The sequence below is a fragment of the Musa acuminata genome, chromosome BXJ3-11 (assembly GCF_036884655.1).
Source record: "Musa acuminata AAA Group cultivar baxijiao chromosome BXJ3-11, Cavendish_Baxijiao_AAA, whole genome shotgun sequence".
NCBI classification, from domain to species: Eukaryota; Viridiplantae; Streptophyta; class Magnoliopsida; order Zingiberales; family Musaceae; genus Musa; species Musa acuminata.
In genome coordinates this window covers 10,135,495-10,202,500 of record NC_088359.1, presented here as the reverse complement: position 1 = coordinate 10,202,500, position 67,006 = coordinate 10,135,495, and the positions used below count along the sequence as shown (strand labels likewise).

Sequence of the window (67,006 nt, the reverse complement as noted above, 5' to 3'; positions counted from 1 at the left end):
AGACATTATGAGGGGAGTTTAAGTAGGAAAAATATATCCGTAGATAGAGTCAAAGGACTCGTTATGACATGGAGTCATCACTGAGCTATCTTATATGCATCATGTTATAATTTGATCTAGGCTGTGTTGAGTCTTAATAAGACATTCAAACCATTGATAAGGAAAATTATAACATTCATCTCATAACGAAAATGAACGAGACTAATTTATACTAGTTAACTATCATACGATATTTGTTGTTATCCGCAAAGCAACCTTTCTGGCAAATCAAAATTTGTCACTTTTTTTAGTATTCAAGTTGAATAATAGCACAAAGCTTAGATTTTCATAGGTAATAAGGATAATAAAGGAGAGGAAGCTTACGTGTCATCGTTGCTCCACCAAAGTACAACTCAAGATCATACGCATCACGTATCAAAATACTTGACAATTGAAATGAAAAATATTTTGCTTACTCAAAATGATCAGATAATGAAAGTTTTAGGGTTGGTTGGATTATATGTATAACTTAAGAGAATGTATTAGGCTCTATAAGATATCATATGGGACTATCCACCAACAGAACTTATTCATATGCCCGATGACTAAATATATGACTTATTATAATCCTTTATATCCAAGCAGAATGAGATAATATGATCGAAGATAGTATTGTTTTATATGTATTATGACATATTCTAGTTATCTAATACATGGATAGATTCAGAATGTTCACTCCTGAGTCATTTTCAAATTATGATGTCAAAAGTTTGAGGATCTAGTTTGTGACCTTGTAAAAACTACCTTAGAGTATAATCAATAAGGGATTCGATGGATTTGGATAAATGTGAAAGTGATAAATTTTGCTCAAAATCCTAAATAATGCACCTAAGGGGTCTTTTTATAGTTCAATGATATTGGACTATAAAAATTGAGAATGATTATTATTCCATCGTCAATAAATTGTAGAATCATAAAATCGAGATATTGAGTAATAGTTTGTCATATCATCTTTTTTGTGAGTATTGTGTGACCAATCATATCGTGTCGAATCGATGACCTCGACTCAATGTTATTGATCTTTTAAGGACGCATCTCCCCTAATGTGCCAGATAAATAAAAATAAGATATCAACCAAATAAAAGTGACTTGTTGACAACTATATATGTTGATTGTTGGGCTAGCAGCCCACAATTCAGCCCATAGTGGGCTTGGGCAGCCCACAGCTCACCCCCTCTTTAACTTAACCCTAATTAACATTGAGGGGGTGTGGTGGCTGCGTTTTGGAGGCAGAAAAATGTATAAATAGGGCAGCAACGTGAGAGAAGAAAATAGCCACGAGATTCCAAAGAAAAGGAAGAAAACAAGGTAGAAAATGAAGAGAAAGAAAGGGTAGAAGACAATGACAACGCAGAGAGGCTGTTCTCAATCATCTAGTAGTATTCTCATCTCAGGTTAGATCAAATCTACAGTAGACTCTTGCTGTGATTACTTGGGGAGGTTTTAGATATTGTAGGCAGTGACGTGATCCTTGTATCCCAGTTATTCTCTTGTGATTGTTGCTAGGGTTTAGAGCGAGAGATTGAGATTTGTATATTCATTATTCTCATAGTGGATTATCTCTAGTTTGCCCCGTGATTTTTACCCTTCACATTGAAGGAGTTTTCCACGTATATCTTGGTGTTCTATTTGATTGTAGTTCTATTTAATTCCGCTACGTATTATGGTCTTCTGGTATTTGTTCATATACAAAGGTTATTCCTGTTTATATCCCCATCAACTGGTATCAGAGCAAGGGGTTTTGGTGATTTAAATTTTGTATTTGAACATGGAGGCCAGTAATGTTTCTCGCATGATTAGTTTAAATGGAAACAATTGGATGATATGGAAACTAAGAATGGAAGATCTCTTGTATTGCAAAGATTTGTATGGACCTTTGCAGGGGGATAGTGCAAAATCTATAACTATAACAAATGATGAGTGGAAGAGGTTAGATCAAAAAATAATTAGATTTATTCGACAGTGGCTTGATGATAGTGTCTTTCATCATGTTTCTACTGAAATTTTTGCATATTCTCTTTGGAAAAAGTTAAAAAATCTCTATGAAAGAAAAAAACAGCTGGCAACAAAGCTTTTTTGATTAGAAAACTTGTGAACATAAAATATAGAGAGGGTGCTTCTATTGCTGAACATTTGAATGAAATGCAAAATATTACTAACCAGTTATCCTCTATGAAAATGTCTCTTGATGATGAGTTGCAGGCATTGTTACTTCTCAGTTAATTACCAGAAAGTTGGGAGACACTGGTGGTTTCCCTCAGTAATTCTACGCCAGATGGTGTTGTCACTATGAGTTAAGTAACAAGCAGTTTGTTGAATGAGGAGTTGAGAAGAAAGAGTTCGGTAACATCTCAAAATGATTCACAGGCACTTATCTCAGAGAACAGAGGAAGATTAAATTCTAGAAGCAGTTCACGCATGGGTAGAAGCAAGTCAAGATTAAGAAAAGATATTGTTTGCTATAATTGTGGTGAAAAAGGACATTACAAGAACCAATGTAAGCAACCTAAGAAGAGCAAGAAAAAGAGAAAAGAAGTAGAGTCTATAGAGTCAAAAGATAATATCACAACCACAATGCAGGGTGGTGATTATTTGATTTTGTCTCCTTTTGATGATATTTTTTCTTGTGTGTATCAGGATCTTAAGTGGGTGATTGACATGGGTGCTTCTTATCATGCTACACCACGGAAGGAGTTTTTTGCTACATACAGGTCTGAAAATTTTTGTGTTGTCAAGATGGGCAACTATGGCACAGCAGACATCATAGGTATGGGTGATATCTATTTAAAGACCAACCTAGGCTGCAAGTTGGTGCTTAAGGATATGAGGTATGTGGTTGACTTGAGGCTGAATTTAATTTTAGTTGGAAGACTAGATGATGAAGACTATGATAGTAGATTTCACAAAAGGCAATGGAAGCTCAGTAAGGGTTCTCTTGTTATAGCTAATGGAAAGAAATGTCATACTTTGTACAGGTTGCATGCTAAAGCTTATGGTGAGCAGTTAAATACTACAGAAAAATACTTCAGCATTGAGTTGTGGCATAGGCGACTGGGACACATGAGCGAGAAGGGGCTGCAAGCTCTTTCTAAGAGAGAGATATTACCAGACCTCAGAGGTATATATCTGAACCCTTGTATTGATTGTTTGACAGGTAAACAACATAGAGTTTCATTTGCTAGTCCTACTTTGTCTAGAAAAATGTATGCCTTAGACCGTGTTTATACAGATGTATGTGGTCCTTTGAGGACAAAAACTCATGGTGGATCTATTGATGTTCTTGGTATAAGTGGTGCACTTTATTTTGTCACTTTTACAGATGATTTTTACAGGAAAATTTGGGCCTATGCTTTGAAGACTAAAGATCAGGTGATTAATGTCTTCAAAGAGTTTCATGCCAGGGTTAAAAGGGAGACAGAAAGGAAATTGAAATACATAAGATCAGATAATGGTGGTGAGTATACATAATTGTTTAATGACTATTGCAGGTCATATGAGATCCAACATGAGATGACAGTTCCTGGTACACCTCAGCATAATGCGATTGCAGAGAGGATGAATCGCACTATCATGGAAAAGATCAGATGTATGCTTTCACAGGCCAAGCTACCCAAAAGGTTTTGGGATGAGGCTTTGAGGACTGCAGTTGATGTGATCAACTTATCACCATATACAGCCCTAGATGGTGATGTTGCAGAGCATGTATGGTCAGGGAAAGATGTTTCCTACAAGCATTTGAGAGTGTTTGGTTGTCGTGCATTTGCACATGTTCCAGATAATGAGAGATCCAAGCTGGATGGTAAGACTAAAGAATGTATTTTTCTTAGTTACTCACATGATCATTTTGGTTACAGGCTTTGGGATCCAGAAAAGCAGAAGGTGTTTAGAAGTAGAGATGTAGTCTTCTTTGAGGATCAAACTTTTGAAGATTTGAAGAAGAAGGCACCAGCCAATACTTCTACAAAAGGATTAGTAGACTGTGACCCAATTACTCCTCCAGTATATCAGGGTGATGGGGGAGATGTGCAGGAAGATAGTGTAAAGCCTGATGTTGATCTACATGCAGGACATGTTGAGCAAGAAGAAGTTGGAGAGCAACTTCCCGCAAAACCTCAATTGAGAAGATCTTCTAAACAACGTCAACCTTCCAGAAGATACTCTACATATGAGTATATCATGCTTACTAATGCAGGTGAACCAGAGAGTTACCAGGAAGCAGTTGAAAGTGAGCAGAAAGAGAAGTGGTTAGTTGCTATACAGGAAGAGATGGATGCTCTTCAGAAGAACCACACTTATGATTTGGTGCTACTACCGAATGGAATGAAGGCTTTGAAGAACAAGTGGGTTTTCAGGTTGAAGACTCAAAAATATTGTTCTCAACCAAAGTACAAAGCTGGATTGGTTGTGAAAGACTTTGGTCAAAAGAAAGGTATTGACTTTGAAGAGATTTTTTCTCCTGTTGTTAAAATGTCTTCTATTCGTGTTGCTCTTGGTATTGCTGCTAGCCAGGACTTAGAGGTTGAGCAGTTAGATGTAAAGACAACTTTCCTTCATGGGGATTTGGAGAAAGAAATTTATATGGAGCAACCAGAAGGCTTCAAAGTTAAAGGTAAAGAGAACTTTGTCTGCAAATTAAAAAAGAGGTTGTATGGGCTAAAGCAAACTCCAAGACAGTGGTATAGAAAGTTTGATTCATTTATGATAGAAAATAGATACAAAAGAACGGCTTTAGATCATTGTGTGTACATCAAATGGTTTGGTGAGGATTTTATTATTCTCTTACTTTATGTTGATGACATGCTTATTCTTGGAAAAGATATTTCTAAAATTGACAGATTGAAGAAGGAACTGAGTCTTTTGCAATGAAGGACATGGGGCCAGCAAAGCAAATACTAGATATGCAAATTTTCCGTGATAGGAAAAATAAGAAGATTTGGTTGTCACAGGAGAAATACATCGAGAATATATTAGAAAGATTCAGTATGAGCAATGCAAAACTAGTTGGTTCTCCTCTTGCAGGTCACTTCAAGTTATGCTCAGAACAGAGTCCGTCAAGTGATGAGGAGAAGGAGAAAATGCAAAAGGTTCCTTATGCTTCAGCAGTTGGAAGTTTAATGTATGCAATGGTATGTATGAGGTCAGACATCGCATATACAGTTGGTGTTACTAGCAGATTTCTTGCAAATTCAGGCAAAGAGCACTGGGCAGTAGTGAAGTAGATTTTTAGATATCTCAGAGAGAGCTCTAAGGTTTGTTTAAGTTTTGGAGGTGGACCACATATGTTGATAGGTTACACAGATACAGATATGGCAAGAGATATAGATATGAGAAAGTTTACTTCAGGTTATGTACTTACTTTTGCAGGGGGAGCTGTGTCATGGCAATCCAGGTTGCAAAGGTGTATTGCTCTCGCCACCACAGAAGCAGAATATATTGCTGCTACAGAGGTATGCAAAGAAATATTATGGATGAAAGAATTCTTACAAGAATTGATGTTGAAATAGGAAAATTATGTGGTGCATTGTGATAGCCAGAGTACCATCCATTTGTGTAAAAACCCAATGTTTCATTCCAAGTCAAAGCATATAGATGTCAGATACCACTGGATTCAAAATGTATTTGAAGAGAAGCAGTTGTAGTTTTAGAAAATTCATACAGATGACAATAGAGCAGACATGTTGACAAAAACTTTACCAAAAGAAAGACAGGAGATATGTTTACAGCTGGTCAGCATGGCTTCACATTGAGGAGTCATAGGACAGCATCTCTTATGGGCTGAAGGGGGAGGTTGTTAGGCTGACAGCCCACAAATTCAGTCCATAATGGGTTGGGCAGCCCACAGCTCACCCCCTCTTAACCTAACCCTAATTAACATTAGGGGGGTGTGGTGACTGCGTTTTGGAGGCAGAAAAAGGCATAAATAGGGCAGCAACGTGGGAGAAGAAAATAACCACGGGATTCCAAAGAAAAGGAAGAAAACAAGGTAGAAAAGGAAGAGAAAGAAAGGGCAGAAGACAAGGACAACGCAGAGAGGTTGTTCTCAATTATCTAGCAATATTCTCATCTCAGGTTAGATCAAATCTATAGTAGACTCTTGCTGTGATTACTTGGGGAGGATTTAGATATTGTAGGTAGTGACGTGATCCTTGTATCCCAGTTATTCTCTTGTGATTATTGTTATGGTTTAGGGCATGAGATTGAGATTTGTATATTCATTATTCTCATAGTGGATTATCTCTAGTTTGCCCCGTGGTTTTTACCCTTCACATTGAAGGGGTTTTCCACATATATCTTGGTGTTCTATTTGATTGTAGTTCCATTTAATTCCGTTGCATATTATGGTCTTCTGGTATTTGTTCATCTACAAAGGTTATTCATGTTTATATCGCCAACAATCATATGATGATAACATATTGATAACTATATATATATATATATATATATATATATATATATATATATATATATATATATATATATATATTATATACCTTCAACTTTGATATTAGGATGATGTATCTTTGTCCATCTATCCTTAAATTGGGAATTCAAGTTTTTATTTAATAAAATTTTAGTTGAAAAATTAAATTCAGATAAAAATTTCAAATACATTCACTAGCTTGTCTAGTAAAATCCCTGATTCTATAGTCAGATTTTAGGATTAAATTACGGCTTCATCATCCTATCATTGCAAAAAAGAAAAAAACCGCATTTATTCACTTTCCCGTCTACTTAAAGACAATCTAGGTTGGAACGAATCCTAAAGTACAGGTGTTGTTGGAATCCCGGGAATATCCTCCTATTCATTCCCTCCACCATTTGACTCTTTCCCCGTCACGCCCCCGTCGACAGCGGCATATCCTTCGTGGCCACGCTGTGAAATCTCTCCCTTCCCCGTGGGGCCCTTTGACTGACCGAGGCTTCCAAATAATCTCCTCCCGTCCAACCCCTAAACGAAAGCACCAAGAAGAAGCAGCGACACGACATCCCTCATCTTGCCGCCATGCTCAACCTGGGCGCCGAGAGGCCGCCGCCGCAGCTGGCGACTGGCACCGCCGAGAAAGCCCTCTCCTTCCTCTCCAAGGGGTGGCGCGAGGTCCGCGACTCCGCCGATGCGGACCTTCAGCTCATGCGCAAGAGGGCCAACTCCTTCAAGAACCTCGCCGACCGCGAGCTGGAGCACTTCCTCAACTCGGCCGCGATTCCCCCCTCCGGCGCGGCGTTGCCGTCGCCCTCCATCGCTGAATTCGAGCTCGTGAAGCGGATCCAGCCGAAGCTGTCGGCGATTCGGCGGGCTTACTCGTCGCCGGAGTTTGGCCGGAGGGTGCTGGAGAAGTGGAGCCCTAAGGCGACCATCCGGCTCGATCTGTCAGCCATTAAGAACGCGATCGTCTCGGAGGTCGATGAGGTTGGAGCGGCTCTGGATCTCAGTTGGGATGAGGACCAGAGTAAGGAAAAGATCATGTGGGAGGAGGGGAGGGCGGAGATTGTTGAGGAGGGCAAGGGATGGGAGCCAATTCGGATTCTGAAGACAAGGTTGAAGGAGTTTGAGCGGAAGAGCCAATCAACTGAGATATTTGGGACCTTCAAGAGCAGCGAGTTTATCGAGAAAGTAAAATTGAGCCTGGTAAGGGCTTTATTCCTCTCTCTCTCTCTCTCTCTCTCTCTCTCTCTCTCTCTCTCTATATATATATATATATATATATATATATATATATATATATATATATATATATATATATATATATAGTTCTTGAGTTACAACATTCTGCCACCATTTATCTGTAATGATTAGTGAATTAAGGTCCTTTTATGCCCCTAAAATTTTTCAAGATGCTGGAGCAGCCTGTTCTCCGATTCTGTTCATGATAGTATAAGCATCCAGGCTGAAAAATCAGCTAGCCTCCATACGAATCTAGTTATTAACATCTATATTTGCTGTGTCTATCATCATTTCATCCATAACAAACCACAATTAGCCATATCAATGGGTTTAACTATGAGTTAATTCATCAGTTTTCCACTAAGATTAACCAGATGCAGACTATAATACAATATCTAACAGAAAAACTTGTTTTATAGCAAATAATTGATGATTTTGAACAACTTGTTTTGTTATCATAGCATTGCCTATGATTTTATTGAAAATTTCCTAACTGAGTTTTAGTTGAGACTCATTGCTTGATTTGGTATGTACAAAGCATGAAAGTAAGCATTTTTTATTATTTATGGACTCCTGATCTTCTTTTGTTTGGTATTGTCCTGAAATCATCACAAGCACAATATGCTTACATTCTATAACAAGGTGGTGTGGTAGAATAAGATGCTTCCTGCAACTTTCAGTTCCACATTCCTTTAAAAATAAATCTTCTAGCATTATGCACTTTGAACTCCTAGAGTTCTGAACCACAAGTGAAGTACCATAAACAACATTTTGCTGAAAGGTTTCCTTGAAATATTACGAAAAAACAATATTTTTCTGAAAGGTGAAACAAGTGCTACTGAGTGCTGCAAGAGTTAGTTTATATCGACTATTAACTTGGTGATGTCTTAGCATCATGTCAATTGAACCTTCATTTCCCACTTGTGTTGGTAATGTACTACTGGTGCCAAAAGGATAGCTGGACTAATGATGACATATATGTCATAACAGACCTGGGATTAAGATTTAAGAACAAGATACTGAGGCAAGATTATGTTTTGATATGATGTTGTTAGAAGCAAGATATTTTGTGTAATCCGTTACTTGTGAACATAATGATTTATTGTCTTGTCACCATATCCTCTTCATGAAGACTAACATAGAGAACATAACATAATCATCTGTGACAATGTCAAGATATTTTGTGTAATCCGTTACTCGTGAACATACTGATTTATGTCTTGTCACCATATCCTCTTCATGAAGATTAACATAGAGAACATAACATAATCATCTGTGACAATGTCAAATGTTGCTGACTCCCACTTTCATGTTGTGAGTTTGATGTCTAAAGTTTGCGATTTTCATATCATGTATAAGAAATTACTAGTTATATATAAGAACTTTGATGTTGAAAAGTTGCACTACAATTTCAAATTATGATAGAACTGTGATAATCACCATAATTCCTCTAACTGTAACCATCACTATCTTAAGTACTTTCGTATCTGCTCATATATGGTTAGCATTTCAAACTAATCCATGGAGTGTTATTTATTTTTTTTCTTTTTTTATTTTTCTTGCAGCAATCGATTTGCAAGGAAACTGAAGAATCAACGGTTTGTTTTTAAACTATTTCTTGTTGTTTTCTTTTATTTTACATTATAAATTTTGTTCTTAGATGTTATTTGAGAATTTCTATATCTGATATGATTTATCTTGGATCAAATTTTAGGTATGAGTGTTAGGACTATAGCCAGGAGAGTCCTAATTGAATTTTATTGAAAGGGGCATTCATGTAAAACCTACCTAGCCGACCCGACCCCTATTAAAGAGGTGGAGAGGCCGGCTAGGGTTAGGGTTAGTTGGGAGGTTGCTTCTTAGAGTAGGAGCCTTATTAGGAGTTGGTTAGAAGTAGGAGTCTTGAGTAGGAGTCCTATTAGGAGTTAGGATTTAGAAGCCCTCTAAATAGTCATGTATTCATCCTCTTTTGACAAGCAATAGATGAATATTCTTAGCAGTCTTTGAGCAACAACTTGGAGGAAGGAACCCCTATAGAGTTCCAAGGAGGTCGATCCCCTAAAGAGATCAACCTCAAGCTTAGAATCCGCTAGGGTTCTAACAATAAGTCAAGCAGAGGAATATAATTACTAATGGGTACCCAAAGTGGTTCAAATAATAAATATTATTCTTATTATTAGAACAATCAGGAGAGCAGTCATTGATGCGATAGTGAGGTTGCTCCGCTAAGACCTGAGATTTTTCAGTTGAAATGAAGAAAATAGCCTCTTCTGATTTGAGAGCAAGGCTATGGATATCTAATCCTCTCCAGAACACATTGTCGGACCCTTATAATTGGACTTCCTCTGCCCCTTTTGTTGAACCATTATGAAAATTCGTCTATATGAGTTGTGATTTGTGAAACTATGAGCTGCATGATTTTTGGGAAAATCTAACTACTTTGAATTCTTCATAAATTTGTATATTATTTGAATATCTTATGTCAAATATTAAATGAGTTGCTTTTACAACAGGTGATGCATCAACTTATAATCATATTTGATCTTTCATAAGGTTTATCTATCTGCTTATGTACTTAACTAATTATTTAGATAGGATCAATTGTGATGATAATTAGATTGTTTAGCGCATAATGTGTAGCATCCATTTAGTAAACATCCGTGTTCTTTGGCAATCATAATTTTGACGGTTGTTGACCACAAAGAGAGACTGAAGGCTTGTTGTTCTTCTAGTAGTATTATTTGCTTTTTAAGTTGCAAAAAATTATCTTTGTACAAATGTATTTTGGAACATATCTATTTTATTTGTATTTATGAATGGAGGACTCGAGAGTCAACATAACTATGAGTATCATATTATTTAGATAATAGCATGTTAAAGTGCATATTATGCTAGAGTACTTGAGATTGCATGCCTCACGAACCAATCGCAAACACTTTATTTGATATGTTATATTTCTTTTTTTGCAAATTCCATTGCCTTTTTGAGCTTCTCATCTTTTCCTCCTTTATTTTTTGTTACTTCTATTTGAAGTCCAAAATGTTTATATTTCTCATCCTTGATAGTGGTCTCTACATGGCATCTCTAACTATGCATGTCTGTCATCTTATGTTATTGACTCATGGATTGGTTCAAACATGGTAGTAGAAGATAGAGACCATAATCATAATTGGATACAAGAGAAAAAAAAAAGAATGAACTGTGTAACGCATACTGCTACTTTTTAAATTTAAAATGATTTTTCATATAGAAAGAGAGCAACCAGCTGAGGGAAGGAAGAAATTATGACCTATCAGTGGTTAGAAGCAAGGTTTGTCGTATTGCCTTGTACGAGCAGTATGTATCGATATGATAGGGGATCGGTATGGGCGATACATATCAGTTTGTTGGTATGTCCCATCATCTCATGAATCGGTACATTATGGTTTGGTACGTACTGTACTGACAACTGGTCGATACACCGGTACAAAACCGATAAGGTGAACAATGGTTAGAAGACTTAAAACTTAAAAGAACTTCCAATTCATTAAAAATCTTCCTGAAATTTGGATTTGTTTTGTGATTTGTAATTGTAAGCATATAACACATCTTAATTATTTTAGAAAAGAAATACACTTGATTTATTTGAATTACTTTGTGCTTATCTACAATGTTGAATCTTAATGACAATAACTTTTTAGTTATCACAGCATCTGGTATGACATCTTTATTTGTAACTAGCGTTTGCTTAATGAATTTGCTAACTGGCTATTGTTGTCTAATGCAGGATGTTCCACCACTGGATATTCCAGAACTTCTGGCACATATTGTCAAGCAATCTTGGCCATTATTTGATCATCTTGGTATTCGACGTGGTAAAAAAAAATGCACATCTCATTCCTTTCATTGTTAGATAGCTAGCTCTGAATTTTTATATTGATAAAATCTACTATGCTATCTATTCAAATGAGTATTGATGGACAAGAGGTAGGGATCATATTATTTGTATTGATCTATATCTTAATTTTGGTAAAAAATGTATACAAAGCACCTTTTACTAGTTGATTGCTATTTAATTGTGGATGCCTAACTTATAGTTCATCAGTTTTCTATCTTTTATATATTGATTAGATATGGTTGAATATAGTTAAATGATAAGACCCCTGGAGTTTTATCATAGAAGAAGAGGGAAAAAAGGGATGATCACTTCGAGAGGATCAACCTCTTTGATCACCTCGAGAGGATCGACCTCCTAGGGTTTGTCAAAAGACTGAATAATATTTCATTGAGTACCGAAAAGAAACAGATATATCCCTATTTATAGAGTTTCACCTAGAGTCTACCAGGACTTGGACTCTTAGTAAATAAATAAATATCAAATAAACCCCTATCCGACTCTTACTGAACTAGACTGACTCAATAAAATATTATTCAAAGCTCAGAAAATAAAGGGATCCTAACAATTCCTCACCTTTCAAATCAGCCTTGTCCTCAAGGCTAAGTAGTATCAAACTCAAAGAGCTTCTCTTTTAGCAGACTGGAATAAGGGTATCTGCGGCGCATCACAACCCGTTGATCAAGAACAGTCTCCAGTTTTTGATAGTGTAAGTAATAAGTCGGCCTTTTAGTGTAGTAGTCGTTGCAGTCTTCTGAAGAACCCTCTCCATCCGATGGCTAGTGGCAATTGTGATCTTACTTCCACGTCTTTCCTTTAGGATCACTTGCTTTCCATTAATAAAAAACTTCATGATTAGTTTAGAAAAATTCCAAGAAACATCACCCAGGGTTGATAGTCATTCAATTCCAAGCACCACTTCGAAGTCTTCCAAGAGTAGCAAAAAGAAGTCCACAAGCAATTCTTGGTCATGTATAATCAATTTTATCTTCGAACATTTGTTATCACAAATTAAAATCCATCCATCAGCAACCTTTACTTCGAATTTGTCACAGCCTTCAATGTGGTAGGCCAATCTGTCAGCAATCTTACTGTCCATAAAATTGTTAGTGCTACTAGTATCAATCAAGGCTGGGAGACTAGCGTCAACCGAGGCAGTGTTGAGGGCGTGGCTGGGAGGCGGTGTTGCCAAGGGTCGGTGCCGGTGGAGAAGAGGAAGCAGTGGAGGGACTGGCGGCTGTTGTTGATGCTGGTGGAGAAGAGGAAGCTGTGATGGCAACCAGCGGCTGTTGTTGATCCTGGTGGAGAAGAGGAAGCAATGATGGCAACTAGTGGCTGCGGCAGTAAAGGGAGCTTTGTTTCTGTTGCACAGCATAAGGAGCCGCTGGCGACGCCGAAGGATCACGAGCGGTTGAGGAGAAGGCTGCGGTGGCTGGGAGCAGCGTCACCAAGGGTCGACGAGGGGGATGGTCCGTTGGCCGGGAAATAGCGGTGGCAGCCCTTTCTTGCTCTAACAGGATGGGGGTGGTCCGCTGGCCGGGAAACAATGGTGGCGGTGGTCGCTAGCCGAAAAGCAGCAGTGGCGGTGGTCGCTGGCCAAGAAGCAGCAGCCCTTTCTCACTGCGAGGGGTTTGGTCGTGGCTGTCGTTTCTTTTTTTCTCTCTCTCTCTCTCTTTTATTTTTTAGATGATGATAATTGCGGCGAGGTGTTATGAGAAATTACAGCGAGAACACCGAGGATAGCTGCTCTGATACCAAATGATAAGACCCCTAGGGTTTTATCGTAGAAGAAGAGGGAAAAAAAGGATGATCACTTCGAGGGGATCGGCTTCCGTAATCACTTCGAGGGGATCGGCCTCCTAGGGTTTGTTAAAAGACTGAATAATATTTCATTGATTATCGAAAAGAAACAGATATATCCTTATTTATAGAGTTCCACCCAGAGTTCACCAGGACTTGGACTCTTAATAAATAAATAAATATCAAAGAAACCCCTATCCGACTCTTACTGAGCTAGACCAACTCAATAATACATTGTTCAAAGCTTAGAAAATAAAGGGATCCTAACATTAAATTTACGTGCACTTGTTTCTTTGTCTTTAATCATCTTATTGAATAAGTTATGAGGATTTTGTTTAATGTTAAAGTCATCATTGTAATACCTCGATTACATCTTATAAGGATTAGATGGGTCTATTACCATTAAGTATTTTGGACAAATGGTTCAAACTCAATAAGTTAATTAGTTAGATATTTGCAAATCGTGACAAATGGTATCAGGATCGATACAGTAACGGACATAGTGAGGGGTCCGAGTAGGAAAGAAGTATACATAGACAAGCCAGAATGCATATTATATAGTGGAGCCACCATTGGACTAGACCTCATATGCACCAAACATTGATTTTGGACTATAGTGGTCTTTGATGAGGATATCCACTTTAGTCTTACATAAAAAGTAGGAGATGTTTTGAATGGACTTATAAGGGCTAGAGGATCTATTACCATTAACTTGGGCTTAAGTATCATGGGTTATTGGTTCAATGGATTAGTTACCCACTCAAGTCGGATCGTGACAATTATATATAACACATTTGCTTTTTGTTGTAAATCTTTTATAGAATCTTCAACCACTGTTAGAGTAAACCATTAACAAGTGCTTCTCTGATTCAAGGTTGAAGATTCTTGTGTGGTTATAATCAACCCAGCAAAAATAGCTAAATCGATTGACACCAAAGCTGAAATTCAGGAAGTCTGTTCTGGTGGTCCATTGTGTAAGGCTAAGATTCTATGTTTGTTGCTGTTGAATGTCCCCCAAATTCTGTGTGAGGGATATTCTTGATGTCAAGTCACTGTGAGGAATATTTGGGATGGTCGAGCCTCGTAGGAGCATGAACAAATGTGGCTGCAGAAGATGTTTCATGAGTGACGATTTCTCTTGATTAACTGGTGACATTGTCCTCGATAGAGCTAATGAAATGAAAAGATTCATGTAGCCAAACAAACATTTTGGGAGTTACGGTTGTTTCTGTTGTATGCTCTTGATGGGAAAGAAAAATAAAAAAGTCTGGACTAAGTTGCCATTTGAAATGTTATGCTGTCTTTCTGAGATATTTTGATCTGTTTTTTTATAACCTAAGAATATTGACCCTGTGTTAATACATCTTGCAAAAATTGGTCAATCACTTTCATGATTATCATCTTCTTTTATTCGTCATTCGATTGGATTTGTTTCACATAATTATAATTCTTCATATTTAAATCCCTTTTCTATTCTGTGGACATCTCATGTCGTTTGCATGCTTTGGCAGAACTTCAGGGATATGGCTTACTGACACTTCCTAAATCTATAATTATGTGCAATTATTTATCAAATGGTTGGATATGGGTTTGGGTATGATTTAACATCTTTTTTTGTGCAGACATATATGTAAAAATGGTCGAAACTTTGTGCAGCAGGCACAGAGATCAGGTCATGTACCATCATTCTCTCTATGCCAAGGAAGAGTCCTTATATGAAAACGAGAAAATCAGTGATGAACTTGATTTAAGGATAGCCAGTGTGCTTCATAATACAGGGCATCATTATGAAGGGGGATTTTGGACTAGTTTCATAAAGAATGAGTCAGCAGACAGAAAGCACCATGTTGCAATAGTAACAACTGCCAGTCTACCATGGATGACAGGAACTGCTGTAAACCCATTATTTCGAGCTGCTTATTTGGCAAAGTCTGCAAAGCAAGCTGTCACACTGGTTGTTCCTTGGCTTTGCAAATCAGATCAGGAGCTAGTTTATCCTAACAACTTGAGCTTTAGTTCTCCTGAAGCACAAGAAGCTTATATACGAAATTGGCTGGAGGAGAGGGTTGGCTTTAAGGCAGATTTCAAAATATCTTTTTATCCAGGAAAGGTAACCACATGATGCTATGTATTCTACTTTAAAATGTTCAAATGCTAGAATTTTAACACATTTATTTTGGTCTTAGTTCTCAAAAGAAAGGCGAAGCATAATACCTGCTGGAGACACTTCACAATTTATTCCCTCAAAAGAAGCTGACATTGCCATATTGGAAGAGCCAGAGCACCTGAACTGGTACCACCATGGAAAGCGCTGGACGGATAAGTTTAATCATGTTGTTGGCATTGTGCACACAAATTACTTAGAGTACATCAAAAGAGAGAAAAATGGAGCTATCCAAGCATTTCTTGTGAAACATATAAACAATATGGTCACTAGAGCATACTGTCATAAGGTAAGAGCTTGTTTCCTCAGATTATTTGTGTGATTTTATTCAGTTATCCTGGTAGTCCAATATTTTAGGTACTTAACTTTGGTCATGTTTAGCATTATAATAACAGATATTCTGCTAGCGAAAATGTGTATCTTAACAAAATAGTGTTAGTCTTTCTGCAGGTTTTGCGTCTTTCTGCAGCAACACAGGACTTACCCAAGTCTGTTATTTGCAATGTTCATGGTGTAAATCCTAAGTTTCTTATGATCGGAGAAAAAGTAGCAGCTGAGAGGGTGCATGGGCAGCAGGCATTCTCCAAAGGAGCATATTTTCTAGGAAAGATGGTTTGGGCAAAAGGTTATCGGGAACTGATAGATCTGTTAGCGAAGCACAAAAGTGACTTGGAAGGTTTTAAGTTAGATGTATATGGAAATGGCGAGGATTCTCAGGAAGTTCAATCTGTTGCCAAGAAGTTGGACCTGAATCTTAACTTCCTTAGAGGAAGGGATCATGCAGACGATTCACTTCATGAGTAAGGATCATTTAGTAGTGTCTAGCTTGCTGTTTCTTGTTGCATTTCCCTTTTTGTTACTTCCATCTTATTCTTTTCCTTTTATTTTGTATTGTATTTCATCAGGTACAAAGTTTTTGTAAACCCTAGCGTCAGTGATGTCCTGTGCACAGCAACCGCAGAGGCTCTTGCCATGGGGAAGTTTGTTATTTGTGCCGATCACCCATCAAATGAATTTTTCAGGGCATTTCCTAACTGTTTAACTTACAAGACCTCAGAGGATTTCGTTTCTAGAGTGAAAGAAGCAATGGCCAGTGACCCTCAACCACTTACCCCTGAGCAGAGACATAACTTGTCATGGGAGGCTGCAACCCAGAGGTTTATGGAGTACTCTGAGCTTGACAAAATCTTAAACAATGAAGAACCCATGAATGGTGACAAAGCAATTTACGGCCGGAAGATCAAGAAATCAATTTCCATGCCAAGTTTGTCAGATGTGGTGGATGGGGGTTTGGCATTTGCTCATTATTGTTTCACGGGAAATGAAATATTGAGGTTAACCACAGGCGCAATACCTGGGTCACGGGACTACAGTAAGCAGCATAGTGTTGATTTGCGTCTTTTGCCACCTCAGGTACAGAATCCTGTATATGGCTGGTAATATGAGTTTAGCTTGTATCGATATCTTATAGCCTACGCCGAAGCAGACTGTTAGGATTGCAGAGCCTTGTGCATGGCAATCACTGAATCAAGTTGCATGCACCTATCTTTCTATTCAACCCTGAGCATAGGAAGATATGTAATTTTGACTTGGTGTTCCTCGTTCATATTCTGTAGTATACACCATTCAAGTTACATGTGGTCTTTTTTAACTGGTGAGCCGCAGTATTAGACTTTGTAGGCAGAGGTACATAGTCATTTTTTTTTCTCTTAATCATGTATAGTCCTGATAGGTTGCTGCTTTGCTCTTCCTTGTAAGTCTTGATTAATCTCTCATAACAAAAGGAACCCAAGTCTTGATTCCTCAACATGGAGTAATCGTCACTAGTATATTCAGGTTCGATAGGAAGATCCAGCACGGAAGGGCCAATTCTAGCATCTTCTCATGAGGATGGTAAATATTATGCTGAGCAGGTGCAACAAATAAATATATAATGTTATGAAGCTCCTGTACTCTGATAAAGACTTAGCAGCAGATAGATAAGCATGGTATGTGATTGTTTCTTTCCCATTTCTTGGTTAGATCAATACTCTCTCTCTCCTATGGAATCTCACCACCATCATAGTTAATGTGGAGTTGTGCTTTTGATCTGAACAGGTAAATTCAGTTGTGTAACTTGCAGTGCTTGACTTGTGTGGCGTTTGCTATCGGAAAATGTTAGTTATCGACGACTATTGAGCAGGTCAGCTCTTACATGGCTCATTGTGCCTTTTAGAGCTTTCTCCAGCAAAATTTTTATTGTTTGTATGACCTGTTCAGCAGAGGCAAAGTTTATAAAGACCCACTTGGAAGGCAAATTATAAAGACCTAATACCTTGCATTTTAGGTATATTAGTATCATTGACAACAATCTTTTGTTGGATCAGTCCAAAGCTTCCCTGTCATAATATATATATATCCCTCAGTTGCTGTGCTGTGCAATTGTAGTTGATGTAATATCAGTAACGACAGCAAATTGGGGGGATCTTTAATGATAGTAGTATGTGGACTATTAGCATTATTTTCCAAGTAGACATCAATCAATCTTGTCCTCGTTCCTGCCAAAATTTGATTCAAGAGACTCACTTCCACCGGTCCTCAAATTATCCATACTAAGAAATGGTTTGTATTAATTTATGCAGTGGAATTGTCATGCATGGAACACGAGAGCATTGGTTTTGACCAGCTAGAATCTCATGAACCAGAAACATATCCGCCAAAAACCACTTCCATGTTCTACCAATCTGAGTGACGTAAAAGGGGATGATGGGATAGAAACGATGGCTATTTCCATATGTCTTTGCCGATCGACTTCTTTGAAAGTGTCTGAAGAAGCCAATTCTTGCAGTCACATTTCGATGAGAAGGGCGCAGTAAGAAGCTGCCGGACTGAGTAAACTAAACTGACTGGTTCAGAAAAATTCGATATATTCTAATCAGCCTTCCCATAATGTACAGAAAATTCACCACTGACATAACCCAAAAACCAAATTTATAATGAGCAAATGAAATTAATATGACTGGAATCCAACAAATCAATGACTGATGGTTTCCTTTTTTTTTTCCTATTTCTCCTCTAGTCGGATAAATATTCACTTTTGTGAAGCTATATTAGATTACAACTTTCCAAACTCGCACCTGCGTAGACAATGGAATCAGAAATAGGTGTGGCCTTAAGGTCGGAAAGAACTTCCATCCATTACAATTTTACAGCGCTTTTTATATGATGTCCAGTATAAGAAAAACAAAATAAAAAAAAATTATAATTACTTTAAATCGAACATATGATCTTTTCTTTTCTCCTAACAAGATAATATTATTTTTGATTGATGATCAATCTTCATAAAATCTTCAATCATGATTTAATATCTTTAATAACAATAATAATAATAATATGTTTTTTTTTCTTTTTTTATTCATCGGATAAAATAGAAATTTATATTACAATTATTATGGATGTTGTCATGTTGCAATCTATGCAAAGTAACTTCTAAACTATTCAAATTTACTTAAATAAACGATTAATCCATATATGTATTTTACCCATAAACGATCTGATTAGAAAATGCATCTTACATATATGATAGGAAATCAAATGCACATATACCAAGGTTTGGGAGAATAACCTACCCCTATAATATATATATATATATACATCACATCTAAAATTCACAGGAAGAAGTAGTTCAACATTTTGTCATGACAAAACACAAGACATGATGAAATGGAAAGAGGTAAATAATTGAGATTAGAAAGAATTAAATAAATCAATTAACATTCTTTTTTTTTATGCACATTAACTATCTATCCTCTCATGTAGAGGGAGGAGGGGGATATGAAGCCTTCAAAGGAGGTGCTAAACAGGGAGAATTCCTCCAAGCCTTGGAGTGTAACCTCAATATCTCCCTAACCCTCTCCCTGACCTGCGCATCATAATCCATCTGCAGCACATAACACATCTTGGAAACAGCTCCGAGCTGTAACATCTCCTGCAGCACCGCCGGAGATGGCGAAGACTTCGCCACCGAGCACAGTATCTTCACCGCCATCCTGCTCACCAGCCGCGACACCCTATGTATCTTCTTCGACACCACTGCGATCCCTGCTGCGTGCTCGACCAACTCGGCTCTCCCTTCTGCGCAACCACACAGCTGACATAGAATCACCATGATCATCTCACACGTTCTCTTCTCTGGTTGATCGAGTAGTTGCTCGATCAACATTCGCACTGCCCCGGCTTTCACTGCCTTTAACCTGTTGTTCCCCCAGGGGATAACAGCGGCCAGAACTTGCAGTGCTGCCTTCGTGGCTTGGTGTGAGATCTCGTCTCGTACGACCTTCGCGAGCTCTTCGAAGAACTCTTCCCTTAAAGACAATGCACGGGCCGGAGCGATCACCGACACAAGGGATTTGAGGAGTAGCAACGAGTAAGCTCGGATTCGGTAGCTCGATCGCCCCAACACTTTGGTCAACAGTTCAACGAAGTTGACGTCCCTATGGATCAAACCGAGGAGGCTTTTCTCCGAGAGTTGGAGAGAGCACAAGATGGCGAGGGCTTCATCGGGAGCACTTGCAGACTCCAATCCATCGCACACTATAAGTTCTTCCTCGAGAACACCTGTCGAGACGTGGATGCTTTTCTCCATGATCGAAGCTAAAACGTCGACGGCACCCGAAGCCTCGACGCAGCGTTTGTTGCGGTCGCTCTCCGACGCGATGGCCTTGAGTCTTCGGAGCGCGGTCATCTGTGTCTGCGGAAGCTTGGCTTCGTCGAGGAGGGCCGCGATCTGGGTCATGTCGACCGGGGGACGGGGGGTGGGGAAGCGCTCCACGCCGTCGGAGGCATTGGCGGAGCACCAGGCCTGGATGAGCCGCCGGAGAGTATGGTTGGGCGTGACGTCGAGGTTCGTCAACGCTTGCTTGGTGACCGGGCAGATCTCATGCTTGTCGGAGAAGATCCACCTCTCGATGCTCTCCCGGTCGTAGGTGATGCCGGTGGAAAGGGTCACCGGATCTCTCATGATCTCGAGCGATATAGGACACAAGAAGTAAGGCGGGACTTCCACTCCCTCCATCAATCCTAATCGAACGATAGCTGCAAACGAATCAAAGCTTTGGGAAGGCAGAAGAAAGGCGGTGTCGATGATGAGGAAGGTCGAGTTGGTACGGTGCTTGGCTACTTATAAAGGAGAAGGGAAGAGAGATACAACGAGGGAAGAAGTCAACGCGCGAGGCTGAGTCGTAAATGGTCATTGTATATTGAAGGTTATTGGCTTTTTAGGGTTTGGTTTTCACGACATGTTAAGGGTGTGCGTGCGCGTATCAATCAATGTATTGTCGATGCATGGAGAGGCGCTCAAAGATTGCCAACTTTACTTGGTCCTCTCTTTGGGTTTGACCTTGGAAATGGCTTCTCCTTTGACTTTTATATGCAAGTCATGTGTTCTTCCCACACCGTCATCTTTCTCAAATGCACCAAGAAAGCATAAATATTTGGGGGACTAAAAAAACCCATCAGTTTTTCTAACTCTTCTTGTTTTGAATATTGACAAAAAAAAAAAAAAAGTCATTCTTATTCGATTCAAATTACAATCGATTTGACATTTTGTCATCACTTCCTACTTTCTCTCTCTACGTGTAATTAATTAATTAATTATTTATTTATTTGAGATTGATTTGATCCTCATAGATGCATTATTCCCATCTCCCATAACGTGAAAGCAAGAAAAAAGAGAAAGAATCTCAAACACCAATAATATAAAATAAATGGACCAACGAATAAAAAGAAAAAAAAAGCTAAACACCTCTCTCTCTCTATTGATGTTCTTTAGCTCTTGCATTATTGCTCTCTTAATACGAAGAGGATTCGTTGTTTCTACGATGATAGACCCCTTAACTTTTGAATAGTATAAGATTCAAATTCATAAAAGATTTAAGGTTTAGGATTTAAACTCCTAATTAATATAGAAGTCACCGCGCATTATATTACTATCTCCCACACCAAGATAGATATTATAAAAAAATATATATTTCTCTCTTTTTTTTTATCCAAATCTATTACCACACTATCTAGTACCATTGCTGCTACTGTTATTTGGTAAGGTTAGATCTCGTAAGGCCCGATATTAAATATCTTTTGTAAAAATAAAATGATAATAATTTTGGTACCAATTTTTATTTAACTCAAATTTTCATATACTTTTACATTATTTTTAATTATTATTTACCATAAGAACATCAATAAAGTCTTAATTGTTTCAGCTACTTGTGATTGACTACATGGCTGTTGGGTCTTATAAAAAAGTAATTTTATAGAGTTTAAGTGTTCGACCTGTCTTGGGTGTTGATCATGTATCACATTATGTTACACTCTTTCATCCCATGAATCCGCAGTTAAGACTTAGATATGTTCATGATATTACAAATACATAGATCACATGAGTTGGAACATTTTTTGTCTTTCGCTTGTATTCTTTCCTTCAGACAGACTTAGTCAAGAAAGAGAGGAACATTGTAATGTCAATCTTCCTCTTACTTAGTTCTGTGGGCAATTGTCCAAGTCAATAGTAAATAATCAAACAAAGCTCTCTCTCTTTTCGATGTAGAGAGAGAGAGAGAGAGAGAGAGAGAGAGAGAGAGAGAGGATAAGGGAATATCAAATTGTTATTTTTCTTATCGATATGTCCAAAAACATTCAACCACGTTTAGGAAAAGAAAATAGCTTTAAAGTCAAAGGCTTCCGGTCAACGTCAAATCTAATCTGAATTGCACCACTCTGTTAATTATCTGTAAATGTTGACTGAGACTAATAAATTTGGTGTTTTATTTATATTAAAAGATTTATAGTAGATTAAGTCCTATGATATTGAGACGAAATCAAAAGCAGGACGGAAGCTTGATTTTAATTATGGTTCCCAGACATCAATAGTGGATTTGACGTGTACAACGCACCTGTCATTTACATGGACAATAATATACATTACCTTTGGTGCTTCCGTGTCGATGACAGATTGCGTCAACTAAATTTAGACAGGTGATGATATATCTAATCTATCTATCTATCGTACGTAAGAAATGGTACTACTGTGCACCAAACACCGTACTGTATCGGGATCTCACTTTGCACATTTGGTGGGATAGCAAAATCCCACCACTACGGATGATGGATTTGGAAAGGTAGGTGTTAAGATTGGAGTGCCAACTAAATCCAACAGGTCGGTCCAAATTGTCGGAACGAGAAAAGCCCACGTTTTTGCTATCTTGTGGCGTCTACGTCTTCTACAATCATGCATCCAACCTGGAGCCGGAAAGAAATTTTTTTAGTCAACGTTCCAATTTTGGTAACGATGTGTCGGCTAACAAATAGATGAGATTTTTTTTTAAAGATACAAAAAAAAGAAAGAAAAACATCGTGTGTAACACAATATCATCAACTTAGTTGAAATTATTTAAATCGTGAGGTATCCTCGTATCAATGTCATGATATCTAGGTCATGATGCATCATTGTTTTGTTTATCTGTAAAAAATCAATTTAGTTGTAATCTCACTTAAGTCCAGATCTCTAGAAAAATAAATTGATTAGATCAAAGACATACGATAAACAAGTCTTAACGTCTCGCAAAACAAAATAGTTTCATACACAATTCGACAAACACTTGAGATGTGTAAGAAAGAAAAAAAGAAAAAGAAAAAAAAAATAAAAACTTTAGAAACCAAACGAACAATCATAATTTTGTAATTTTTATTATGTAGCTTAACGTAGGAATTTATAAATCCAATTTTTATTATGTTTTAAGATGAATTAAAATATACTAAATTAAATAATTTATTATCTTAAATTTATTATAAGAAAATAATTTAATCTTTCTAATGATGTGTCAGCGAGCAAATAGATGAAAGTATTTTTTTTTCTTTCTTTCTCTAAAAGACAAAAGAAGGAAAGAAAAACATCATGTGTACAATATAATACTAAATTGAATAACTAATTATCTTAAATTTATTATAAAATAAAAAATAATATAACATTTCTTAAAATAAATACATATTTTCATGGAAGATGACTCACTACAAAAATACACTTGTTAATAGAACCCAACAAAAAAAAATAGTGTGTTAAATTTAATAAATAATTATCATAAAATCATCATTAAAAAATTACTAAAATCCTTATTAGAATTATGTACTAATAGAATTGTGAAAGGTTGAGATCAAGTTGATTTGTTACATTAAAAAATAAACTAAAATACACTCATTTATACAACTAAAATACTAAAAAAATATATCTAATTAGGTAATAATAAATTTGATAAAAAAATAAAAAAAATAATTTATGTTCCAATAATAATTATGAAACTGTGAGATAATTCGGTTGAAGTTAATCAATCTCATTATACTAAAAAATAAACTGAATTAAGCTATCTAAAAACATAATTAATTATCATAAAATCATAAATTATAAAAAATAAAATTCACTAAAATCCTTGATAGAATAATGTAATAACAATAGAATTGTAAAAATTGTGATGTCGGCTTTGTTATACTCGAAAATGAACTAAAATACATCCATTGGTTCATAAAAACTTTAAAAAAAAAATGTCAATTTGATAATTAATTATTATAAATTCACCGTACAATATAAAAATTAATTACGATCCTTCTTAGAATCATGTTTTGTAGAATTGTGCTAGTTTGAAACCATTTAAAGTTATGTGAATTTTATAACCAAATGTATTTCAGTTCAAATAAAATATATTTTAATAAATTTTATCTAAAACATCTCACACTGACACATCTATGCCCACGTATGATCGTAACACTCATTTCTCTCTCTCTCTCTTTTTTTTTTTGATTTTTTTTTATTTTTGGAGTATTTTAGAATATTATTATGATGAGGATTCAATAGTTGAGTGTATCTCAATTTAAAATTATATTGAATGCATCTAAAAGATTTTAAGCTTATACATCCACATCCACATATAATTGTAACATTCTTTCTTTTTATTTAAAAATAAAATAAAATAAAATCCAAATCCAAATCGGACTAATTCTGTTTAGGAATTTTTTTTCCTAAGTGCATATGCCACCATCTAACCAAACCACAAGCGAGATTAACTATTCCAAGTGCAAAAGTATAAAGTTTTTCTTTTTAGTGTCAAACCTCTTTTCAGTTGACAAATAAGATGAAAGACAGACCTAAAACTAATTTTCAATCTGAGATTAAAAATCAATATAACAACTTCTAAAATCAGAACTCGTATCATTCAGAGCCAAAAACTATTTAAATTACCTAAAACTCTTAAAAAAATAATAATTCTAGACTAAAATGTGATAGTTTTAAGACGACATTTTTCCAAGTATTCTAACTCATTAAAAGCTGAAATTATACTAAATTAGATTAAAAAAAAAAAAGTAATTAGCCCCTCAATTTATGGATTTGAATTACAAAAAGTTTATTCTACATGTTTGCATGATATGTTGTTGTTGATGAAGAAATTATCTTTGAAATTGAATCATATTAATCTTCAATAAAGATCAAAATTCAGTATAATTTCATTCAAAATTAATGTAACTCATATCATTCCAAGTCAAAGATATTTATATTCAATTGAAACTCCTGAAAACTAGTTCAAATATATATATGATTTTCAATTGATAACATATGCTCATTACTAATTGATGTTTCATAGATTCTCTCACATCATTTTACAATTCAAGAATTTAATCCAATATACATACATAGGCGCCATCTTGAAAATTTTGGAATGTCATGTCAAGGCAATATAAACAGATAATTTTCCTAATCAGTGCATTCATTCATGCAGTTGTTCAGACAAGCTGCCCAGAGAAGCCTAAAATAGTCATTCAACAACATAACTTGTAGATGGAATATGTACCAAAGAAAAATATAAATAAAAGAAAAAACCCACTGAACTTATTGAAATATAGCAAATGATTTAATCTAGAACTAAAAAAGTAATGATACAAAATGCAGCGAGTCGCATGCCAATGTGTCCGAGGGCCATACCTGGTAAGACCAATATCAACAGGCATTCCATGGGCTTTAATTTTCTCTGCTAGCAACATTACTTCAAGAACTAAAACTGATTGATCACAGTGGTGAACTGTGCAGGGCCTCTACAAAGGCTACGCCAAGTGTGTGACAGGAGTTTAAAGACTTGGCAGGTAGATATGATTACAAGAATTTACTAAAGATCAAATAATCACTCATTCATACAAGAAAATTACTTTAATTTAAAAAGAGTTCATAAACCCACAACTAAAGACCTCGGGTAACTGACTTTGGTGTGATCAGGGATCCATGGATTTATTGAAAGTCATCTACCTAATCTTTAGCCGATTTTTGTGTGTTAACTGCTTCAATTTGTAATATTAGCATCTCTCGCAAAGAGTAACCATGACAGCCAGGCGGCGGCTAGGAACATAGCTCTAACTAGTCCTCCAACATGTGCTTGTTCTCGATTTCGTTACCATTGGCTGTAAAGGAACTACCAGTATCATTTATTGTGTTGTTGCTGCCACGGCATTGCAACAACTGTAGCTGAAGGCTCTGAACAAGCTCATTTAGCCGTTGAATATTCTTCTCTTGTGATAAGATTATCTGAAACCACGATGTAGGTTTTCCATTGCATAAATATAAAAACAGAAATAAAAGGTAGCAATAGCAGTCAGATTTCAAACTGGGGTCAACCAATAAAAATATGAATACACATGTACAAGCATTAAAGGTATCATAAAATATCACTATAAAAGTTGGCAGGAAAAGAACTGGAGATAACAATTCTGAAAAGAATAGTTCACTTGGTACCTCTCCAAACAAGCTATGATGATACAACTGAGATCTGTGTTAAACTTCATGACTTCTAGAAGCAACCTCTTTCTTTTCTTGCCTAGAAATTGATCTTGTGTTCTGTTAAATTTTAAACGAGTGCTACATAAAAGTGCAAGCCCATCAAATATTTGTCACAGGCCAAACATGGGCTGAGTTAAATGGACACAAGAGGTGAGCAACAACAAGAGGCAATCTATACAAGGTCAAAAGGAGCAACAACTAGAGATTGGAGCAACTAGTGCTAGTTTCCCAGAGATTTAGCAAACTGCATCACAGGCATAGGACATGATCACTACAAACTTGGTACTGGTAGGTAGAATTTAATAAAACCAAGTACCAAAGAAACACTATCGTCATTTGACATTAAAATGATAGAAGATAAAGAGGAAAAATTAATCACACCAGTTGCCCTTGACAATTCCATCATTGAGAACAGATATAGAAGAGAAGGGATTAGGAGAAACAAGAGTCTCGAGGGGCTTGCCATTTGAAGCTTGAGTTACTAAGGAACGACAATCCTACCTAATGCAACATCACAAGCCAATATCTTATGTTAAAATTAAAGTAAAACCATTCAAAACCACACCTGTAAATGCTCTCAAGCCGACCACCTCAATTGCTAGCATGGCCTAAGCTACCATATTGATGGTGTGAACAACTTTGATGAAGTTGACATTCAACAATAACAAGAAGGTACTATCTGATGTAGGAGGAATTAAGAAGGAAAGAGACAGGAAAAGAAACATATGATGGAAAGATAATATGAAAAGAAATAGATAACTACCCAATTCATTTGGGAAAATAAATCCAATATTCCTTGAATAATATATCTCCCTTGAAAAGATGAAATCTTCGTATTAATAATCTTCAATCAAGATCAAATTTGAACTTCTTCCATTTTTTTGCATTTGCTTTCTTTTTCTTCTTCAGTAATTTGGGGGACTGAATTAGATATATCGAAGATGTTGCTAAGCGACAATTTATGACATTTGCAAACTACCCCTAAACTAATAAGTTTTATTTAAATAAAAAATTAAATTAATCCTGCATCACTATCTTTGTCAAAGGTAAAGGAGCAACAGTGAAAATGTCTTTGTTTCCACTATGATGAATGATGTTGCAGTAATAGGTGCAAGTCAAGCACTCTTATAGTCACAGTTGGAAGATAACACAGATGACTTTTCAAAGTTCTTTACGATGATTAGGCACCATCAATAGAAGAATAAACAATCTCATTTTATGTTATGTCAAGAAAAGAACATCTGTTTGCCACCACACAGTTCTGTGCCTAGATAAATAGCTGATTACACTACATTGTAAGACACCATGTCAATATATAATATCAGAAACACTAACCCGGTCAAGATAAAAGTTAACCATCAACCTTTTTCATGTCTATCAATTGAGTAGAGGAGTAATTCTAACAAGTGCATGCAAAGCCAATATCTCATTTGGGCTGAAAATCAAAGCATGAAACAAATTAGGGACAAAAAACTAGTTAATCCTACTCCAACGAGCATCAATTTCTAAGACAATTATCAATGCTACATGGATACATAATTTTAGATCATGCCATCTTAAGCATGATGTTGGAGGATCATGTTAAACGAAACAAGACTGACGTGAACAAGGTTGGAAATTTTTGTTTCAGCTTTAAACAATTTTTGTTTAAAGCTTTAAAATCCAGAGTATTGTGGTGGGTCGCAGTGAACATGGCCAACCTCTTTTCTCAAAACAACAATCTCACCAAAATAAGATAGACACCAGAACAAGGCAAGGAAAGGTGAGGGCTGAGCACCTCGATTTGCGTTCGAGGCATTCAACTAGGCACAGCCCAGGTGCTGGGTGGCTCAAGCGAAGGCCTGAACCACATTAGTCAGGTCCGAACCTTGACTTGGGTTCAGTCCAACCAATTAACTAAACCCCAATCAAGAATCCTAGATCGTTCTCATAAATCTAGCATCTTTATTCACAACACATGCACCTTTGATGATTTAAAAGCTAGGTTTCATCTACTCATAAACATACTGTCTTTTATGTTAAACTAACCTTTTCCTTAATGATTTCTTCTCTATTTGAAATCTGTTGCTGCTTCTGTGAGATGATTGGGCTTGCTTCTATTTCATTCGCAAGTTGCTGTTTCCACTCAAACTGCGATGTGATTATAAGTATTACCAGTAGAAAAACAAGAACCACGGGCCTCGACATCATCATCAACAATCAACAAAACCTGTTAACAAGGTAAACTAGCTTGTCATGTTCAACATAGATTATGTGAAAAGCTTCACCACGAAAGTCGTAGCAACTAAGATGGCTATACCGAACTGTAAGAAGAGAAACATCAATCAAATTGCACAATGATCACACAAAACACTCTAATTTTAAGCCTCCAACTTCCTTCACCTGCAAATCAACCACCAAGATCTAGGGGGCAACGATCTCATTTTTCCGACCAAAAACATAAAATTGAAAGCCCTGAAACTAAAATATCTTCACACTAAACAATAGGATATTTCCAGAAAACTAATCAAACCATAGGACCAAATTCAAGCATGCTCAAGAAAAACAAAGGGGGAAACTCACCAAGCATCGCATGAGAATGCCACCTTTTCACAATCGGCGTAGGAACTTAGGGGAGAAGCAGTCGAAACTGAATTCAAATTCGATGTTCTATCTCGGTGATTTCGGAGTTGGGGATTGTTCGGGTGATTTGGGAAAAAAAGGAACAGGGGATTTCTCTCCTTTCGAGAACCAACCACGAAAGACGCGGATATTAAAGTGAGACGCGGCTGCCGCGGTGACTTTGCCATTGATACGCAATGACGCTCGGCGTCCCTCGGCCATTGGATTAAGATTCTACGGTCTGGGAGATGGTTGGACCCCGGCTAATGTACGTCAATCTTCCACTCCGCTACCGATCAATTCTTTGACCTTTCCGGTTTTTCTCACCCGTCTGACTACCACTCTCGTGATTGCAGAATAGTTGGCCCCACATGGTTTCTACCTATGGATGGCCGTATGTATTCATGAGGGTTAAAGAGTGTGTGCGTTGACGAATTCTGAACCATCTCAAGAACGTGAGGAGCAAAACACCAAATGGCTTTGATATACAGCAAGCCATTTTTTTTTTCCTTTTTGACTGCCGACATTTCCATTTTCATATTTTTACCATACGAAGACGCAGCTTTCTCAAATATCACTTTTTACCTAAAAATAAAATATTATATATATATTATTAATATTAAATATTTTAGATTAGTGGTTCAGGATCAATCCCAACTTAGTGAGTCAGCTATCAGGCTAAATTAAAGAATTTTCCGAAGAAAAATCTTTTACAAATACATAATTAAATATAGAAAATATATAATTTGCATAGTTCAGTTAATCAAAGGATACTGTTGATGAGAAATAATTTCGCTGAAAAATTATTTTATGAATATATAATTAAATATAGAAAATATATAATTTATATAGTTCAATTAATCAGAGGAAACTGTTGATGAGAAATAATTATCCAGTATAATTATTTTTTTATATATGATAAACGATGAAGATAGAATTCAAGCCTACAGCTCTACGATTAACTAAATCATGTATTTAACTATGATGCATCGTAAATGTGCAAACAAACGATAAAATTATCTCCAAATCAATAATTTACTAATGGTGTTAATAAGGAAAATATTCTTCCTGGATCATAACTTAACATGTGGTTGTATTGTTAGTAAAATTTGATCAACAATTAAATAATATACCAATCCAAAATAATAGTTCTTAAAATATTTCGTCCATATCTCATAGATGGTAGGATGAGGAATATTTGGTATAAAATGCTCTCCCTTTGTCCCTCGTTTACATAAAATAATAATAATAATAACTATGATCAACTATTGACTTAGATCAATTACTGTTCACTAAAATTTGGAAAAACTCACATGATCTTAATTTTTGTATAGATTGATCACAAAGCATGCACCGAGTCCACCTTAATTTCCGAGCACGCATCCGAGTCCCCCTTTTAGCCATATCCGACTTCTTAGGCATATTGTGTTAAATCGAGTCAGGTTGATTAAGGCATCACCGATATCATCACTATTATTTTGACGCTAGAAAAAGAGTTCATGTTGTAAAAGCGTCAACATGACAACTCGCTCAATGAATGCTCAACTGAGGGCATTGTGTCATTGACCCATAGCACCTTGTCCCATAGTGTGCTAGTCATAACTGCCCTACAAACCATTCACATGAGTAATAGCATGTGTGACATGCTAAGTAATTTATTTATTTATTATTATTATTATTGATATTTTTTTACTTTATATTACATATTTCATATATTGTGATGTTCGTGGATCTATATAATGAGAATCAGATTGTGATAAAATCGCGATAATGAGACGGATTCGTCGTTAAATGTAGACCATAAATAATCTCGATTATAGGTTACTCGAGAAGGACATCGAGATAATCAAACAGACTAGTGTGTTATATACCCGTCCATATGATGAAGACAGTTGATCTCATAGTTGCTCGTGTGGCGACACTAGGATATAATATATGTGCTGAATGGAGAATGAGTTCATTGATTGATCGGCTCACAGAATGTTAGATGGTTGATAATACCTCACCATCAAACATTTATTTTGTAGTCACAATTGTTTATTTGGTCCTTAGATTTGAAACACCAAGAATGTCTGGTATAAGTATTATACTCTTTGATATTGGATTTATAGGTTTGAGAATTTTAGATCTAGCACAATTGATCATCAGGAGTGACAGCCAATCTTATGAGGGTAATTAAGTATTAATAAAAGATCATCCACTCTCGGTGTTATGAGAAGAATATCATATGTATTCTTGATCAGGCAAATCATTGGCTAGAGTTATTCAGATTGAGAGAGAAAGTTCTTCGGGAGAATCTGATTAGAGCGAGACTCGAGTAGAAATCATATGGACCTAACAACACCATGCCTTGTATACAGTCTTTGGGATATTAGATGGATGAGAGAATATAGATATATAGTAACTAAGGATAGACATATCTAATGGATTGGATTTCCTTATAACATTTAGGGACTACGACGTAATGGCCTAATATGTCTATAATCGATAAGTTGAGTGAATTATTATGAAGATGATGATCAACTAAGTCAGAAAGAGTTCTAACAAGTATGACTCACGACCAGTTCGATATTAGACCTAGAAGGTCATACACATATGATAGGTGTTGTGACGAGTAGAGAATTGGATATGAGATATCCATTGGAGCCCCTATCTTATTGGATATCCAGTAAGCATCTGAATTATTAGATCTTGTGGATAATATCCAATAAGAAGTAATAAGAGATTATTGGGTAGAGATCCATTAATATAAGATGCTTCAATAGTTGGATGAAGATCTAATACCCAATAGGGCAGGATCTATTAGGGTTAAGTTAGTAAAGACCTCTATAAATATGAGGGAACTAAATGGGCCATTAGCTAGACCCTTTTTAGCTGTCACCTCTTATACTCCTCTCTCCTTCTCCTCCTCAGCCAATAACCCTAGTTTGGGGCATATGTGCGAGTCATAGGTGCCCTACAAGCCAATCACGTGAGTCATGATATATGTGACATGACACACAATCTTTTTACTTATTATTATTATAATATTTTTTATTTTATATTACTTATCACATAAATATATTGTGATGTCCATGGATTTATGCAATGAGAATCAGATCATGATGAGATCATGATAACGAGATCGATTCACTTTTAAACATGATTCTTAAATAATCCTGGTCGTATAGGAAAATCTAGGTATGACATCACATGTGCAATAGAAAAACATCGGCCAACACTTGAGGCATCGAGGTCAACCATCATTGAGGCATCCAAGTTGACCATCGTCCAAGGCATCTAGGTTGGATAGCACTTAAGGCATCTAGGTTGGATAGCACTTAAGACATCTAGGTCACCCAGCACCTAAGGTGATTAGGTTGGTCATTGCTCAATGGGGTAGATTAGTCTAGCTACCGGCTTGATGTAGGCAACTCAGTCCAATCATTTAGGGTGTTGCCTCTTCTAACACACTCATCCCAAATCAAGCGTCGGGGTTTGCCTGAGCCACCCATGAACAACGTACTGAGCTAACACTTGGCTACACTTGCGAACCTATCTAAAACAGCTCCCAAAGTACACCTTCCAAGGGGATAAATGATAGGAAAAATATCCTCTCCCAATTATAGCGTGACATGTTATAGCACTATTAGCTATACCAGGTTAATAATCAAGCGATATTGACACCAATCTAAAATAACAGTCCATAGGATGTGAAATATTTCATCCATATCATACCATAGAATATTCTCTGATATTAATCTGCTAAAAAAATCACCTTGGGCATAATAATCGAGGTTTGTTCACTAAAATTAATTTACTTTTATTGACTTTGGATTGTATAAGAAAACAAACTCAACCTCGATCTTTTTATATGTCGGTCACGGAGCACACATCCAAGTCCACCCATACCCTAAGCAAATATTTGAATTTCTCTTTCAGCCACGTTAAACTTTCTTTTATTATAATTTTATATCAAAGTGAAATAAATATTCAAGTTTTAGTTTCTAGCAATAAATGTATCTTATCTCTAATAATTTTTATTTCGACTTACTTTTAAAAATAATTCCTTTTTTTTTTCATTTTTTTTACTGTAGAGTGTTCCTTTCCCATTTTTTAATATTTTTTATTTTCCCCTAAAAATGAGGTGCTTTATTTATTTTTTGTTTCTTTCTCTTTTTAGTGGTTCACCTTTTTTTTTTTTTTTTTTACCTCTTGGCCCGATTCAAGGCATTAAGAATTAGTTCAATGAATTGTGAAACGAGAACCGAACCACTTCAAGATCACAAAGAATAACAATGATAAAAAAGAATACTAAAAAACTTAAAAAAATGATAAAATGAGTTTGAAGACATGAAAATATAATGCCTAAAGATTTCAAATATTTTATAATATTTAATTATAACTAAGTGATAAAAGATTTAGTCATAATATTTTTTACGTATAATAAATATAATTGCACAAATCTATAATAATTCTCAGCTTTCTTTCTTTCTTTCTTTATATATATATATACAAAGAAAGAAAGAAACCTTAATTTAGTTAAATTTTCTACCTATTTTCTTTTTAATATATAATACTTTCAAATTGCTTTTTTTATTATGACTTGAATGCAATATTCATGTCTTTCGAATATGCGCTAGCAAAAGCTAATAGGGGTTATATTAATCACACTATTTTCTTTAAAAATAATGTAACTAGATTTTTTGTGCATTTATATGCATTAGAATGTTAATTTTGAAAACCACAATAATTTGAATGTTAGGCTATCATGTTTTTCAAATTATTTTGCTATTTTATTATATATTTAGTCACAGTTTTATTTACCATATCATTTTTTTTCTTTTTTTTTTTAACTCGATTCTTAATTTTTGGAAAAGGTGTTGAGTTCGTTGAATTGTAAAATAAAACATATTATTTTGATAGATAAAATTGAAAATCAAGAGAAGAAAACAAGGAGAGGGTGCTTAATCAAAATAAATTTGAGAAAAAAATAAATAAATGGATTCATATTTATTTAAAAATAAAAAAAGGGATGATTCACTTGTAGAATAATGAGTCTCTTTAAACATCTATACATTTCCAAATGGCTCTTGAATCAATTTGTAAAATTACAATTTTAGATGATCCAAACCAATTTTAGATGGAATTATTTTGTTCATCCTTTTGCCCCTTCCTGTTTTCATCACGCTCATCACTTTCTACTTTTTGTTATCATCATGCATTTGTTATCCATCATATCATACGTGTCTCTCTTCTTAACCAATTATTATTGATCCCATTTGTAGGCTTCCACATTTTTTTCTACCTTCAACATGTTTTACCTCTTTCTCTTTCATTTTCTTTTTTGGCTTATGTTATTATGCTTGTCTTTCTCTCTGTTTCGTCGTCATCTTGTTTGTCTCTTGCATTATTATTATTAGTCTTCTCTTTTTCTTTTGTCAAAAAAAAAATTATACATTAGTTTTTTTTTTTATAAATCAATCAAAATAGTTAAACTTTGATTACATATTAATTATGTTAACCTAAAGATCTTGATTATCGATAATAATTTTTTGTTATTTTGTAATAATCAACCAAACCTAAAGATACGCTTACTTTTCTTACCGACGATTACCAGATGATAATAAATTTCTAGAATCGAATCTCTAATAATAATAATAATAATAATAATAATAATAATAATAATAATAATAATAATAATAATAATAATAATAATGAGGCACTTATTTCATCCGGCAATTACGCCAAAAAAAAAAAGGGGTGCATTTTTCACCGAGGCTGTTCGTTTCCCTCTTTGCTGTCTCGCCTCCGCTCCACACTTTTGCCGCAACCCATAACCCTAACTGCGGTCCTAACACGTCGAGGTTATCAATGGCGGACGCGTACTGGCGGTATGCGGACGCGCGCCACCAAGCGGCGGCGCAGGCGGCGGCGCAGGCGGCGGTTGTCGTGCCCACTCCCCAGCCTGCCCTCAAACGGCCTCGCTCTGACTACCCTGGTACGTCGCACCTCGCTGCACTGGCCATTACTTCCTTCTTTCGCCTCTTGTTAGTTGTCTTTCTTATCTTGTGCTTCGGTTTCTGGTTATTCTTTTTCTTTGCTGCTTGTTAGATTTTTCTAGGGTTTTGCTGCCTCCGTGGTGGCACCTTCTAACTCAGCTGTCAGACGGCGGATCTGCTTTCTTGATAAGTTGGGAGTAATTAAATAACGGTTCCAAAATTTTAGCCGATTTTAGGTCGGCGAACAGTTGTGGGGTTCCTTGAGACCCCTTTTGATTCAGAAGGGCGTCTTTTATGAAATTTGAGATATATTGGTTTAGAAGAGGTGTTTCTCTCGGTGCTACCTTAGGACTGAAAGCAGAACGCTGGGATTTTGTAGGCTGGAAGTGATTAGGTTCCGCAGGTGATGGAATTTCTTTTTCCGTCTCTTAGCCAGAGAAATCTTTTAACATTTTTGGCTTAGATTTTTTTTTTCTCATGCCAAGATCTTCTTATTATTTCATTGGATAAGAGAACTTCAGAAGCTAGATTTATCTGCCTGTACAGCGTAGAATTTTCTTTGACGGACAATCAATATTTGCCGAGGATTGGTTTTCTCTCGTCAGATTTCGATGTTGTTTGACTTTATAAATCTGAACAAGCTCCTGTAATATAATGTTGACTTGGGCATGTCATGCACAAGTTTCTTTTTTCGCTCTACTTTCCATAAGTATTAAGGTGACTTTTTCTGAAAGGCAAACTTCTCCACAATGGCAATATTAGTAGAAATTTGAAATCATCTGAATTTTTATTTATCAATTGCTATGCAGTTGGACTTACATGCCAGGGTTAATCGTATTTCACCTTTTTCTGTCAGTGGTTTCCATAAGCCCACAAGAACACCTAGATATGATTTGAGACGTTGGATTTATGATTAAAAAATTGGACTTGGTTCAAATGATGAAGCACTGTATTAGAGGAAAGTCTTTGTTGGGTTTGGAATATATCTGCACTAGGTTAAAACTATTTAACAACCATAGAAAAGTAGACTGCTCTTTGTTCACAATTACTTCTGTGGTATTCTTAGTATCAGTTTTCTTTGACTGAGATGCTAGAAGAATTGCAGTAATTTGACTGATTAGCTGATCATAAAAATTGATATCAGGACTTGATCGGGATTGGTTGGGAACATTTGGAGAGGGATTTGTATGATTGGTTGAATCAAATTAGCATGATCAAAGTTGTCGACTGGGATGATATAGAAAAGTTATAATAGAATAAAAATGTAAAAATAAAAAGCATAAAATAAATTTATCTTATGCTAAATGATTCTTCTATCTTCATATGTCTTAGTTTCTCTTTTCCAGAAAAATGAAACTGAAACTATAAACAATACTCAATTATATAAAATTAGTAATGTAAAATTACAAAGAAAGATCAACTAAGAGTAACTACTATATGTTCATTGGAAATAAAGATATCCTACAAGTATTTTAACCATACAAAGATTCAAAACTTTTCATCCTACACTTTTGAATGTATCAGTAATCTCCATTGTGGCCCCAGTGTTACCCTAATAGTCATTCAGGTACAGGGTAATGTAAAAACAAATAAATAATATGATTTAAAATAAATTCTGATGCCATCCTCCATTTTCTATGGTAGGATTCTTATTTCCTTCAAATTTTAAAGAGTAGTGTCTTTTTTTTTTTTTCTGTTATACCCGTTTCATTATACATGATGACTAATGGTGAATATTGTAACAATGTTGGTTAATGTCATTATGATGGTTGCAACAAAATGTAAATAGTACCAGTGTCCTATCTTTCACAGTCAGTTATAAATTTTATTTTTATATTCCCTCTATCTCTGTATCTCGGCCTTCCTCTTCTTCTTACCTTCTCTCCTCTCTTACTTTTTCTTTAGATATCATGGCGTTGGTTAAAATTGGCCAATTTGGCTTCAGTTGGATTGATATAGCAATTGGATTAATATTTAATCACTAGGCCAAGAAATTACCTGGCATAAGGTTGAAAGGTACTGATATGGATTTCTTGTATTGTGTCATAATACAGAAATAATGCCAACTTCAATGAAATTAAGTTTGTGGTCCACGTTGTAAAAGGGGTTAGAATCATTGTCATTGTTTCTTGAGCATTTTTTTAGTTGCATCCATATCTATTCTGGATGAAATGATGAAAGAGCTCAGCAGTATGGGCCCAAGCAAATTGTGGTACTGTTGAGTATTTTTTAAAGTTTTTTCCATCACTGAGGATATTATGAGATGCAAAACTTCAATAAGATTGTGTGTGACCCATTGCATCAGAAAAGTTTGCTGGATTGAGTTGAGAAGTTTTAACCTGACTATGGCAATTTCTTGGCCAAATTATTAAATTTATAGTGGACTTGTGTAAATTGGTGGGATCGTGGTGGTTGGTTGGAGTCGATGGATCTATAATGGATTCTGATTGATATCAATTGCTGAATGGTAACTTTGAAAAGAAAAATCAAAGACTGAAAGATGAAGGTAAGCAGGCTTTTGTATCAGCATTGTGATTGCTTATATCAACCTAGATTTCTGTGTCAATTTTTAAAAAGGTTTTTAGGAATTTTTGAATTAAGAATGAATTACTTGGTGACCAAGTACAGGATATTTCCAGATCTATTGAATTGTGCTCTTAATTTTTTTTTTTCAACAAATTTACCTTTTGGGGAAAGCCAAGTCCATGACTATCTTTCATGATTTACAAAGTGGTTGAGTTATTTTCAATTTGCACTCTTTTTTTGTAAGATAAGCAAGTTTGCTGATGCATTCATCCAGAAAACATACATTTCTCATCCATCTTCCTTAATAAGTGCAATCATTTCTCTTTAAAGATATGCCTGGAGGTTCGGAGATGCTTGGTTATTACACTCATGATGAAGAGAGGACTGGATACCGTGTAATTAGGGATACTGAAACAGTTGAAGCTTCCTATGATCGTTACCTACGAAACGGGGTACAATTCTAATGCTTTGGTGCTCATGTGTTATTCTTTGATCACGAGGCTAACTTGTGGAATTTTTCATGTAGATTTCATCTTATGGCGCTGGAGAACCCGTTAGGCCTGTTGCTGGAGGAATTACTGCTCGCCCTGTTGATGATCGGCGAGTAATGGGTGTTGCAGGTATGGATCGGAGTGGATATGGTGGTGGGAGGATGGAACCACCTCTTCCTCCAGATGCCTCAAACACATTATTTGTTGAGGGCCTCCCTTCAGACTGTATGCGCAGAGAGGTCTCTCGTATCCTTTGCTGTGTCCATGTCTTTCACTAGTTAGTGTGGGTCTTCTGCTGTTTTCCCTTTACTTTTGCTGCAGATATATTTCGTCCTTTTGTTGGGTTCCAGGAAGTCAGGCTTGTGACGAAGGATTCCAGACATGTAAGTCCTTTTACGTGGGAGAATTAGTTTATTTGATGAAGTTTCCACTCAATATTCATATCATCAATATTTTAAATTCAAATGCTCAGCCTGGGCAAGATCCACTTGTCCTATGCTTCGTTGATTTTGTCACCCCTGCTCAAGCTGCTGTTGCGTTGGAAGCCTTGCAAGGTGAACAAAAATGCTAAGATGCTTAATGCCACTTATGTTTCAGTTATCTATGTTGCTGCCTATTCTTGTTGTTTATCGTAATGGCATTCCAGAAGTATAGTATACCTGCAAATTGTGAATAAATGTCATTTTCTTTTGGATCCCTAGGGGTTCTTCTGATGCTGCTAAGATTTTGATTTTCCCTGTCTACTGGCCCAACTGTGTCTTCTTGCCATTGATTAGTCAACTTGAAATTTAATGTTAATATGGTTTGATTTGAAAAGTTGATGCTAGGGGATTAAATAGGCATGTGCCTTCTGCCACTTCAGGTGGTCTCAAGTACAACATTTTGAAAATCATAGACATAGATGCGAGAATTGGATCTAGAGGTATATCTGCGAATTGAATTGAATTAGATGACAGGTTTGTCTATGGCATTATCTGAGTGCCTTTTTTGAGACTAGGCAAAAGTGAGATACAAGGATATGTAGATTTATGAGGGGAAACGACTATCTATGACTTAGTTATTGTGTTTGGTATGTGGTTAGTGGGGATGGACATGAGAAACCAAGTAAACTGCTTAAAATCAATGATTGACTTGAGAAGTGACCAGTCAACATGGTTAAAATCAGGGATCGCAGTATCGGTTACCTTACCTGTGTCAGTCCATGACTGGACCAGTACGGTCTGGTCCATTCTGGTGTACCATGGTATGCCGGAACGTACCATGATATTGTTGGGCATGTGGGCAGCGGTTTTGGCAATTTGATTTGGGCTGGTCCTCCTTACAACTTGGTTTTGGCAACTCCTCAAAACGGGTGAGCCAAACCCTAGGTGAAAGATAAAAAATATATTATATATATGCTGAACCAAACTGGACCACCTGATTTGGGCTGGTTTGTGTACTGGTTGGTGATTGGACTGATAAATACCTGCCAAGCTGGACCAAACCGGTCGGTTTAGCAAACCATGTGTTGGAATCTGATTGCCTTGGAACTAACCATTCAGAGAAACTTTGGCATTGTCATGAATGTCTAGATAAGGAGTTGAAGATCATATATTAGCCCAGACATGATAAAATAGCATGGTCAGTCTTGCTATTAGGTTGGTAGGCCATGGATGATCGACTTTCTGAACTTTCTCAGACAAAATGTTACTGTGAATTTGAAAGTTAATCATCTAAGTCCTTTTATTAGTGGAAATTTACATGTTCTACCCATGTATCAGTTTGAAAAAATAGACTCATCTTCCAGTATCCATACATTGGCACTGTTCTAGTGAGAAAATTTATCTATCCCTTGCATTGTTCCGTTATTTTTTGACTATTTAATCTTTTCATTTTGCTCTGGTAGGAATATTCATTTCTTTTTCTACTGATCACTCATTGTTCTTTCTTAATGTTTGTTGGCACTGTAGGATTGTTATATGCTTTCAACGTTTGGCTTGCTATTAACTTTGGAACTAAATGGGGTCAGAATTTTTGGCTTTTAAGATGGAATATGTTTCGACCAAAGTGAGGCAGCATGATTTTGCTGCAAATAGGTATATTAAATTTGATGGACTAAGATTGAATATATGAGATGTAACTTAACTATATTAATGCTAAGAGAAAAAAAAAGAAGTTAGGATTGATGAACAAGAAGGTTTTTGTAAGTTAAGTTTTTAGGTGTCTTGGATCTTCGATTCAACATGGGAGTGGTTGATAGTAGGTAAAACTTGAGTGGTTAAAGTGGAGAGGGGTATCGAGAGTTTTGTATGATTACTAGATACCGTTTAGATTAAAAAATAATAAAACATTTGTTAGGCCAGCCATACTTTATGGTCTCAGTTGTGTGGGAAAGAAACAAAAATAAAATACAAAAAGTTTTTATTGTTGAGATAAGAATGATTGAGGTGGATTTGTGGGGTCTATAGGACAAAATAGGTAAGATTCATTTAAGATGGTATGGACATGTTCAAGGAGACTTAAATACTGTGATTAGATGAAATGAGACAATTAGTATTAGTGATGCAACAGAAGGTAGAAGGAGAACTAAGAGGATCTTGTTAGAAACTATACCTAGTAATTTAGTTATTCGTAATGTTACTAAGGATATTGTCTTTTATAGTGCTCGGTGGTGGTAAATGATCCATGTAACCAACCCTAAATGGTTGGAATATTACAGCTCGCTATATTATAACTTGAAGAACCAGTTCATGCTATTTTACTGCATGTTAGTTAAACCATGGGAATTGTGCATAGTGTGATTTCAGGTGTTAAAATTGTATAGATTGACAAATGCCATTGCTTTGTTTCTCTCCACGGTATACATTAACTTCGGTGGATATGGCTTATTGTTTTCATTATTTCATGTGAGTGCAAAGAGTGGGTATATTATCAGAGAAAAGTAGTCATGGTTCAGTTTTTTTGCAGGTTATAAATTTGACGAAAATGATCGAGAATCATCAAACTTGAGGCTGCAGTTTGCTCGCTTTCCTCCAAGATCTTCAGGTGGGCATCGTGGAAGACGTTGAGTATCGGGTTTACATTTGCAGGTGACGTGCCCAATTTGTATATTCTGCTGTTTGCTGTGAAATCTTCAAAAGAGTAGCAGTACTTTTTATGATGGCATTTTGAATTGAAATCATTGTTCCATGATTACTTTTTCCTGTAGGTCTGGTCAGATTTGGAGGACTTGTGTGTTGTTGCACCTAATAGTTGATCTATTTCCTGTCCTTTACGCCAAAATACAATACAAGTATCTGTAATAGGCATTCGAAATTTGAAGTAATCGTACCCTTGTGTGACTTTTTATCTGTCGTAATTTGAAGTAACCATCCGTCCGAAGCTATTCGAACTTAGCGCAATGAGTCGCAAGTTGAAAATTTTGTTTGGAATTGACTTTTAAACCGTGGGTGAGTGGATTGTATTCCAACAGATGGTCCGACTATCTGATACTGCTCAAAATGAGATTAAAGAAGCTGCACGCACTAGTCTTAAATTATCATTTGGAGCAGCTTCTTTAATCTCATTTTGGGCAGTATCAGATAGTTGATGGCATCGGACCATCTGTTGGAATTCCAGTGTGTTGGTTTCGAGACGGACGGCTATTATGTATGGATCATGACTCTATATTATTATCTGCATGTATCAAAGATTGACATTTCTCGTCAGACGTTGTCAGATAGAGACACGAGTGAGATCTTTCTTGCACGTTGTTGTAAGACGTCGTTATTTGAACGGGTGAGATGTTTCGTGCAAAGAAAGACCTCGAAGAGGAAGGATGCAATCAATCGAAGCTCTTATCTCCAATGCATTAAAGAATCAGGTGGCAATCGAAGCTCCATCTACAGGGCAGGCATAGGGCATCTATGCAAGTACAAAAAATAGTAATCCAAAATAAATGATCAAAATCATCGAGTCAAGCAGTTATGAATTCGATGAGTGTGTCACGTGGAATAAAGAATCGAGATTGGTGAGTCATGATCTTCAAGATCAACATGAGAATTAGAGATGAAAAGGAGAAACATTAATCGACTGTGATGTTCCATTCTTGAAAGGACATCATCCTTCATCCTCTTTAGTTAGAGGAGGTAAAGAGGGATTGATAGTAACCATGGAAGATAGATATTTTGACCCTTTGGAAAGAGGATTTGGGATACTGTCGAATGGTGAAAGTTGGAAGGTGCGAGGATGCCAAAGTTGTTAATAATCATAAAAAAGAGAATGAAGAAGACTCAATGACCCCTCCTCCCCTTCCTTTTTATGCGGGATATAAGTGTTTTTGCTACCACTACGAGCGAGACCCTTTATTTATTTGCCTATGACTATAATCTTCTTGGATCCTCCTCCATGATATGATTGGACGTCGATGTGAAACTCCTTAACTAATTGGGCAAAGAAGAGAAAAAATAGATCATCAGGTAATGATATCAAACTATCAAGAATTAGATCGCATCGGATTAAACACTGTAACCAAAGGTACATTAAACGTGGTCATGCACACTAACACATGAAAGAATAATAAGATGGATCACTCGTGTGAATTAATGCTTCGACTACGAACATTCATTATCTCTATCATTAATGATCTGTTAACTCGTAACGTGACTAAATCTTTTATTTTTGATCGAATCCGATAATAAATTATCTATTATTCTTGAAATAATTTTTTTTGATAAGTAAAAGTAATTGAATTAAGTTTGAAGTACGAATAAAATAGTTGATAGACTAAAGTCTAATAACTCTTACAATAATATAAGACAGGGCATCCCATCTCAAAAAGGTGGAATAGTCTCGTTCCATCGTACTTATATCCAAGAGTAGTCAAACAAAAAGGTATAAGGTATGACTATACATCTTACTATAGTCAATAAATAAAATACAATGTCTACTCACTGGGTACATCACATTATTAAAACAGATAATTACAGAATACATATAGTTCTTCAACATCATTTCTGAAATCATTAACTAATAGCAAAATTGAATCTGATAAAAATCTTTTTCTCTCTTCGTGTTAAGTGGTCCAATTTCAGATCTTGCTCCATATATGATATTGAGTCTCTAAGAATCTTTATCAGAAGTTGAGCATTGTTTGTGTTTCGATACTCAAATATTCTTCTATATTTCTCTTTTCAAATCCACTAAGGTAACCTTTGCTAGTTATATAAAAGGTCCTTTTCCTGAGAAGCTTTGCATGAGCTTTCCTAGTTCTTGATGCAAGTTTCACTGTGGTAGCCTATTGAGTTCAAATCGCTTCAAAATCTTCTTCCATATCCAATTAGTATAGTTACATGTGGTGGTCAACACTTTCTCCCTATTGCATACAAAGGGAGTCGGTTGACAAGATAAATACCTCTTCTCTTCATATTATCCACTGTAGGTAGTTTGATAAGAAGGGTCTACTATGTGCATAAGGAATATCTCTAGGATTGGGAAGACACCAGGTGCCATTAGCAATGAACTAAAAAACCTTCTAATCTTTGAAAGCCCCAAGATCTCTTCTTACTTTATCACCATATAATTGGAATATACTTTTTCCATTCACCCAAGGATCATACCACATATTAGTGATGGTCCTAGAAGAGATTGCATAGGAAATGTGTTGGATTAGCCAATTCTTTGCCTTCAAAATTTTTTTCTAAGCAGCATAATGAAATGTTTTTGATGAAACTTCCCAGATTGATTCCTTGGATAAGTACCTAGCAGAAACCCATTGTGACCATAAGGAATATTTGTTTTGCAAAAGGTCCTACAATTTTTGTACCAAACAAGCTTTATTCCAATCTATAATATTTCTCAAATTCAGCCCCCTCTTCATCTTTCAGTTTATAGATGTTGTCCCAACTTATCATATACATTGTCTTACCATTTGTTTCATTCTAGAAGAAGGTCATAAATAGTCATTCAATATCCTAAAGAAGTCCAATAGGTAGAAGAAATGCATTAGACCAACAAATAGAACAAGAGTACAATGGATGAGTTTAAGTTATCATACTTTGGAAAGAAGTCTTCTTTTCAAGAAAAAAATTTATTCTTTATTTTTTGTAGGATAGACTGACAATGGGTTTTGTGAATGCTAGTGGATATGAGTGGAAGACCCAAATAAGGAACTAGTAGACTTCCCTCACTAACCCCCAGAGTTTGTGCAATAAAATCCTTATCTTCAATACAAGGACCCATATAGACTTTACTTTTCACATGATTTAGCTGAAGGCTAGAAACTATATCAAAGTCTTTCAGAATAGTAGCTAAATTCCTCGCTGAAATAGAATTATTCTAAGGAAAGATAAGAAGATCCTTTACAAAAGTTAGATGGGATATATGAATAGAGCCAGCATGGGGTACCTTAATGCTACCATTAGAGATTGCCTCTTCCAACATATAGCTGAGTCCTTCCATTACAATTGTAAAAGATAAGGAGAAAATGGATCTCCTTCTTGTTAGGATCGAGTCGGTACTAAGAGGGGGGTGAATTAGTGTAGCGAAAAAATTACAGAAAATCTTCATATGATAAAATCCGATTCCGACGAAAACCGTTTCATTTTTCTTGAATAAGTAGAGAAGAGGAGATTGGATAGTTTGTAACAAAGTAAAGTTGAATGTAGTAAAGAGATTAAGTAGTAAGGAATGAACACACTAGAATTTATAGTGGTTCGATCATTGTGACCTACATCCACTTCTGATTCCTCCTCCATTGAGGTCATCGGCGTCTACTAATGGTCCTTCAATAGGCAAAGACCAACCACCTCTTTACAACTCTATTCACCTTTTGATACGCTCAGGAGAGAACCTTTACACCTCTACAACCTTCTCTTTTAGACTTCACTAACACAATTTAAGAGAAGTTCACACAAGATTACAATAGCATTTTCTTCCTTTTTTACTTTCAATTCTTATATGATCTAAGCAGGGATGAGAGAGGTATTTATAGGCCTCAAATTGATTCAAACTTGGAGCCTAAAAGAGTCTTATCCCTAGTTTTTAAGGTACTAGCGGTACCACCGCTTGTGCTGGGCGGTACTATCGCCTGTAGCACTGACATTGGATGGTATCACCACTTGACACCTTGTCATTGGGCGATACCACCACCCAGTCTGGCGGTACTATCGTTTGACAGTCTCTCAAAGACAGTCTGGGCGGTATCACCGCTTGACATAGTCTCGGAGACTGTGCCACCGACGATTCCACTAGTTTGGGTCACTGTTTGGGTTTTTCACTTAGCCCAACACAGCCTAAACTTCGGTTTAACTGGCCTCTAATTGAGTTGACCCAATTCTAACTCAATTACACCTAAAACCTACTTCGATCTAAACAATTATTACAAAGCTAATTAAATATTGTCTGGCATGTCATTGGTTCATCGACGCTTTGTTTGATTCTTTGACGCATCATCTTCTTTTGCGGCCTATTGCTCAATCGGACAATTAACCTCCGTAATTCTTATTTTCTTGGCATAATTTTTGCTCTTCTAGGATCAATGCCCGAACCAATGGCTCGAAGCCTTCTACCGATATGTCGACCGATCCTCCAGCTCGACATCCAATCTTCTGACAAGTTTCACTCTGGCCCAACATGATTCTTCCTGCTTTTAATTGTCTCTCCCTGATCGAAGCTTCCTATGTCACTCAAACCGCAGATCAGATAAACACTATCAATTAGTTTCATCATCAAAATCCAAGATTCAACACTTATCAGATGTCATTCATACTCCCAAAATAGCCAATAGGTGAATCACTGAAAAGAACCAAAAAAATTTCCAAGCAGCATTGAATCCAATTAACCAATTGTTGAGGGAAGTTTATACCAAGGAGCATCTTATAGATAAAATGTTTATTAACTGAATCAAAAGCTTTTCATAAATCAGCTATAAAATAGATTTTTGTCCCTCTTATTTTTTAGTGCATATTCTTAACCAAATCATTAGAAAGAAGAACATTATGATATATACTTCTCCCTTTAATGTAAGCAGCCTGATTAGGACTAATGATCTTGTGCATAATCTTTTACATTATATCTGCCAACATCTTGGAGATGATCTTGTAAATAAAGTTACATAATGAAATGGGTTGATAGTTCTCTAGTGAGTCAAACCTATATATTCTTGAGAATTAAAAAAATAAAAGTGTCATTTATCTTTTTAAGAATATGGCCTAAAGAGAAAAAAGGTTGAGAAATTTTAATCACATCGTTACCAATGATAGACTATGCAATTTAGTTTAATTTAGCTGACAATCCATCCGGACCATGACTTTTGTACTTCGGTGACTTAAAGATAACTTTTACAATTTCTTCATCTATAATTGAGGCATTGAGGATTGAGATAGCATCTGAATCAAGCTTTCTAGTAGGCTTTACATGAATATTGTTAGGCTGCTCCTCTTGATTAAGGAATAAAATTATTACTCAGTGTGTGCTTTAACTTCATCCAAATTCTCAATGAGATTACAATCTTTGTCTTTATATTTCTTAATGCAGTTAATGGTTCTTCTAGTAGCAATGACAGCATAGAAAAACTTAGTATTGGAATCACCTAGAGTAAGCCAATGCTGTCGAAAGTTTTGTTTTATAAAACTTTCCTCCTACTTTAAGGCTTATATAAAGTTATCTCTGGCTTTTGCCTCTTTACATATTCTCATCGAGGGGCTAAAGATGTAGCTCATGTTGCACCGTCATTAGCTCCTTTTCGCATAATTAGACCCGGGTGGTAATATTGTCAAGGGTGTTTGTATTCCACTCCTTAAGTGTTGTTTTACATGCTTTCAACTTTTGGCATAAGATGTAAGGCGGAGAAATTCCAAGCTGATCTAATAACCTCGAGGAATTGAGGATGAGTACTCCACATATTAAAAAATCGATAAGGTTTCTTGCCTTTCAGTGTTGCTTTGTCTGCGTGTATATACATAAAAGAATGATCGAAAAATAATGAAGCACCATACTCAAGAAGTGAATCAAGTAAACTGTTAACCATTCTTGATTAATCAGACACTTATTGAGTCGAGCTATTATTTTCCTATGGGTAGCACCTTGATTACTCTATAAAAGCCAATCCCCTACAGATTTCATATCAATTAATGTAGTAATATCTATATAATCATTAAAACTTTGAAGCTAGCTTTTTGAAAGTGGTTTAACCCTACACTTTTTCATTTATATATCGAACAGTATTATAGTCACCAAGAATAATCTAAGGCACGATAAGATAGCCATTTGCAATGCTAATCAGATGTCCATAGAATATTTCTTTCATGCATATTATTCGAATTATATATACCAGTAATAAGAAACTGACAACTATTCTTTTTATCCTCTGCCTTAAAGTGGATGAATTGTTCAATAGTAAAAATAAACCAAGCACTAATAAAGTTAGGATATCATAAGACCCATATTCTACCATAAGTATTACAAGAATTATTGGTAAAAAATTTTGGCTTTAGCCATATTAAATTTTTTTGAGCACGAACCCGAGATGGTTTAATTTTTATTTCCACAAGAATAACAATATCACAAGCAGTAGACCTGATTATTCTATTGAGCTCTCGATATTTTTTAGGTTTATTAAGGCTACAAACATTCTAGCAAGTTATCTTCATCAAAATGAAAAAGATGGGAAAGGAAGTAAGGGATTCTTCCTATGTAGAAGAAAGGATGTGCAACTTAGAAAGGGTAGTACCATCCTTTTTCTTATTCTTAGATTTTGTATTTTCCTGCTGTATAATATCCTTACATTTTAAGCCTTTATTCCTATATTTATCCACTCATCTATAGCTTGTAAATATTTAAACTTTAAAGTACATTGAACCAAGAAGCCCTGGTTGGCGAGGTATGTTGAAGTGTGATGGATTTATTGAGGCACAATATCCTAGTTGGTAAGGCTTGTTAGGATATGAGTTTATTGAGACACAACATCTTGGTTGGCTTGAAGAGTGGATCTTGGAGGTGAGGTTATTGGGGTGCGAGTACCATGAGAAACCACTATTGTAGAAGACTCCAACATAATAGGAAGAGATGAAGTTCCTAACTTGTCCTCCTATTCATAGTATTATTCTTGTGAGTCAGAATACTCACTCGTCTTCGCCATCACCTGCGCTCCTACCACTAGCGGAGACTCGCTTTGTTCTGTATCAACCCCATGCTAAGACACCTGACGTGACTGGTAGACTTAAGTGATCTATTTCTGAGTTTGCTGACAAGCTTCATTTGTATGGTCGAAAGATGAGCAAATCTTACATCATTGTGGCTTCCAAGAAGATAAGATATGAGTGTTCTCCTCAAGATCACGATAAAAAATCTCATTTAGAAGATCACAAACGGAAGAAATCATTACACGTGCTCGTGCAAATGCTAATCTTATTTGTGCAATTATTGCCTTGTCGATATATAGTGGTTATCCCAAAGTGCTGCATAACTTTATAATAAAATGTCGACTTCAAAGATATAGAGGAAGACCATGAAAGTATACCCATAATGGAATAAATTATAGGCTGTCTAACTCTAAACAGATATTAGGGAACCAACATTGTAGAATCATTGGATGGCCACGAATAGTCCAAAGCCCTTCAATGATCCATTGCAAATCTTTCAGTATATAAAGATCAAATATCGATGTTGCCCATCTAGTCTTGATGAATGAGGATAGCGAAAAATAGGATATCTTGAGACTAACCACATAACCAATAAGCGACATGGACCATGTCTCAATCAGCTCTTCAGAATCAGCAATCTCGTACACAATAATTTTTTGATCAGTCTGGACTTCTGGAGTAAAGTGTTGGGATCAATATGATACTAAGAGGGGAGAGAGGGGGGAGTGTGAATTAGTGCAGTGATAAAAATGATGGTTGTGATTCTAAATCTTTCCAAGTTGATAAAAACATAACAAAAAAATCATATCGAGAAGATGTTGACTTGAAGTAAATGTACAATGCAGAGTGTAGCTAAGTAATGAAAGTAAGTAGTAAGGAAAGAACATACCAGATTTATAGTGGTTTGGTCATTATGACCTACGTCCACTTCCGATTCCTCCTTCCTCGAGGTCACCGACATCCACTAATGGTCTTCCTTTAATGAGTGAAGACTAACTACCCTCTTACAATACTTTCTCCTTTTCACAGGTTTAGGAGACAAGCTTCACACCTCATTTGAATGATCATAAGATTTAGAAAGGGAGGAGGATGACACTTAGTACTTTTACAACTCTTACACACCGTAACACTTCAAGATTTTTGTTCACACTTTGTTTTTCTTTAATGCAAAAAAGAGTAGGGTATTTATAGGCCCCAATGGTTTTAAAATTGAAACAAAAAAATGTCTCATCCCGGATTTTCAAGGTACTAGCGGTACACTGCCAGTATTGGGTGGTACCATCGCTTGACAGTTTGATACTAGGTAGTACCACCACCTAGTCTAGCGGTACTACTACCTAACAAAGCCTCAGAGACTAGGTTCTGGCAATACCACCGCATGATAGGGCGGTATCACCACCTGACAATATTAATTGTATTGTCAGTACTGGGCGATACCATCGCCTGACAGCTTGACACTATGTGGTACCACTACCTAGTCTAGCGATACTACTGCCTAACATAGCCTCAGAGATTGGGCTCTGGCAATACAACTGCCTGACAGGGCGGTACCACCACTTGACAACATTAATTATTGACGGTGCCATCGTCCAGTCTGGGTGGTGGGAGGCTAAGCCTCAGGTGGTTCCACTACTAGTTTCGGCGATGCCACTGCTTGACTGGGATCCAGGTTATTGTTTGGGCCATCAATCCAGCCCAAACTAACCATGAATCGAGCCCAATTGGCCTCTAATTGAGTTAGTAGGATTACCACCCAATCCTAACTCAATCTAAGTTCTAACTATGATAATTAAGACATTAACTAAGTAATCTTTTTCTGGATATCAATTGTTCTTTCGACAAAATCTCGACGAACTTTCGGTGAACTCTCGGTAAGCTTTTGGTGAACTCCCGACAAATTCTTGGTGAACTTCCGATGAACTCTCAGCGAACTCCCGATGAATTCTCGGTGAACTCCCAATGAACTCTTGGCGAGCTTCTGGTACATCATCCGAATCTTCGACATATTATTCGATCTTTGACTCCAGCCCAACATATGCTTTATGTCTTATTCATTATCGTAGTTAATCCTATAATACTCTTCTCAACATATAGATTAGATCAATAATTTATCAATTGATTTCATCATCAAAATCTAAGATTCAACATAAATAAATCCAAGCTGAGGGTCATTGGAAATGGGAGCGAGAGGCCACGATCTATAGCATGACCTACCTCTATGCTGCTTTATCGAAGGAGCATCTCACCGGAAAGAAGATAGTGGAGGAGCAACTTGAGAGGTAAGGGCAGGGAGCCTCGTCGTTGGATCTACCCTACTGCCACCATCACTAACCGCAGGGACCATCGCTACCCTAGGGAGAGGTAATCATGTCCTTGTAGTGTTGGGAGAGTCACGGTCACCCATGTACTAGATGCAAGCAGCACAACGCAAACCCTCGCTATTGGGGTACGGTCAAAGCACCATCTTCACGGCCATCGTCGCTGCCCCCGATCGAACCCTCTCCTCCATGCCACAAAGAATAAGAATAGAGGGTTGCACACAGAACAACTAGTGATCAGCGCCCCTAATCAAATCCTCTCCAACCATTCACCCGGTCGCAAAGAGAACTGGTCATCGATCCATCGTTGGCTTCCTCAAACTCTTCTCCTCTGTTCCTCGAGAGGAAGAAGAGGAGCAGGGGGAAGGGGGCGATGCACTCCTTTTTGAGGTGCGATCATAACACCGTCGCCACCACCGTGAACCCTCTTCTTTGTTCTACTTATTCTTGAAATAATCAAATTTAACCACGAAATGTCTATTTATTGTATGGTAATACTATCAAATCCTATAGTTAGAAGGGAGATAAATTAGTCTTTGTGTAAATTTAAATAAACTTTAGAATTTATATCGAGGAAAAATACAAGTATATAAAATCAAATTAAAACAAATAAATAATCAAGAATAAGAGAAAAATAAATTAATTTATAGTAATTTTTTCATCACATTACTCTCGATTCCTCTTTGTTAAGGCGATCAACTTATCTTTCTTTAACAAGCGCATATATATATATATATATATATATATATATATATATATATATATATATATATATATATATATATATATGTATATGTATGTATGTATATATATATATATATATATGTATGTATATGTATATATATATATATATATGTATATATATATATGTATATATATATATGTATATATATATATATATAGCAAGAAAAATATCAAAATTGTACTAGTGGTGATATCATCATTCTAAGCAAACTATAGCTAATAGTCCTAAAATGATATCATCTATGTCGTTCGTACATTCAGTAAGTACCACTAACTTAGAACTAAGCGGTGCTACCACTAGGCTACATGTTGGCCTACTAATAGTTGCCCAATTATAGCCTTTTCCGTACCATACGTTACCCAACATAGACTACAATTAAGTTGACTCAATTTTAGCACATTTGAGGCTTTTTTGACACTTTGTCCATTCTTCTGAATTCTTTTGACAAATCAAACGTTCTTTTGACATGTCATATAATGTTTCATCAGATTGTCCTATTCTCTAACATGTTATCTTATTCTCCTCCTTTGGTATAATATTCAATCTTCTATAATGTTATTTAGTCTAATGTCATAATGTCTTATTCTTCAGCATAATTTTTGATCCTCCAACACAATACTTTCATTTTCCAAAGATTCACAACTTCAATCGAAGTACATTTAAGATATAGAATTAAAAGATTCAGATATAGAATTAAAAGATTCACACCTTCAATCAATTTATTTTATCGTCAAAATATAAGATTTAATAACTTTTTCTTTTAACGATGATATCTAATTGATGAAGGATTTAAAATATTCTCGCTACCTACGTACCATACCATATAGGATGCATAATTTTATCTTCAAGAAATATATGACATATTTGTCAACGTTAATTCTTCCGACAAGAGAGAACCTTGCGGTTAAATTCAAAATTAGAGAGATTCAAGAATCTCTTTCTTTTTTTATAATGAAAAATTAAGGAAGAGTTTAAAAGATTCCCATGGGATACATTATTTGATTTTATCTCCAAAAATAATATAATATTCTAGTCTATTAACTTGTATTAAGTGAAACATAACTTGAATCAAAATTAGCTCGGAATCCCAACACCTGGGACGATCGATTCCGAATTCATATCAACATATAGAATTCTACCTTAACAAAACCATATACATACTATATGTTGATATGAAGGTGAACATCGAGTTTTGAAAAAGATAAAGAAACTAAAAGATAATATGTTTCATACGGGACAATATTACACAGACATGATTACATGAACCCTACCGTCCCATCACCAATGCAAGACAGAAATTTTCTTACCTTCTTCTCTCTTTGTCAATCAACAGTCGAGCAATAACCCCACCCCCTAACAGAGACATACGGTGGTGGCCTACACAATGGAAACCAGTCCCACTGCCAAGATTATACACAGCACGCGTGCCACAAAGGGATGAAACTGTCATATATCGGTGACAGCATCTACATCTCATCATTGGACCTTTTACTCTAAACAAGGCAATCAATTCAATTGTGCATTAATGAGACAGGTATATTGGATTACTTCTTGGTGAGGCTGTTACCGAAGCTACAAATAAGGAAAAAAAAAAAAAGATAGGCCCATGGATGATGGCACTTGATACAGAAAATTACATGCATGTTACAGGCCTGGGCATTAACATTAACAAGAGCAACTTTTGTAACCTCTTCAATTTCAATAGTTCATCTAGGTTAGCTGTACTCGCATGGCCAGTTGCTAAAGCTACACAAGCAGATGGCAAAAGCCTGGAAGGCTGACAATGGGTACCGGTAATCCATAGTAAACATGTCCTCCGCAACCTTTCCAAACTGAAGTATAATCTTGTCTTGCTCCAGTGGTGATGGATGCGATGCAGCTGGCTGTGTCGCCTCGATGAGCTGGAAGTTTTTGACCGAAGCCATGGTCACACGTCCCCCGAAGTCAAGGCACCAACATTGCAACTGCTCAACCCACCTAGGAGCCTTGTTTCGGAGAACCAGAGGCATCTCCGTGGCCTTGTCGTCTTCTTCATTCCCCACTCTAACTCCTCCAGCGATATCCGAGTAACAACGGGAACCGCTGAAACCAATTGAGCGCTCTGCAGAAGATGATTTCCTAAAGGAGATGCTCTGGAAAGAGTCCTCCAGAGAGCGGGGTACCAGATTCTCTGGCTGACAAGGAACTGTCCCACCAGCGTCAAGGGCTGAGGCAGGAATTGAGTGCATAACACAGTGCATCCGCCTTGGGCTCCTTGATCGCCGCACATTTATTTCATATGTCACCTGGGCTATCTTGAAGTTTCCAGTGGGCACTTTCGATGAGAATTTTCTCAAGTAAGGTCTCTGGCTAATTTTGCCTAGTTGGGAGGATGCTGCCCCATTGCATGGCGGCTGAGTGTCATAGATTTCAAACTTGGTTTCAATGAAATTGGACCTAATATGCAAAGATAAAAACATTAGTTTATGAAAAATTATATTAAACGAGAAAACTTCCAAACTATATCACTTTTAATACCTTACTTTTCCAATATATGTGTTGCTTGATCTGGTTATATTGTCACGATCCATAGATATTATGTATTCTGTACAAGTTGCCCGACGAATTTTCTTGGCTGACAGAAGGAATTTACCATTCTCAACAAGTACATCTACAGATTTAAAGCAAAAAAATAATTTAAAGAGGAATAATTATAATTGGTAAAAAGGCAAATTAAACATCACTCAAGGAAAAGAATATATAATGCAGCAACTACTAGTGAAACAAGTGCTAATAAAAATCAACAAAAACTGATATAACCTTTATTACCACTTTCATCTTTATGACCATTTAGCAACAAAAGAATAAAAAAAGAGATCTACAGAATCAATACTTCTAAAAGTCAAATTTATAGCCTAACATAGCATAGAGCTGATATTCATATACGACAAAGGCCTGAATAAAAAATGAACGAAGTAGTTCGAAAGTTGTTAAAGGTTCAAGACAGATGGACATGCCTAGATCACCAAGGGCCTATGCACACAGTGGAGGAGAAACAAGGAGCACATCTTATTGAAGAAAGGTATACAACAAATACAACATGACAACTTAGAGAAAAATAAATATGAAAGTAAATTTACGAGTAAACTGTAATTACCACATATTCGTTATCTAAGTGAAAGAAAAACATTAATGACTCAAATGATAGACAGTTATATCGATGAATAAGACAACGAAAAAGTGGATGGAAGCAAAGAAATGGAGACTGAAGATGAGGACAAATTAATATGTGGAGTCCCATATATTCAATCTCTTCTTTTAAAGGAAAATATTTTCTACTGGCTTTTCATTCTTATTCTCCCAACGGAAGAACTTATTGCTCCAAGGAATGATGAATAATGCTGTGTGGTGGTCCAACATGTAACATGTCAATTCTGCAGACAGAGGAAATGCCAATTCTGCAGTTGAGGCTTGTCCCCTGATGCTAACCAGTGCAGCACCTATTGACCATGTTTATGTCGGCCATGACCACCATCAGGTGGATATCTCGCCTAAACATATGATGATCTCCCATCTATCTTGGGTGTGTAATCCACACTCCTAGCCACCTTGTGAGTTTGCACCCTACTTTCGTAGCTTGCTTAGTTTCATTTACCCTTCGGCTAACTTGGGCATTGGAAGTTTCCCATAAGAGTCTACCTTAGTGACCCCGTTCAGGTGTTTTCCCCTTATCTTGTACGAAAACCACCTACATTCTTCCACTTTATAACAGAGGTCTTAGCCTAGTCAAAATCATCTAGATACTCATTAAACTAGATCACTTTCCCAAATTTGAGCAACAATATATAGAATGGAAGATGTGCCTTTTAGGCACTGAACTTGTTGAAAAAGCTAATAAGCCATGCTCCTGATGCCGGCATTAGTGAGGCCTATAAGATCCATCCCAGGCAAGTTCAAAATCCAACCCACACTCTTAGTGCACCTTGCCCAAAGCACAGAAGTGCTCAATCATCCCACTAGAAGGAAAAGTTTGAAACTACAAATTGCATTCATAAAGAGTTTAAGAAAAGGACTGACAACTTAAAACATGATCCACAAATTCATGACAAAATTTTAACTGCATAAACTGAGAGGAAAGGAAGCTTACCTGAGCTAAGACACAGGTAAAGATGATATGTTAGAGATGATTTGTCCCTATTGTCCCTCTTAACAAAACACTGGATAGTACTATCTCGCGGACCAGTCTGTGAGATGCAAAATAGCTCCATTATAAAATTACATGACAAACATGCAACCTGTCATTTCTACAGTAGGCTTAACAATGACTCAAGCATTGTCATCTCTAGAAACAGTATAATTTATGACATAACACAACAAGAGCAAAGAAAACACCAGTATCTTGCTATACAAAGCAAAAAAAATCTATTTTTAAAGAATAATAAAGAGAATAATAGGCCACCTGCTTCAGGGAGACTGGAAAGGTGAACTTTCCGGAAAACTCAGGATTCTTAACAATCTCTTTACATATTTCTCTCCATGACCTGCAAACACCAGCACAAGCCACTACATTCTTACAAAAAGGCCAAGTGCTTTCACTATCCAACCTTGTTATCACATCATTGAGAAGTTCAGGGGGAAAACTATCCCAGCAGCTAGCCTGAACTACCAGATGTTGATCGTGCATCTCATGCACTGCAACCTGAGAATTTGGCGTGCAATGGCCTGCAAGCCGTGTCTCAAAATCATGCCGAGATGAGCCTCCATAGCTGTATCTCGCATTGCAGAAAATGTTGCAGAATGACATTTAGGCAACTAAATGAGGAATGAATTTCCTCCCCAAAGGCACAAAGATTGTACCCACAATTGTACAAATAGTAGTCAACCAAACCCAAACAGCAAGCTGCAAAAACAAGAAAAATTTATTAAAATAGTGATTATCAACAATTCAGATAGTAATAGCACATAGTAAGACTTGAACTATTACACAGCATCATTGATACCTTTGACCCAACTATGAACCTTCAACCAATCAGATGCACCATAGGTAATGAATACAGCACATCAACCCAAAATTTTTTTTTTTTTTTCACACACAGAATATGAGAATCTTTCCACATACATCAAACTAGAGCAATATAAAACAAACTAATTTTATTTCAATGAAAATTTTAAATGTTTTCTTAAAATAAACAACTGTCTGAAAAATAACAAAACAAATTCTATTAGCTTGCACTAAAAGTCATAAAATCCTAAATCTCCTCGCAGCACTACCGAGCGGTCAATGAAGGTCTTCTCCATGCAGGAATCAGCCTTAATGTTATTAATGCTCTTAGAAGGTGCTATGGAAAACAAAAATAAAACAAATCAGCAAAATGCACTGAATGAGAACTCCTAAAACATCCTCTCAAAACATACGAGACATATCAAAACATAGTGAATCATAAAGCAAATGTCAATCAAATAGTGTCACATGTCAGCATTATATCATCATGGGCTTCGGGTCTCATAAAATGGTGTATGTTGAATATCTGATTCCGCACTCTCACTTATCCCATAGGATGATCTTTGTATTTTCTCAATAGTGAATGGATAGAACTCATATTGCACTCTCAAAAGTAGATGGGGTGGTGCCCCTCATTGCTAAAGTGGGGACAGAATCGCATAGCCACCACATATGACGACCAATCCCGAAAGGCAATCACCCTCCTAATTTGGCCTACCTACCCTCGATAGGGAAACATAGTCCTCATATATCATCTAATGAGTCAATCATTCATTTCGATCATATAGTCCAATTTCATATCAAAATATCATTAATTTCATTCAAATCCACAACAAATGCATCATATAAATCTTTTTAAATTCATCAAACATCAAAATCATGGGGTGTCAATCCCACTAAGGCCCTTAATTGACCTAAACACTAGCTGAATTGGCCCAATTGACAGACCAAATCGATTTTCAGCTAAAACCCATCTAAACCGACTTCAAATTTGCATAAAATTGCCTTGAATCGCCCTAAATTAGCCTAATTGAATCTAAATTGGTGTGATTTGGGATAAACAGGCTTGAACCAATCAAAACCAGTCCGAAATCACACTGGACTGGTCTAAACTGATGGAACTAATTATGTTGCATTGTGCAAGGCTGTTTGTCGGACCGCAGGTGGTTGAGCCGCACGGGGAGCTTTTGGTTACACCACTAACCGAGCTACAAGGAGCCATGGCCCAGGCCTCCAAACCGCTTAAATAAAACTCAAATGGACTCGGGTCAAACTTGACCTAAAGAGTTTAATTCAAATTCAAATCCAATATATTTTTCTCTCCTTTTTTAACAGAATATTAGAACCAATTGATTTTAAAAAAACATGTATCATAATAGAGAATACAAGATTAAATATAAAATTTATGTTATCAATAATTAGATTCTTAACTACTTATTTGATTAAACATTAAATAAAATTTTAAATTCATAATATCATAAATCCGAATTTTAAAACATGAACAACTAAATAATAGTGCAAGTATATCACAGATGAAATTTAAAAAACATGCATGAATAACAAAAAATCTTATTACAAGAATCATGCATCATTAATTAAATCTTAATACTGGAATCGAATCAATAACATACTTTTAATATTTAAATCATGGACAAGCAATATCATGAATTAAAAATTTTGAAAATAAACTAATTAATAAATAGGGGAACCAACCTCTCTCCAAGGCGAAGATCTTCCTCCCTCACAATCCTCCTCGCTAGCAAACAACCATAGGACACTGTTTATGCACTGAGGCTTGCCCATCGTTAAATAGGAGAGGAGGACGGACGACATCCTACTAAGGAAAAGAATAATTAATTTTCGGATTAAATAATTAATTAAATTATAATATTTTATTCCAAAATTTTCCAATATAAATTGGGAATAAAGTTTCAACTAGGAATTAATATTCTTTGTTAGGGAGCGGATACAAGTAAACAATTCACCCATCTACGGTAAACTCTAATTATAGAATCTTAATTTTATGTAAAATGGGTTTAAAATTTTAGGTGATCACAATCTGACTACCATGGTTGACCAAACGTTCTTCATTGTTGAACGCCAATATTTGATCTTGATTCATGTTTCCTATCTCCTATATTCATTCAAGCTAGATCTTTTAAAAATTCCAAACTATGCTCAAACAAGAAATAGACTAGATATAAAAGGCAGCAAAACTCCAACGAGAAAACCTCATGGCCGTGACACTTTCTACATGACCTGATCTTTGGAAAACAAAAGGCGGTCACAACTAACGAGTGATACCTGAGGTTGCTCCAAAATATTGGATCTCTTCTAAAGGCGGTTGGAGACATATGCGAATCAAATGATGATTTTCGCTTATTTTTTCATCGAATTATATTTGCAGCAGGGAAAGGTTGTGGTAGTCAAAAGTCTTTCACTTTACAGAGACACGTTTCGGGGTGCGAAACAAAATGTACCCACTCAACCACACCAAGAAGAGAGCTTTCCCACCATATCAGCAAAGAATATTTCACACCCGCGCAAAAAAAAAAAGAGAGCGTCTTTTCTATTTTCCCGCTCCAATCGAAAGATAGAACAATCGAGTACAGACCCCATTCCCTCCAGATTAAAGAAGATTGACAGAAATCAATCAGATGATCTGCCGATATTTAGTGGCCAATCAAACGCAAACTTACAGGAAGGAACAGCAGAAATCATCAAAAAGATGTAAGAAATCGAAAATCTACGACAAACCTCTCGAATCGAAAGAAAACCCTAAGAAGTACCTCAGCCACGAGGGCTCAAAACCCCACCACGCATCAAACAGGACAGGGGAAACGATCCCGGCCCCATCGATCTCGTTCGCATTCGCATCACCAGATCTAAACCTCTCGAACCTTCTCGCTTTCGCTTCCAATCCCTCCTCTCCGTCGCCGGCTTCATGGATCCTTTTCCGTTTATTTTTGTTCGCTTCGAAGAGGAAGTGAAGTCGGATCTAAAGGCCCCATTAAATCCAGTAGATAGGCCAGCACAGTAGGAAGGAAGCGACGTGAAAGGAAAACGATAGATTTTTGTTGCGCCAACCGCCAGTTATCTTGGACTCACGGCTATGCGTACCCGCTCGACGGTACCCGTGTTTTGTACACGCTTGGTATCTGATCAAACAATGAAGGATCTTGTTGGACCCACACGTAAAGCCACTTGTTCCTGTCCTCGACATGCGGTAGCAGGTAAACCCATGATGTGAGCTTAAAAAGCATTTTTAGATTTTCCCGAAAAATCCTTTTTTATTGTTTTTCCAAATCTAACCCTATTTTTTAACTTTGGTCCACTATAATAAATTTTATTTTTTTAAAAAAAGCTCCTTCCTATGAAAAATGACCAAAGTATACTTATGAAATAGTATTAATTTGATGAGATGATGATGATGATGATGATGATGATGCATAAAATGATCACGTAATATGAATGAAAAATGATCTTCACCGTTCATCATATCATACGACACTCTGAACTCCTCCTGATATAGATATCGAAGGAAGTGAGCCGGAAACACCTGATATTGGTCCCACAACAGCCATCTCAGCAAGTTGAGAGCTTCACATTGGTGCTTGCTTAAGTGCCACTCTAATAGTTCAATTCCACTTTAGGCTCCTTCACATCTCGGGGTTGGATCAACCTGCTTTCACGTTAGTCTCAGAGTCGGTCAAGTCATTGCCTGCATCTCACTTGATGATTAACTTTAGAAATAACATTTTGTACCATAAAGAGGGCATGACATATCACATGTAATCATCCCCCGAGAGCACTCGGGAGCATCTCATAGAAGAAATATTGGCCAATATGTTTAGGTTCAATACAATCTGCTCTTCTTATCATTGTTTTTTAGTTATATGGATTTCTTTGAATTGATTGAAAATCTACCACTTATGACAATAGATCCAAATATTACCTTCGAGAAAGAGGAGGTCAAGAATATTGTCCTCGTGGTCTCAGTGATGATAGCCTCATCCTAATGCTATTAACATCATCCTAATGTCTTCTTCTTTTATTAGATTTATGGACAACTCCATCTCGTAAATCCCTATGTGACATTTGGTTCGGGCTCATACTTAAACATGATCAAAACAATATTCTTAGTGGTCAACAAACCTTTAACTTATAATGTCATTATCGAGAGACCAACTCTCAACTGACTCTAAGTTGCGGTCTCCTCCTATCACATGTCAATGGAGTTTTCGATTCGATTAGAAATCGAGGAACAAAAGAGCGACCCAAAGGAATATCGTCAATGCTACATGAAGAAAACATGTCAAAGAATAGTTATCCTTTGTCTCAAATCTATAAACTGATTGATACCATTTTGTGCCATGAATAAAACTAGTCTTCCCCAGATATATTATCTTGCTTCCTATCTCATTGAAGTGATAAGAGTTTTCCTTCTTTTGAGTCTCGAAGAGTTCTAGGGATCTCAATATATTGAGGAATGTCAAATAGTTCTTGACAACTTAATAGCTCCACCACAACTCACTTATTTGATAAATCATATTTTGATGTTGAAATTAAATTTGATAAATTAATCATATATTAAATGATATATGAGATACTTCAATAAAAAATATAGACAATCAAAGAATAAATTATCAAGTCAAAGAATTAAACATCATGTTGATAAGTCGAAAGATCGAATGTGATATGGAAGGATCAGACAAAACCAAAAGATTGATTGATGTACTATAGGATCGACTAACTTCTTGGAGGAACAATTGACATGCCGTAAGATTGTTTGACAAGCCAAACAATCAATCGGTAATAAGGCTATAATTGAGTTGCAATCAGGTAAAATGGGTCTTTAATAGGATAACACAAGTGTCGATTTTAGAGGGTCTTAATAGAACCTTAAAGGAATTTTATGTAGATTGATCTTTGAGGAAGATCACTCCTTGGAACGCTATAGGAGTTCCACCCTCCTAGAAGTCAGTCAAATGGCTGTAATTATAGATAGATCTTATTATTAAAGAGATAAAAGCTACATGCTTATATATGGCTCCAAACCTTAGACCTAGGGGCTGCTTCCTAAGTGAGTTACCCCTTTTGCCCTCAACCCTAACCAACCTACCTAGCAAAAGGGGGCAGCGGCTAGGAAACCCAAAGGTCCAAATATAAACCCTAGCCATTCTTCTTTATAGGATAGAAGCGGCTAGGTGGGGTTTATTATAATCTCACAGAGTTTTATTAGCTGCTTCTTGGTTGAGTAGGACCTAACCCTACTAGGGTCCTATCAAGCCCGCCCTCTCCAAATCAGCCTTGTCCTCAAGGCTGAGATTCCATGAACACAAGGAACCAGGTCTTCAACTCCTCATGTGATTCCCATGTGGTGTCTTCAAGTGGTAAATTATTCCAATGTACTAATATTTCAGTAGAGGGACGTCGGCGACGCTTCATGATTCTGCGATCGAGGATGGCTTGTGGTTGGGCTTGAATATCTCCATCATCAGTGGTGTTGGGCAGTTGGATCTAGGGTGACTCATGTTCTCCCAACTTGGGCTTCAAGTATGACACGTGAAAGACAGGATAAATTTTGGCATTCTTAGGTAATTTAAGTCTGTACCCCATGGCTCCAATATGTTTTGTGATATGATAGGGCCTATAAAAATGTGGAGATAGCTTTATGAAGGCTCGTGTGTTGATGGAGAGTTGCTTGTATGGCTGTAGGCGAAGAAAAACCCAATCTCCTACTGAAAATTCTCTTTCGCTTTGTCGTGTGTCGGCTTGCTACTTCATTTTGGCTTAAGCGGTAGAGAGATTATCCTTTAGCAATTTTAGGAATTTATCCCTATCAATCAATTCTTGGTAGATTTGATCTACCTTGGTCGAGCAAATTACATACTTTGGAATCACAAGGGTTGACCGACCATATAGTGCTTCTTAAGGGACACATTTTGTAGATGAATGATATATAGTATTATACCACCATTTAGCTCAGGGAAGCCATTTTGCCCACTCTTTTGGCCGGTCACTAGTGAAACACCAAAGGTACGTCTCTAAACACCTGTTCACCACCTTTGTTTAGTCGTTAGTTTGTGGATGATATGTTGTGCTCATCTTAAGTTTGGTGTCTTGCAATTGAAATAACTCGGTCCAAAATTTACTGATGAAGATCTTGTCATGATCACTTACAATGGATCTTGGCATCCCATGTAGTTTAACAATATTTTCTATAAAAATCTGGGCAATGCTAGCAACTGTGTAGGAATTTCGTACAGTATAAAAATGAGCATATTTCATAAGTCAATCAACCACTACGAGAATTGTGCTTTTACCTTCAAAAGGTGGTAGCCCTTCGATGAAGTCCATGGAGATGCCAGTCTACACTGAGTTCGGTATGGGTAGTGGTTGTAGCTTCCCTAGACTTGCCACTGTTTCACCCTTGTGCTATTGACATACATCACATTGTGTCATATATTCAGAAATAATTTTTTTCATCCATCTCCAATAAAAATTTTGCTTCACTCTTTTGTAGGTTCTCAGGAATCCGAAGTGCCCTACTGAAGGTGTAGAGTGCATTTCATGCAGGATGATTTTGATGCAAGGGGAGTCGAGTATAAGCACAATGCGATCTTTGTAGCGTAGATCCCTCGAATCTCAAGTGTAGTGGGTTATTGTACTTGGATCCTCCTCCAATTTTTTTATGATATTGCTGATCTCTGAATCCTTCTTCTATTCTTCCCTAATGTCTTCAAGGAAGCTGGTGGTAGGAAGGGAGATGACAGAAAATTTAGCTTACTCAAGTAGCCATAAGAGTGCATTTGTAATAATGTTTTCTTTCCCCATTTTGTAAATAATTTCTTTCCGCTGTGTATGTGATGTCGCCCCCCAAGATTTCCCAATAGTGATATCACATGCGTAGCGGAAGAAAATAAAATAAAATCCTCAATTTCCCAAAATGATATTCGTCGTTGTGCGAAGATTAGTGTGTAAAATCCGTAAAACAAAAAACTAGATATAGTAAAAATTATGTTACCTAGGGAGATTGTATATCCCTGTTTCCCTACAGATATCTAGGAGATGGTGAAGGAGGTCAAGCGCTCTCCTCTCTAGCGATGATCCACACAGTAGGGCTACGACAACGCTATTCAAAACTCCAGGCCTACTCTGAGGTGGAGAGAGGGAAGAGAATAAGAGAGGCAAGGAAAAGCTCTAGCCTATGAACCACAGAATCCCTCTTATTTATAGAGGTCCCTTGTCAAACCCTAATGGATCCTCCCCTATTGGGTATTGGATCTGCATCTAACTACCTAAGCTTCTTATATTAGTGGATCTCTATCAAATAATCTCTCATGAGCTCTTATTGGATCTCATCCATAGGATCCAATAATTCAGGAGCTTATTGGATATCCAATAAGATAGGGGGTCCGACGGATATCTCATATCTGAACCTCTACTCATCGCAACGCCTACCATATATGTGTGACCCTCTAGGCCCAATATCGAGCTAGCCGTGAGTCATACATGTCAAAACTCCTTTTGGCTTAGTGAATTATTATCTCCATAATAATTCACTCAACTTATTAACTGTGTACGTACTATGCCACTACGCCACAGTCCCCAGACGATACAGGAGAATCCAATCCATTGGACCTGTTTGTCCTCAGTTACTGTGTACTTATAGTCCCTTATCCATCTAATATCCTAGAGACTGTATACCGGGTATGGTGCTGTCAGACCCATATAGTTTCTACTCGAGTCTCACTCTAATTGGATTCTCCTTGAGAACTCTTTCTCTCTCAATCCAAATGACCATGGCTAGGGATTTGTCTGAGCAAGAACACATGGAATATTCCTCTCATGATATCGAGAGTGGATAATCCTCTATCGACACTTAATAGTCCTCGTAAGGTCGACTGCCACTCCCAATGACCAGTTATACTATATCTGGAACATCCAAACCTATAAATCCGATATCAAAGAAGGAAGCACTCATACAGAACATCCTTGGTGTCTTAAGTCTAAGGACCAGATACCTACTGGGACTACGAAATTGTTGTTTGACAATAAGGTATCATCAACCATCTAGCATTCCGTAAGCAGATCAATCAGCAAACTTATTATCCAATGAGCACCTGTACTATATCCCTAGTGTCCCCACCCGAGCAGCTATGAGACTAGTTGCATCCATCATATGGACGGGTATACAACACACTAGTCTGTCTGGTTATCTTGATGCCCTTTTCGAGTAACCTATGACTGGGATTATTTATGATCTATATTTAAAGGCAAATCAGTCTCATTATCGTGATCTCATCACGATCTGATTTCCATTGTATAGATCCCAGGACATCGCAATATATACATGCATATATATAATAATCAATATAAAGTGATAAATGCCAAAATATAATAAGCAAAAAAATTTCGTATCAAGTCACACGTGCCATCACTCACATGATTGGCTTGCTAGGCACCTATGACTAGCATCAATCACAAGAAGTCTCCTTTTTTTACAGCGATGCTCACCCAAAATAACCCCTTCGAAGATCACCCTCGAAGCTCTTATTTTGTCAACCTTTTTAGTGTAGGAGCTCGGTTGATAGTAGGGGGGCTAAGAGCTTTGGTATTGCTGGTCGAGGAGCGACCCTAGTCCTTCGGGCTTCATAGTTCAATCACTCCTCTTAAAGCCGTGCGAAAGAGATGGCTGCTATAAGTGTGTACGGTTGTCATGCTTTAACGTCTCTCCGGATCTCTGGCTTCAAGCTCTCAATGAAGGTCCTCAATAGCTATTTTTTAGACCAATCACAAGTTTTATTAGATAACCTTTCAACCTGGTTTGGTACTACTGAATGATGGAGGTTTGTCGGATCTTTGCTAGTTGTCCGTCAATGTTCTTATAATCGGTTGGTCCGAAGCGGATCAGTAATCCTTCTTTGAATTGTTGCTATGAGAGGACTTCATGAGTATGTTCAAACCAGTCAAACCATTGTATGACATCCCCTTCAAGATGTTGTTAGGACTCTAGCTAGGAGAGTCCTAATTGAGAGGGACATTCATGTAAAACTGTTAAGACTTTAGCTAGGAGAGTCCTAATTGAGAGGGACATTCTGTTAGGACTCTAGCTAGGAGAGTCCTAATTGAGAGGGACATTCTGTTAGGACTCTAGTTAGGAGAGTCCTAATTGAGAGGGACATTCATGTAGGAGGTTTTTTCTTAGAGAAGAATTATGAGTTGTAAGGGAATAGGAGTCTTGAGTAGGAGTCCTATTAGGAGTTGGTTAGAAGTAAGCGTCTTAAGTAGGAGTCCTATTAGGAGTTAGGGTTTAGAAGCCCTATAAATAACCATGTATTCCTCCTCTTTTCTCAAGCAATAGATGAAACTTTTCTGCAGCCTTTGAGCAGCACTTGGAGGGAGGAACCCCTATAGAGTTCCAAGGAGGCCGATCCCCTAAAGAGATCAACCCCAAGTTTAGAATCTGCAAGGGTTCTAACACCTGGTATCATAGCAGCGTTCTTGGCATCTCGCTGCCCTTCCACTGCCATCCATCAGCCCTCCACAATCACCCAAAGCAATTCCCACAATTGCTTAAAAGATCATCGCCGAATTCCGCCATCATCTCCACCACCACGGATCATCCTTTGATCCCCCCGTGAATTGCAACAGGTTCTGGTTTTCTACCTTACTGCTGCTGCAATTTAGTTATCTTTATTTGAAAATCCCAAAAAAAATTATTCCTATATTGCTGCATAAACTTTTCATCATAAAGTTTTTATCTCTACGACGAAAGATACATTGCAGAATTCCAACCGTATAGCACTATTTGTTTGATCTTGCTACTATATTTTTTCTATCCAAATCTCCACGAAATTTTATGACATCTTTGACACTTCCTAACAGCAGATTTTCCTTTGGTTTTGTCAAAAAATTCTCAATATAAACCATTGATATTTTACATCTAATATGCTATACTTAAAAATCTGCACCGTAAAATTTCAACCGCATAGCACTGATTGTTTGATCTTGATACTACGTTGTTTCTATCCAAATCTCTACAAAATTTTTATGATAGCTTTGACACTTCCTAATAGTGGATTTCCCTTTGGTTTCATCAAAAAATTCTCAATATAAACTTCTGATCTTTTACGTCCAATCTGCTATACTTAAAAATCTATGCAGCAGAAAATTTCAGCCGCATATTGTTGCCTTAACCCATCTATTTACAATCTTTTTTGAATGAAATTTCTTATACACTTTATAGATCATCTTGGCTTCCATCTAAGATTGATCTATTGAGGAATTCATCTCTAAAACCGATTTTTGTGTTGCTATAAATTTTCATCGTAAACTGCTGAAATTTTTCGACGAGAATTCTGCTATCGCAACTTGCACCAATTTCCATGCTATTATACTGCCGAAATTTTCTTGATTAAATTAGTCATCCTTGCTGTCATATAAAATGTGATTTTGCTATCAATTCCCTCCTCAATTCTCTCAAGTTTTTGGTGGAAATTACGTCGAGAAACCGCTGTTTCTTCGATGACAATTCTGCTCTTACAAGACAGCACATACTTGCTGCAACTTCCACTGATTTCTCTCAAACCTTTGCTGCCATCTACCACAGATCCAAAACTTTCATCCACAGCCCTAAAACTCCACCAAACCACACCCTCAAACTGCACCTAAAACAGCCACAAAACAAGCCTAAATCGTAGCCTACATCCACCGATCCACCAACCCTTTCGACCATCACTTCTCTCAACCTATACATGCCTTTAACCTGACAACAAAAAAGAGATCTCAACATCATAGATTTGGAGGCATATACTATGGCATCTAAGGAGGCAATCGATGCTAAATTCAAAGTCTTGGAGGCGCGAATG

At 36.6% G+C, this 67,006-nt stretch overlaps 5 protein-coding genes across 7 annotated transcripts; 2 read left to right on the top strand and 3 right to left on the bottom strand.

The window, feature by feature from the left end:
• Nucleotides 1-6,947: 6,947 nt before the first annotated feature.
• Nucleotides 6,948-17,865, top strand: LOC135583103 (digalactosyldiacylglycerol synthase 1, chloroplastic-like). Of its 2 annotated transcripts, XM_065174832.1 has the most exons (9): nucleotides 6,948-7,666; nucleotides 9,268-9,300; nucleotides 11,469-11,556; nucleotides 14,999-15,486; nucleotides 15,563-15,829; nucleotides 15,991-16,340; nucleotides 16,446-16,953; nucleotides 17,377-17,528; nucleotides 17,638-17,865. In XM_065174832.1, exons 1-8 carry the CDS (start codon nucleotides 7,043-7,045, stop codon nucleotides 17,383-17,385), a joined length of 2,367 nt encoding a protein of 788 aa, XP_065030904.1. In that variant the 5' UTR covers nucleotides 6,948-7,042; the 3' UTR covers nucleotides 17,386-17,528; nucleotides 17,638-17,865. The 2 variants fall into 2 exon arrangements, with proteins under 2 accessions (XP_065030904.1, XP_065030903.1); XM_065174831.1 differs by lacking the exons at nucleotides 17,377-17,528; nucleotides 17,638-17,865 and having other exon boundaries at nucleotides 6,949-7,666; nucleotides 16,446-17,191.
• Nucleotides 17,866-19,106: 1,241 nt separating this feature from the next.
• LOC135652469 (E3 ubiquitin-protein ligase PUB23-like) lies at nucleotides 19,107-20,663 on the bottom strand. Its single transcript, XM_065173413.1, has one exon. It carries the CDS (start codon nucleotides 20,591-20,593, stop codon nucleotides 19,331-19,333), a length of 1,263 nt encoding a protein of 420 aa, XP_065029485.1. The 5' UTR covers nucleotides 20,594-20,663; the 3' UTR covers nucleotides 19,107-19,330.
• A 5,039-nt stretch (nucleotides 20,664-25,702) lies between these two features.
• On the bottom strand, nucleotides 25,703-29,146 carry LOC103971253 (uncharacterized). Its single transcript, XM_009385233.3, has 3 exons — nucleotides 28,952-29,146; nucleotides 28,418-28,598; nucleotides 25,703-26,137 (listed from the first exon to the last, which is right to left on the bottom strand). The coding sequence occupies exons 2-3, from the start codon at nucleotides 28,580-28,582 to the stop codon at nucleotides 25,970-25,972; spliced, it is 333 nt and encodes a 110-aa protein (XP_009383508.1). The 5' UTR covers nucleotides 28,583-28,598; nucleotides 28,952-29,146; the 3' UTR covers nucleotides 25,703-25,969.
• A 5,583-nt stretch (nucleotides 29,147-34,729) lies between these two features.
• Nucleotides 34,730-41,362, top strand: LOC135652632 (RNA-binding protein 1-like). The gene is made up of 7 exons (XM_065173720.1): nucleotides 34,730-34,970; nucleotides 37,828-37,949; nucleotides 38,024-38,234; nucleotides 38,310-38,371; nucleotides 38,461-38,542; nucleotides 40,935-41,056; nucleotides 41,176-41,362. The coding sequence occupies exons 1-6, from the start codon at nucleotides 34,844-34,846 to the stop codon at nucleotides 41,033-41,035; spliced, it is 705 nt and encodes a 234-aa protein (XP_065029792.1). The 5' UTR covers nucleotides 34,730-34,843; the 3' UTR covers nucleotides 41,036-41,056; nucleotides 41,176-41,362.
• An 11,304-nt stretch (nucleotides 41,363-52,666) lies between these two features.
• Nucleotides 52,667-59,155, bottom strand: LOC135652507 (tubby-like F-box protein 14). 2 transcript variants are annotated; one of them, XM_065173479.1, is made up of 6 exons: nucleotides 58,922-59,155; nucleotides 57,846-57,969; nucleotides 55,590-56,030; nucleotides 55,278-55,374; nucleotides 53,669-53,801; nucleotides 52,667-53,587 (listed from the first exon to the last, which is right to left on the bottom strand). In XM_065173479.1, exons 3-6 carry the CDS (start codon nucleotides 55,932-55,934, stop codon nucleotides 52,867-52,869), a joined length of 1,296 nt encoding a protein of 431 aa, XP_065029551.1. In that variant the 5' UTR covers nucleotides 55,935-56,030; nucleotides 57,846-57,969; nucleotides 58,922-59,155; the 3' UTR covers nucleotides 52,667-52,866. The 2 variants fall into 2 exon arrangements, with proteins under 2 accessions (XP_065029551.1, XP_065029550.1); XM_065173478.1 differs by having other exon boundaries at nucleotides 57,846-57,966.
• Nucleotides 59,156-67,006: the final 7,851 nt, after the last annotated feature.

Excerpts from the sequence above, each read along its gene's own strand:
- LOC135583103 (XM_065174831.1), top strand. The coding sequence starts at position 7,043 with ATGCTCAACCTGGGCGCCGAGAGGCCGCCGCCGCAGCTGGCGACTGGC. Across the intron at positions 7,667-9,267 it reads AGAAAGTAAAATTGAGCCTG|CAATCGATTTGCAAGGAAAC; the intron begins GTAAGGGCTTTA and ends TTTTTCTTGCAG. Across the intron at positions 9,301-11,468 it reads AGGAAACTGAAGAATCAACG|GATGTTCCACCACTGGATAT; the intron begins GTTTGTTTTTAA and ends TGTCTAATGCAG.
- LOC135652469 (XM_065173413.1), bottom strand. The coding sequence starts at position 20,593 with ATGGAGGGAGTGGAAGTCCCGCCTTACTTCTTGTGTCCTATATCGCTC.
- LOC103971253 (XM_009385233.3), bottom strand. The coding sequence starts at position 28,582 with ATGATGATGTCGAGGCCCGTGGTTCTTGTTTTTCTACTGGTAATACTT. Across the intron at positions 26,138-28,417 it reads AAGAAATCATTAAGGAAAAG|ATAATCTTATCACAAGAGAA; the intron begins GTTAGTTTAACA and ends TCGTGGTTTCAG.
- LOC135652632 (XM_065173720.1), top strand. The coding sequence starts at position 34,844 with ATGGCGGACGCGTACTGGCGGTATGCGGACGCGCGCCACCAAGCGGCG. Across the intron at positions 37,950-38,023 it reads ATCGTTACCTACGAAACGGG|ATTTCATCTTATGGCGCTGG; the intron begins GTACAATTCTAA and ends TTTTTCATGTAG. Across the intron at positions 38,543-40,934 it reads TGCGTTGGAAGCCTTGCAAG|GTTATAAATTTGACGAAAAT; the intron begins GTGAACAAAAAT and ends GTTTTTTTGCAG.
- LOC135652507 (XM_065173479.1), bottom strand. The coding sequence starts at position 55,934 with ATGTCATTCTGCAACATTTTCTGCAATGCGAGATACAGCTATGGAGGC. Across the intron at positions 55,375-55,589 it reads TTCCAGTCTCCCTGAAGCAG|ACTGGTCCGCGAGATAGTAC; the intron begins GTGGCCTATTAT and ends TGCATCTCACAG. Across the intron at positions 53,588-53,668 it reads ACATATATTGGAAAAGTAAG|GTCCAATTTCATTGAAACCA; the intron begins GTATTAAAAGTG and ends TTTGCATATTAG.